The following is a 72,089-nucleotide window of genomic DNA, read 5'->3' as shown; positions in this document are numbered from 1 at the left end:
CCAGAGCTGGAGGAAACCCCAGAAGCAGGGTTAAAGCCCAGGTCTTTCACCACTATAGAGTTTGTGAAATGCAGGCCAAAATGAGGCCTTCACAGCCTGCAAAACTAAGCCACTCCCTCATCTGTAACAACAAAAGAGCCTTGGAACAGCTTTAAAGTGATGATAGAAGAAAATGAGAAGAAGGCAGGGTGATGGGGCGGAAAGGGCAAAATGATACAAGTCAGGAAAGTGGGGTTCTAGGCCAGGCTCAACCACAAACCAGCTGTCTGTTATGTGCTGGACACCTGCCTGTGTTTCTCCAGATCCATTTTCCACCGTCTCCACCCACCCTGCTGTCTGCCTGGGAGGCTGCTCTCTGAGGACTGAATCAAGAGCACCCTGGCCCTCTGGCTTCTGGGTGGGTCTAGTCCTTGGCGGCCACTGGCAGGAGATCAGAAGAGAGAAGGGTGGGATACAGTATTTGTTTCCCCAGCCCTTTCCCTCCCACTCTCTAAGGCTGGCTGTCTCTATCTACTGAAGGCCACAGTCAAACAGCCACTCTCTCTGTTCTAGGAACTACTCCTTCCTTTTGTCCTTTCTGCCTGAGGAGTAGTGATGGCTCCCTGTGGTTGTAAGCCCTGGGGGTACTGAGCCAAACTCTGTATCTTTCCTGAACCCTGCCCACATCTCTTTAGAGTTCCTTATTAAATGCTTCTCAATGACGGTGTTGAAGTGTACCTTCTGGGACCCTGAAGGATATATTATCAGATTCATATTTATGTTTATAGGGGTAGGGACTCTGAATCTTCTAGGGCCCCTCACTATAGTTTTATAGGGGAGAATGATATATGAAACCAATGACTTTTCATTCTTCAATTTGAAAACTGAGACCCAGAGAAGTAAACCAGCTGGTCTACCTCCCTTAAACCACATTCTGAAGAGGATCGTGGCAGCCACTGGGGAGAGGATGGGGAGGCTGAGAGGGTGACCTGATTCACCACCCATGCTTCAACCTTTATCTGCTTAACAAAATTTTAGGCACAAACTCCAAATTATTGGCAAATGGAAATGATCACTGAAGAGCACCACGTGTTAAACAGAAGAGCCCATGGTACAGACTTTGAAATGAATTTGACATTTGATATGATTTTGGTAGTAGAACACTTATTCTCAGAAGAACCCAAGGAAAGTGCACTGGAAGCATTTTGCAGTGCCAGCCCACCACACTCCCTATTTTTAGAACTGACTCCCCCTTAGAGCTCTCATAAAGAGGTGACAAGGTGATTGCATTTTTTTTTAACCAAGTAATTCCACTATAGCGCTGGCCACAGCTAATTGGATTCAAATGGACACGTGGTCCAGGAAGACTGACTCTATAGCAAGCCTGAGAAATATGAGTTTCTTTCTCTGGAGAATCTGAGCCAGGTGACCCCCAATTGTAGTCAGATGATGTTATGCCCTGGAGCAGCAGTCATGTGGCATGGGGACAAAGAGGCTCAGGCCATGGTTAGTTGAAGTCATAAGGAAAGTGAAACTAAGCAGCTGTCGCAGAAGCCGGTACACTGCCAAGGGATATCTATTATCTTGGTGTTTCAACTGAATCTTCCATTTACACATATACACTATATCGACTCAAAATGAGACAAAGACCTCATTTTAAGACCTAAAACTATAAAACTCTTAGAAGAAAACAGGCAGACATCTTCATGACTTTGGCTTAGAAAGTAGTTTCTTAGATATGACACCAAAAGTACAAGCAATAAAAGAAAAAAAAATAGATAAATTGGACGCCATCGAAAACTTTTGTGTTTCATACGACACCATGAAGAAAGTGGAACGACAACTCACAGAAAGGGAGAAATTGTTTTTTATATCACATATCTGACAAGGATTACTACCCAGAATATGTAAATAACTTATGACTCAATAATACAAAGACAAATAGCCCAATCTTTTAAAGGGACAAAGGATCCAAATAGACGTTTTTCCAAAGGAGATACACAAATGGTGATAAATACACGAAAAGATGCTCAGCATCATTCGTCATCAGGGAAATGCAACCGGAAACCACAATGAGACACCACTACATAGCGACTAGGATAGCTAAAAGCAAAAATACAAATACTAACAAGCATTGGTAAAGGTGTGGAGAAATTGGAACCCTCCTCATACACTGTGAGTGGAAGTGTAAAATAACATAGAGTTACCACATGACCCAGCAATTCTACTTCTAGGTATACAGCCAAGAGAAATTAAAATATATATCCACACAAAAACAAGTACCTGAATGTTCATAGCAGCAGTTTTCTTAATAGCCAAAAAAAAAAAAAAAAAAAGCGGGGGGAAACAAACCAAATGTCCATTAACTGCTGCATGGATAAATAAAATGTGTATAGCCATACGATGAAACATTATTCCGCCATAAAAAGGAACTGATACACGCCACAACCTTGAAAACATTATGTTCAGTGAAGGAAGCCAGTTGCAAGTGGTATGATTCTATCTATATGAAGTGTCCAGAATAGGCAAATCCGTAGATTAGTAGTGCCAGAGGCTGAGGGGTTTGGGAGTAAGTGGAGAGTAATTGCTAGTGAGTCAGAGCTTCCACATGAGGTGATGAAAATGTCCTAAAACTGAGTGTGGTGATGGCTGCACAGCTCTGTGAGTATGTGAAAAACTACTGAACTGTATACTTGGAGTGAATTGGACGGTATGTAAACAATGTCTCAATAAAGCTGTTATTTAAGAAAGAGTACTGATGTAGTGTTCTTTACATAGGCATGAACAGTGCTGAAATAAAATGCAGAGGAGCCTTTCTAAAATATTACAGAATACACTAAATGTTGGTCTTGCTAAAAGTTGTGGCAAACAAGTTATTGATTCTGAGGCCCAAGACAACCAGCAAAAAAACTGTAATGGAGAGTGAGGAGATTTTCAACTAGAAGGTGGTTTGCTAAAAGCCTGGGTCCTGGGCATGACTCCAAAACAGAGCCTTGAGCCATGTCTCCCACTAGCACGAGGCCTCCTGCCTCTCAGCTTCAGGCTGACAGCAGTGTCTCAGCAGACCTGGGCTGTAGCAGTTAAGGTATCCTGCAGGGTGCAGACCCGGGAGGCAAGTGACCCGGAGAGTGACTGTGTGCTTAAGCGTCATGCGAGAGCCAAGAGGCAATGGACCTTTAGCCATAGGGTTCATAGTCCTAGGACACATGACACAGGAGAATGTGAACTATTGTCTTGGCCTGGGTTTCCTCAAAGGCAAAGGCCCATCTGTGAGTGAGAGCAGGGGTGAGGGACATGGATAATAAACAGGGCAGGAAGACGGTCCATACACTAATATATTTGTGGTCAATTTTTAGGACCTTCTGAGAAATGACATAGAATGCATTTCTATGTAACTCTTCACCGTGGGATGAGAGGAGGACATATTTATTCGTCATTTCCACTTTGCCACTAGACAAGAGCTGTTCTATGGGGAGTTAACTCTCCCTACTTCTGGGTTGTGCAAGCACAAGTTCCCACAGGCATGCTGTGGAGACAGAGGAATGCAGGGTTGAGTATGCAAGGCACACTTTCCACTCACTTATAGCTGTAAACATGCCTGGAACTGGTAGCCACAGCCATAACTGGAGGAAGAAGCCTAGCTGAGAGAATTTGAAACAGTGCTTTAAGAGGTTTCTGATGCAACTACCAACTAAATTCTGTGAGGTCTCAGAATCAGCTACACAATTTGCAGGGTCCAGTGAAAGAAGAAAATGTGGGGTTCTTGTTCAAAAATTATGGAATATTATTTGGCCATAAGAAAAGATGAAATACTGCCCTTTGTGACAACATGGATGGATCATGAGAATATCATGTTAAGCGAAATAAGTCAGATGGAAAAAGCTGAGAACTGTATGATTTCACTCATATGTGGGATATAAAACTGAAAGCAACAAATGAACAAGACAAACAAACAAACAAACCTCATAGACATAAACAACAGTTTAGTTGTTACCAGAGGGAAAGGAAGGGGAGAGGTGGAAAAGTGGAAAGAGGGTCAAATATATGGTGATGGAGAGATTAGGCTTTGAGTGGTGAACACACAGTGCAATATACAGATGATGTATTAAAGAATTGTACACTTGAAACACATGTAATTTTATTAACCCATGTCACCCCAATAAATTTAATTAAGAAATGATTAGAATTTCAAGATGGTGACAGCAGAGCAGAAGCCAAGCCTAGGGTCCTTCTGAGAGTGGACCCTGTGTGACTGCACTGATTGCATATGTCCATGAAGCTGGACTCTTTAAATAGCAAATTACCCCACTCCCACTCCTCCTTAACACTCTTCCCTGACTCCCCTCAGCTCTGTCTGACCACACACCTACAAGCACACCTCCATAGGAGGGTTTCTGACCCTGCTGTATGTACTGAGGTTTTCCCAGGCCAAGGTCAAATCTGGGCAAAGAAGAAAAGTTTTCATAAACCTGTTTATTTTTTCCATAATGTTCTTTATTATGAGATTCTGACCTTACTTTTAAAATCAAATTATGGTGATGGTAAGTAGCACTTTTGATTTTGCGAAGGAAGGATATTAATATATATATATTTTTTAAGTGGCAGTCCTTTGCCAATCCTGACATAAAGAGAAAATGAGTAGCCTGAATATACTGGTTGGGAGGAAGAAGAACAGGTAAGGGTTCAAAATCAAGGGCCTGATTGATGTAGGGATTTGATCCTGCATGGATAGGAAGGGCCCGGTGCAAGGTATTTATCAGCATCTCAGCACCCCCTATGAGGCAGAGAACCATGAACACCTCTGAGCTCCACTCTGCCCCTTGCAGGCATCCCTGGAGTGCTTTTTTCTTCGTCTGTTTTCTTGCTGCCAAGGCTTTGTCTAATGGCAAAGGGAAAAGCCCTACCTGCCAGGTACAGCATGAGCATCTGGGAAGCTCTCCTTCTTAAAAACACATCATCTAGACCCACATCACCCACCTGAAATTCCACTGCCAGTAATGCGCTGCTTCAGGTTGAATATGAGCCTCTGGTTGACTCAAGTGACTTTATGTGTTAGTTCTTTTAAAATGCATTAAAAACCTAAGTAAGAAAAAAAAGTTGTAGTAGTATATGGCAGGCCTGATCCATTGAAAATGCTGCACAAAGATGATGATGGTGATAATAACATCAGGTGACTATATCACTAAGTCTTAAGAAAATCCAAAGGGATAGGTGCTAATACTATTCCCATTTTTTGACTGAGGAAACTAAAGTTTAGAGATATTGAATAAGTAACTGAAAGTCACACTGCTTGGAAGTGGAGAGCCAGGATCCAAAACAGACCCAGAGTCTACTATTTAACCCCTCTGCCATGTCACTAGGCCTGGGGAGAATATGAGTGAGGTACACCTAGGGACAGGTGATGCAAGGATGGGCTGAGATGTGGAGCTGGGAGACACCCCAAGGTGGGCCAGTGAGCTCCCTAATTCTCACTGCACCATTGGGTGGGCAGCACTCATCTATGAGAGTTTCGAGTGAAAACATAAAGCCCTTTCCTAACCTCTATTTTTCTTTGCCCTCCTTTTTCTGTACCCTCCTCTCTCCTGGCACTCCTTGTGTGATTCTGGAAAAGCCTACTAGAAGAAACAGACCATAAATCTCCTTTCAGGACATCTTGCATCTTCAGTATCTAGGAACACTATCGTATCATCTCTCACATGCAGTAGGTGCCTAATAAATGTTTGTAGATCACTATGAGAAGTCAGTCTCTTCCAAGTTCCTGTTAAGCAGCCAGTGGTGTTCTTGAGCATCCTAGCCAAAGACTCCGTCATTCATTCTGCCATACAGTGGCTCCATGCCCAATTTCATCCTCACATCTCTCCTTACACAGGACCAACCTGAAGTTCATTGTTAATTACAATGCTTCTGAAAGATGCAAAAATCCCATCCCTAAATTCAGGGAATGTCATCTGATATGTACCATCACCTCCCATTACCTACCATCCATACTTGAAATTTGTCCACCACAGTCCCAGAAATCTGAAGAACCAGAGAGTCAGGATAGCTTCAGTGTCACTCCCGCTGCACCTAGTTAATGCAGGATTGTGAGGAAGTGCACCCAGGTGTCTGAGCAGAGGCCCTGAAAGATTAGAATCTGCCAAAACCTCCAGATATGTAAAAATGTTCTACCTTTTACCCCCAGCCCACCCCAAAGTATACCTTCTCTTAAGCAAAATTCAGCCACTCTTCTGATATTAACCTTTAGTATCCGCTTATTAAATCACCAGTCATTTGTTAAGAGGCAGTGAATTCATTATGACAAAGAGTTGAGACGAGGCAGTTATAGCTCAGCATATGGGAGAAATTGTTTCAGACTGATTTTTCATTTCCAAAACTTCAATTTTCAGCACTGAAGAAGGCTTTGCCAAAACTTTGTATTTCATGTTTTATTTGAGCCAGCACCAAATGGTAGGCATTGTTTCCTTTTAATTAAACCCATCTGCAAATTGGTAGAATATTCCAGACCCTCTGAAAGAAAACTTTCCAAGTTCTATATTAAGTACTTGATTAATCACGGAGTCTAGACATCTGGATCTCACACTGATGTTGTTGCTCTAGCAGACACCCTCACAAACAATGTGAATTGTCATTTTAAAGCATTGGGGTATGTCTCATTACAATATGGACACCAATTTTATTTGTCTGGAGTTGCGGAGTTAACAAGAAAAAGAGGAGTGGAGACCAGACATTTTTGTTTGGCCACGCTGGTAATCCTAGCTACAGAAATCTATGGCTGAAGCAAGAAAGAGGCCAACATGGTCATGGAGCCAAGATGTCTGGCTTTTCCACAAAGAATAGGCATTCTCCTTGCCCAGAGGAGGGAGAGAAAAACCCACTTACTGGGTGCAAAGATGCTCCTCAGTCTTTCCCTTCTCCATGCAGGCTCAAGTACATACTGCCATTCTTTCCTTCTGAGTGACCAGATGCTTAGACTAGGCCTAAGGACAATTCTGAGTCACATTGTGATCAAGCCAACCTTGGCTTAAGACTCTCATTCCTCCTCCTTTCTAAAGGGATCAAGTCAGAAACACTTGAAAGGTGCTATATATAATTCAGGAATCCAGAAACACAGGAGAGAAGAATCACTTTTGGAAGAAGAATAGAGAAGTTTTCTTCCACAACAGTTGTCCATGGCCAAGGATGATGGCAACAGTTGTCCATGGCATTAGATCCAATGATCTAAGCCATGGTTAGTTGTCTCTAGGCCCAAGTATGTTATGCTTCCATTTTTCTGTAGATTGTGAAATCTGTTTTCACAAAGAGCAGTTAAAATTGAGTTGGGAGAGAAAAGCAACCTAGAGGAGCAGAAAAGGGAGAGGGTGAGGGGAAAAAAAAAGCCTTTTCCATATGGAACACATCAGAGGCACTCTTGGACCTCATCTTTACCTCTGTAAATATCTTACCTATTTTAATTCTTCTGATGTGTTCCACCTGTTAATACAAGGCAAAATCTTTTCTTTGGGCTAGGAATATGAAGAAATGAGTCTGAGCTCAAGTTTGGTTTGTTTTATAATACAACCTCTTTTAAAAATGTTCTTGTTGAGGACGTCATCAAAATGGCAGCATGAGGTGAGCCTCTGTAGAGCTCCCCTAGAATTTACAACTAATCGGACAACAATAACTCCACAAAGGACTCCCTGCACAGCAGACAGGCAAGACGAAGAGGCCCACTACTGAATTCACCTAAAGGTGGGCGAATCGTGCTAGCGGGGGAAAAGGGAAAGGAAAAGTGCAGAGACGGAGCCCTGCGGGCGTAGGACGCAGACCTAGATCAGTGCTCCAAGCTCGCTGCATCCCGAAACTACTGCAGCTGCGGGAGAGGAAAGAACTCAGACAGCTAGGGCTCTGCTTATTGCCCACAGGGCTGAGGGGACAGCATATAACATGGCTGAACCCAACGCTCACGGCAGAGACCTCGGAGAAAAGATTGAGGGAAGAAGGCTGAAAACGGTGGTTTAAGTCCTCACTGCCGAGCAGAGAACAGAAGCCTTAGGCACTGAGACTAGCCACCCCTCCCTACCCTCCCAGAGTTCGCCCCACCCCCACCTGCCTGGTGCTAGAAGTGGAATAGTAGCAGTGTCAGATCAAAAGAACAGAATATTTGCTGTTCTGAGAACTGTGGACCGCAGACACAGATTCGCAGCCCAACTAGTTCCGGCAAAGGGGAGGGAGCTGTGGAAGCAGGACTGGCTGTGGTGGTGGTGGTCGCCGCCGTTGCTCTGGGCCACCTTTCACAACTCACCCCGCCCCTGGCCCCACCTATCTGGGTGGATCCCTGCAGGAGTAAACAGAACTGCTGAAACATACGGGCTCTGAATCTGCTGCAGGAAGAGCTTTGGAACTTCAAAAGCTCTCTGCATACCCACACGAACACCGCACCCTGTGACCCAGGTGAACTATTAACAGAGGAGAAGCCTGTCTCCCAGGGAATCCCCCCATTGTGTGAGAAACTGGAGTAGTGCAGAGAAAACATAGCACTACTATGTGAGAGAGAGAAAAAAGGCTGCAGTCGGAAAGAAAATAAAATATTCTACCAACAAGTACTGGAAAACAAAAGAAAGACCTCTTCCTATCAACTGTTGCAGAAGCCACTCCTGTAGATGTCTACCAAGAGAAATAATAAATAAGTAATTCCCATGAATAACCAAGGCAACAAGACAACTCAGAAAGAAAGTGAATAGTATCCAGAAAGGAACTTAAAGATATGCAAATATGTGACTTAAATGACAAAGAATTCAAGATTGCAGTTCTGAAAAAACTCAACGAGATGTAAAAAAACACAGAAAGGCAGTTTCATGAACTCAGAAACACAATCAAAGAACAACATGAGCATTTTATGAAAGAGATTAAAATTTTAAAAAAGAACCAAAAAGAATTTCTGGAGATTAAGAACTCAATAGAAGAAATTAAGAATGAAATAACCAGCTTAGGTAGTAGAGTTGACCAGATGGAGGAAAGAATAAGTGACATCGAAGATAGAAACCTGGAAATCACACCGATGGAAGAAGAAAGAGACTTGAGACTTAGAAGAAATGACAGAACGCTACAAGAATTTTCTGACTCTATCAGAAAGAGCAATATAAGAATAATGGGCATACCAGAAGAGAAGAAAGAAAGAAGGGAACAGAGAATATATTCAAACAAATTGTTAATGAGAACTTTCCACACTTGAGGAAAGAACTGGATCCTCGAATCCAAGAAGCAAATAGAACACCTAATTACCTCAATCCCAACAGGCCTTCTCCAAGGCACATTGCATTGAAGCTGTCTAAAATCAACGAAAAGAAAGAATCCTCAAGGCAGCCAGGGAAAAGAAGACAGTAACCTACAAAGGAAAGCCCATTAGATTATTGTCAGATTTTCAGCAGAAACTCTACAAGCCAGGAGGGAGTGGAACCAAATATTCAAACTATTGAAAGAGAGAAATTATGAGCCAAGAATAATTTATCCAGCAAAGATATCCTTTAGATATGAAGGAGGAATAAAGACCTTTCCAGACATACAGAAGCTGAGGGAATTTTCTAATACACGACCTGCACTACAAGAAATACTAAAGGAGGCTATTCAACCACCATTAACAGGGACAATTTGTGGCAACCAAAACATAAAAAGGGGGAGTGTAAAGGCCTGAACCGGAATATGGGAATGGAGAAAGTAAGCGTGCTGAAGAAAATGGAATACTCTAAATATCAAACTTTCTTTTACATAAACTTACGGATAACCACTCAAAAAAAATCCAGAACTAAAATATATACTGTAATAAAAGAAGAAACAGAGGGAAACATCATAGAATACCACCACACAAAAATAATAGACAACAACAAAAAGGCAAAGAAACAATGGAGACACGGCCTTACCTGAAAACTAGAGATAGAATGACAGAAAATCCTCACATATCAATAATCACCCAAAATGAAAATGGACTGAACTCACCAATAAAAAGGCACAGAGTAGCAGATTGGATCAAAAAAACTAAACCCAACCATATGCTGTCTCCAAGAGACACATCTCAGCCACAAGGAAAAGCATAGACTCAAAGTGAAAGAGTGGAAATTGACACTCCAAGCAAATGGTACCCAGAGAAAATCAGGTGTAGCCATAATGATATCAAATGAAACAGACTTCAGGGTGAAAAAGATAACAAGAGATAAAGATGGACATTTCATAATGGTAAAGGGGACTATACAACAAGAAGACATAACAGTCATCAATATTTATGCCCCCAATCAGGGAGCACCGAAATATACCAAGCAACTACTAACAGAACTAAAGGGAGAAATTGACGAGAAATTGACCAAAACACAATTATACTAGGGGACTTAAATACATCATTGACAGCTATGGATAGATCATCCAAACAGAAAATAAATAACGAAATAGCAGCCTTAAATGACACATTAGATGAAATGGACATAATTGACATATATAGAGCACTTCATCCTAAAACATCAGACTATACATTCTTTTCTAGTGTACATGGAACATTCTCAAGGATAGACCATATATTGGGACATAAAATCAACCTCAACAAATTTAAGAAGATCGAAATCATACCAAGCATATTCTCTGATCACAAGGCTTTGAAATTGGATATCAACTGCAAAAAGAAAGCAGGAAAAAACACAAATACATGGAGATTAAACAACATATTTTTAAAGAACAACTGGGTCAAAGAAGAAATTAGAGAAAAGATCAAAAGATACATAGAAACAAATGACAATGAAAATACATCCTACCAAAATTTGGGGGATGCAGCGAAAGGAAATTTATATCATTACAGGCCTATCTCAAGAAACAAGAAAAATCCCAAGTAAATAACCTCATGTTACACTTTAAAGAACTAGAAAAAGAAGAACAAATGAAACCCAAGGTCAGCAGAAGAAAGGAAATAATAAAAATCAGAGCAGAACTAAATGAAATAGAGAACAAAAAGACAATAGAAAAAATTAATGTGACAAAGAGCTAGTTCTTTGAAAAGATTAACAAAATTGACAAACCCTTGGCTAGACTCACTAAGACAAAAAGAGAGAAGACACTAATTAACAAAATCAGAAATGAAAAAGGGGAAGTTATCACGGACACCATAGAAATACAAAGGATCATCCAAGAATACTATGAAGGACTATATGCCACCAAATTCAACAACCTAGAAGAAATGGACAAGTTCTTAGAAACATATAGCCTTCCAAGGCTGAACCATAAAGAACTAGAAAATCTAAACAGACCGATCACCAGTAACGAAATTGAATCAGTCATCCAAAACCTTCCCAAAAGCAAAAGTCTGGAACCAGATGGCTTCAGCAGTGAATTCTACCAAACCTTCAAAAAGGATCCAATACCAATCCTGCTCAAACTCTTCCAAAAAATTGAAAAAGAGACAGTACTCCCTAACTCATTTTATGAGGCTGACATTACCCTGATACCAAAACCTGGTAAGGACAGCACGAAAAAAGAAAACTACAGACCAATATCTCTGATGAATACAGATGCTAAAATCCTAAACAAAATTCTAGACAATCGAATACAACAATGCATTAAAAAGATTATTCATCACAACCAAGTGGGGTTCATCCCCGGGGCACAAGGATGGTTCAACATCTGCAAATCCATCAATGTGATACATCACATAAACAAAATAAAGGACAAAACTCATATGATTATATCAATATATGCAGAAAAAGCATTTGACAAGACACAACATCTTTTATGATTAAAACACTTAATAAAATAGGTATAGAAGGAAAATACCTTGACATAATAAAGGCCATCTATGACAAGCCCTCAACTAATCTCATAATTAATGGTGAAAAACTGAAGCCCTTTGCTCTACATTCAGGAACACGACAGGGCTGTCCCCTATCACCTCTGCTTTTCAACATAGTGTTGGAAGTCCTTGCCAGAGCAATCAGGCAAGAGAAAGAAATAAAAGTCATCCAAATTGGGAATGAAGAAGCTAAATTATGACTCTTTGCAGATGACATGATGCTATATATAGAAAACCGTAAAGACTCTACCAAAAAGCTATTAGAAACAATCAACGAATATAGTAAAGTTGCGGCTACAAAATCAACGTACAAAAGTCCATTGCATTCCTATATACTAACAGTGAAATCTCAGAAAAAGAAATACAAAAAACAATTCCTTTTGCAATTGCAGCAAAAAGAATAAAATACCTAGGAATAAATTTAACCAAGGATATGAAGGACCTATGTGCTGAAAACTATGACATTTTTGAAAGAAATTGAAGAAGACACAAAGAAATGGAAAGACATTCTGTGCTCATGGATTGGAAGAATCAACATAGTTAAAATGGCCATATTACCCAAAGCAATATACAGATTTAATGCAATCCCCAATCAAAATCCCAATGGCATTTTTTAAAGAAATAGAACAAAAAAATCATCAGATTTGTTTGGAACCACAAAAGACCCCGAATAGTCAAAGCAATCTTAAGAAAAAAGAACAATACTGGAGGTATCACAATCCCTGACTTTACCTTGTACTACAGGGCTACAATAATCAAAACAGCATGTATTGGCAGAAAAACAGACACGTAGACCAATGGAATAGAATTGAGAACCCAGAAATAAAACCACATAAATATGGACAGATAATTTTTGACAAAATAGCTAAAAACATACAATGGAGGAAAGACAGCCTCTTCAATAAACGGTGCTGGGAGAATTGGATAGCCACGTACAAAAGAATAAAACTGGACTGCTATCTGTCACCATGTCCCAAAATTAATTCAAAATGGATCAAAGACTTAAGCATAAGACCTGACACAATAAACTGCATAGAAGAAAACATAGGTACTAAACTTATGGACCTTGGGTTCAAAGAGCATTTTATGAATTTGACTCCAAAGGCAATGGAAGTAAAAGCTAAAATAAACGAATGGGAGTATATGACGGAAACTTAAAAGCTTCTGCACAGCAAAAGAAACCATCGACAAAATAAAGAGGCAACCAACTGAATGGGAGAAGGTTTTTGCAAACGGTGCCTCAGATAAGGGGCTAATATCTAAAATATACAAGGAACTCAACAACAAAAAAACAAACAACCCAATTGAAAAATGGGCAGAAGACCTGAAGAGACATTTCTCCAAAGAGGATATACAAATGGCAAATAGACATATGAAAAAATGCTCAACATCACTAATCATCAGAAAAGTGCAAATAAAAACCACAATGAGATGTCACCTCACCCCAGTCAGAATGGCTATCATCAACAAGACAAATAGTAACAAGTGTTGGAGAGGCTGTGGAGAAAAAGGAACCCTCATACACTGTTGGTGGGAATGCAGACTGGTGCGGCCATTATGGAAGGCAGTGTGGAGGTTCCTCAAAAAATTATGAATAGAATTACCATATGACCCAGCAATCCCTCTCCTGGGTATCTACCCAAAAAATCTGAAAACATTTATACATAAAGATACATGTGCTCCAATGTTCATTGCAGCTTTGTTTACAGTGGCCAAGATATGGAAACAACCAAAATGTCCTTCGATAGATGAATGGATAAAGAAGTTGTGGTATATATACACAATGGAATACTATTTGGCAGTAAGAAAAGATGATATAGGAACATTTGTGACAACATGGATGGATCTTAAGAGTATAATGCTAAGAGAAATACGTCAGACAGAAAAAGCAGAGAACCATGATTTCACTGATATGTGGTATATAAACCAAAAACAACAAAATAACAAGACAAACAAATGAGAAACAAAAACTCATAGACACAGTCTAGTGGTTACCAGAGGGTAAGGGTGTCGGGGGTGGGAGATGAGGGTAAACGGGGTCTAATATATGGTGATGGAAGGAGAACTGACTCTGGGTGGTGAACACACAATGGGATTTATAGATGATGTAATATAGAATTGTACACCTGAAATGTATGTAATTTTACTAACAATTGTCACCCTAATAAATTAAAAAAAAAACGTTCTTGTTTACCATTAGCCATTCAGATTTTCAAACATACTATGGAACTTTCACCCTTCCATTCTACCTTTAGAATACAGTTTTTGTCTTGACTTGGTAATGGGTTTATTAATTCTTCATTGGGTATACAAGAAAACTCTTCATTATAGCTTAAACCAAGGTTTCTCAACCTTGGCACTACTGACATTTTGGGCCAGATAATTCTTTGTTGTGTCCTAGTCATTGTTGGATGTTTGGCAGCTTCCTTGGCTTGTACTCAGTAGTTGCTAGAAGCACCAGTTGTAAAAATTGAAAGTGTCTCCATACATTGCCAAATGCCCCCAAAGGGTCAATTCCTCCCCTCACCCTGGAAACATGGTCTGCTGGCTTTAAGAAAATCACTTAAAATATGAAAAAGAGATATTAAAGTAGACACCAGTTTGAAAGATAAAAATCTTTGTTTCCCAATTATCACAATATTGAAGAGTATTTTAAGAGATCCCATTTCATAGCCTATCTAATTGCCCTCCCCCATTCTTCCCTGATTACATGGTCGGCCAATCCAATGGTCTCTGACATGGTAGAACCCACTCCCAGCCCCAGAAGAGATACTCAGTCATGAGAATTCCATTTCGCTTTGCCAGTGGTTGGCCAAGAGATGGGAATCATGTTGCTCAGTTCTAGATAATGAGACATAAAAAGGGGGATAATATCTTTGGAGAGAGACTCCTCTTACAGGATTAAATAATGATAATAATAATAATAATAATAATAATAATAATAATAATAATAATGGTATCCTCTCTAAGCAAAAGTCATTTTCCCATACTCCTCTTTCCCCCACTGGGATGTCTGCCTTTAAATGTGACTGTATTATTGAAGGTTCGGCAACCATCTTACAATCACAAGGACCTGAGCAAAAGAATGAAAGGCCAATGGCTTAATGAAGGTAGAGCGGAAAGAACAAAAGAGCTTCAGTCCCTGATGACATCTTTGAACTGTTGAACCAGCTTTGGAATGTCCACTTCAGGCTGCTTGTTACTTGAAATAATTCGACACTTTCATTGTTTAGTTAAACCAACGGCTGGCAAACTATGGTCTGTGGATCAAATCCAGGAACTAAGAATTGTTATTACATTTTTAAAAGGTTGTTAAAAAATAAAAATAAACAACCATATATGGCCCAAAAGCCAAAAATGTTTACTCTGTGGCCCTGCATGGGAAATTTTGCCAATCCCCAACCTAAACTGTTCACAGCAGACATCTTGTGATTCACAACCTAAAGCATTCCTAACTAATGCGAGTACTGATACCTTCATTTTACGGTTACGGAAACTGAAGCTTGAGTTTGTCCATGGTAGGCTCAAGTAGACAAGTCCAATACAAATCTGCCATTGTTTCAATTTATTGTAAAGTTCAGCCAAATTGAGGCATCACAAAACTATTTAGCAACCTTTTCTATTCTTTAGAGCTTCAAATAATAGTCTTGATTGTACAAATCAGAACAGACAAAGCCTCTTGATGAAACACAATGTGTTCAGTGAATACCTTCAAAGGGGACCGGACTGTCCTATCATGTGGAGCACCAGGCCATTTCCTGCATTTGGAAGTCAAACCTAGAGATTCCAAGGAGGAAAAGACATTACAGAAAAACACTGGAAACAAACTCACTGATGTGATAGATAACCCCTTCTCCTTGCTGAAACAGTTCCTGCACTCCCTTACTGACTCACTCAGAGTCAGTATGGAATCCTCAGGGAAGAAACTTCAAAACCTTTCTCCATCAACTCCAGCTCCCAAGTTAACGCACTGCTGTTGCCATTCAGGCCAGCATGTTCTGTACCACCTTGGTAAAGGGTTTAAATATTGACTACATCTTATGCACCCTCAGAGAGTCAGTTCCAGAAGAAGGCACATAAAGCTCATTGTGGAGAGCCCATAAGGTAAATGTTGTAAAAGTTATAATAAACACCTATCAACATCTAACCATGGGGCCATAACCAAGCACTGAGTGACTAGCAATGCCAGGCTTTTCTCAGTTGATTCAACCCACTTTTCTTTGCTTTTGTATGTGCCTATTCCAGTCTCTGGCATACAACAGATGGTCAATAAGGAACAACGGCGTTCAGTCTACACCCAGTACTGGTTATGCTTCAGTGTCGGGTTGGTTTGTCGGCAGAGTTTGATCATGGCAGGATCCAGATTCACCCATGTCTCCCAAGGAGCACAGTTTTCCATTGGCTCAGTGATTGGAGAGGCCATTTGCTTACATGGCAGGGCCCTGAAAAGACTGACAGGGGTACTGTTGGAGATTTTTAGGAGGGGCGTCACTGTGACCGTGGGAATAGTCATGCTCCTTTCTGGCCTTGGATTTCGGGTTGTGGGTTCCAGGTTGGTCTGGAGCTTGACAAGAGGTTTTGCCTTTTTTGCTTTCCGGCTCAGCAGCCAGACACACACGGCCACCACAGTTACTATCAGCAGGAATACAACAGCAGCCAAGGGTATGACAACTATTAGAGAGTAACTACTTTCCCTGGGTTGGGTGGGGGCCCAAGGGCTAGCTTTGGTGGCAGCTGGTGGCCAAATGACCTTGGTAGGAGAAACCTTGCCATCCATAGTAGGCCCATTTCCATGGTGGCGTCCCCAGGGATCTGATTCCTGCCATCTTCTCTGGGTAAGCTTCCCCAGAGTTTCTGTCTGTGCCGTGGGTCCTGAGGAAACCACAGGCTTTTCCTGAGAGAGAGCTGAAGCCACCGAGTTATCTGCAGCAACTAATAAAGAAACATTAGGGGTAAAAGTTTTCAAAAGTAAGGCATCAGGTGGCACTATGGTGAAGGGGAGATAGCCTATCGCTGGTTGTACGTGGTCTGCCCGGAGCAAGAAAGTGAAGGAGTCATTCAGCATCTCAGTGCTGGTTAGATTGGCATGTGGATCAAGCATCAATAGCCCTTGGTCAATGTCCCTCTGAGTGAATAGAGTAGCGTCTTCCACCAGAGTGCCACGGCCTACTCTTCGTACAAGTCTTCCATGGACAGGGGGTTCTGTCACTTCAAATTTGGGATCACTGTTAGTCCTATTAGCGAGCTCAGTAGCATCAAGGTCCTTTCTTCTTAGCTGATACGCCACTCTGTTGGCGATTGTCAGGTTTGAAAGAACCCTCAGTAAAGGCTGTACTCTGATGCTCAGTGTTTGTCCTGTCAGATTGCTTTCTGAGGTAAACAGTGAGAACTGTAGCTGGTCCTCTGAGGCTGTGAGGTTTGTCATGCGGTAAGAGAGTCTTCCTGAATCCAGATCCTCCTGTCCAAAGCTGATTACTGTCTGGTTTTTGATGAACAGGTGCCCATGTTGGAGAGGCCATGTTATCTGGTAAGTGATTTGAGGGCTCCTCCCATTGGTCATTGCTGACAGATGGGCGTTGGTGATGGGGACGGTTGTTTGGCCTTGTGGGAGAAGTAGGTCAGTGAGGTTCACAAGAGTGATAGAGACGGGGATGACATCCAGGTGGAAGAGCTTGTAGAGTGGGCGGTGCTGGCCATCAGTCACACTAAAGTAGAATACTCCAGAGGATGGGCTTCCGTCTTGTATGAACCACACCTGAGAGTTATCGATGTTGGCTTGTGTGAAATGGTGAACAGGTGTGTCTGGATGGGGAGCCATTGACAAAAAGCCATTATTAGGATTACGGATGATTGTATATCTGATCTCCTCTGGAGGACTGTCTAGATCTTCCACTTTCAGGTTTTCAGGTCCCACAACCAACCTATGGCCTTGTAGAACTTTCAACCAAAGTCCTTTTGTCTTTAATTCTGGCACCTGGTCATTAACAGGAGAGATGGTGATGTTAAACATCTCTTCAAGGAAGTCAGCCTCTGGCTTGGTGGCAGGCTTGCTCTTTGGGTTTGGCCAAATGGCAAAGGTAAAATTATCGGCCAGAGATTCAGAGTCATCATGAAGGTATGTGATTCCAAATTTATTAATTATATCCTGGGAAAAATTGGGTTTTCCTTTGGTAATATTTCTCTCTCCAATCATAATGGTTCCATGGTGAGGAAGAGATATAACCTGGAACCAAATTTCATAGGAAGAACGCTGAGATTTGGGCAATTTCAGTAGGACATTGGAAGCATCCAACTTAGATTGGTCAATGAGAACTTTGTCTCCCTCCTTGACAGCAGCTCCTGTTAAAACATAAATATAAAGAACAAAGTGGCATTTCATTAGAACTTTCAGACGCAGCTGTAAGGCTCTTTCTCCCTCAAATCTGCACGTCCCCGTGGACTATTCAAAACACCTTTGTTGCTCAAGGATCTGCTACCCAAGGCATATGAAAAAAAATTATTTTAAATATATACACCCACATTATTAAGTCAACACTTCAGGCAAGGGAGTTTTAAAACCTTGAGATTTATTATAAAATGTTAATGTCCTAACTTATCTACTACCAGATGTTCTCTTACCATAGAAACAGGTACAGCTTTTAATATCCATTTCCTTTCAAGAACTTATCCTATTTGTCTTTTTCATTTCCTATCAACAGTTTTCAGTCAGGTCCCCATTTGGAAGTACAAATAAAATTCTTTAAAGCTAATTTGCCATCCTTCTTCCCCTACAACTCTTAAGGCTTACAAGAAGAAGAGTCTCAGAGAAAGAGCACACACAAACAAATAACAAAATTTTATAACCATATAAGTTCTATTCAAAGGTTGGTATTGTGGCATTGACAATTAAAAAGGGAAAGATCTATTTTCAAATTGTTCCTACTTTAATACTTAGAGATAAAGCACTGGCCATAGCATTGTGGCTTTACCTGTATTTGCAAGCAGACGGCTCTGCCGACCAGGTTCATTAATTTCATACGAAATAATAATACGAAACTTCTCAGGTCCTAGAGCTGCCGGTGGGGAGGATGCCGTGAACGTGAAAGAGTCTTCCGCAGTCCAGCCAGTGTTCTCGTGGTCCACATGCTGGTATAATATCAGCTGTTCACTGATCTGGCCAGACAGTAAGAAAAATCAGTCCCTGGCTTCAGGGATAATATGAAGATTAACACATACCCTAACTGTCTTTTCAGGGTTTACTCTACTCATGCTCAAATTATTGCACATATCCATACAAATGCAGGAACACTGAAAATGTGCTAACTTATTTGTCAAATCTAGGTGATTCTATTACAAAGTGATCTATTTATCAGAAGAAGAAAAGCACATTGATTTTGAGATAACTAATGCCCGAAGTATTTTTCTTACAGAAAGTTTATAATGAACCTCCACTTACATGTCAGAAAGCTCCAACAACTATTAACTCAAAAAAATTTTGTTTCATATATACTCCTACCCATGTTTCTGCCCAATAGATTATTTTGAAGAAAATCACAGATATCATAACATTTCATCTGTAAATGTTTTAGTATGTATTGGTAAATAATGACTCTTAAAAACATAATTCCACCATCACACCTAAATATTATACATATTCAATATCATCAAATATTCAATTAGTGTTCAAATGTCTCTGGTGTGTGTGTGTGTGTATGTGTGTGTGTTTACATAATTGCTTCGTTTAACTCAGGATCCGAAGAAGCCCACACATCACATTTGTTTGGTACTTCTCATGGGTGTCTTTTAATCTATAGGTTTCCCTTCTCTAATTTTTTTCTCAGAATTTATTTGTTGAAGAAACTGGGTTGTTTGTCTTGTAGAGTTTCCTGCATTCTGCATTTTGCTGACTGCATGGTGCTTCACAAATTCTCTCTGTCCCCTGTAGTTCCTATATACTGGTAGTTAAATCTAAAAGCTTAATAAGAAGCCGGTTCAATTTTTTGTTAAGAATGTGTTACAGGTGGTATAGTTTATTTTCTCTTGCATCTCATCGCAAGACAAAATAATGCTGGTTGCTCCTCTTTTGCATATGTTAAGATTTATAGTTGTTTTCAAGTGGTGCCAAGTTGCTCCTTGTATTTTAAAGTTCCCCATCAGACTGTCACCTAATATTCATAGTTTTACAGAGTCATTAACAGCATTGCCCAAATCTCTTATTTTTGCAGTGGCAAAACAATGATATTGTTTATTTTCTCATTCCTTCTTCACTGTCATTTGGAATTTTTCTATAAAGAAGAAGTATTCCTCATCAGTTACTTGGTTATACTTAGGTAGAGTGCATGCAGGAAAGACAGGATAAATGCTTGATTCCTTCCTTTATATACCAATGTTTAGAAGATTCCCTTGACTCCAGTCACCAAACATGACCATTGGTTTTGTTTTGTTTATTTCTTTGTTTTGGAATCATTATAAACTCATGAATTTTAATACATGATGTATTTAATTCCATTGTAATTATTCTTCTTCTTGATGTTCAAAATTTCCAACCTTGCTTAAGGTATTTTTCAAGATTTAATGTAACATCCTAATGCTGATTGCCCATTAATGTCCTTTCTAAGTCAACTGATGGAGATGGGTTCCACCCATTGTTTTGTTATTCCAACAGCATGTGGGTAGTCCTTTCTCCAACAAGTGATTGAAAGCTGTAAAATTGTAACCATGGAAGGGAAGGCTAGAGATAAAATATTCAACCCTTAATTTCTATAGGTCACATCTTTTTCTGACCTGCTATCTATTATAATGTCTGAACTTACCAGTGGATTTTGCCAACATATTTGAGTGTCCACATCAGAAGTGCCTAAAATAATTATATAATTAACAGAGTTGCAGAGTTTATTTAATCAGTCAGTATTTGGAAATCCTGTATTAATTAATAGAATTCGGTGATGTACCGCTCTGGCTTATCGCTGGCTTTTCGGTCTAGTGAATTTCCATGGAATACAAGCTCTCTGTTCCCAGAGTGACCAAAAACTGTTGATGACTTTTTTGTTCCTTATCCTATGCAAGGATGAGGCAAGGAAATGCTGTTATGGGGATTTTAAATGAGAAAAAAATACCATATTGCAACATTTCCTCATTAAGAAGCAAGGTTACTCATAAGAAATTGGAATTTCTCCAAAGACAGTAATTTCTGGTATAAACTAGTAACTTAATTCCCCAGCAGTTCCTGGAGATCAAGTCAGTTTTATTTAGCAGTTCTGCCATTTCTATTTCCAGCTTAAGATTTACGACAAAAGATTAGTCACAAATATATTCTTCCTCCCATAAGTAGGTGACTATGCTATGGAGTTTGGACTGGAGGATGGTTCCTAACAGGTTCCCATTCTTCTCAAGAGAGGCATAATATTATATGGAAAAACAGATCCAGTTTCTTAATATGAAAAGTAACATAGTCTATTAACCAGGAGGAAAGATTTTTCTGGAAGCTGGACAATCTTGTCCATTGCTCTTTTGGTATAAGCAAAAATTAGCTTCCCTGAAAAATGTTAAACAAGTTATTAGAATAATCTTAGGATCTTCTGATATCCATAGTATGGTGAGTGATTGTCCCAGGGAATCAACTGTTTTCATAGATGGGAACATTTGAGACGGAGGTCAGAAATCTTCTGAGGGAGGTAACTGAGGAAGAATCCTAAACATGGCTTGATACTTCAGGAGACTAGTGAAGCAGACGTCTGTGATAAGTTGTTTTTGAAAAAGCATTTCAAGAGTGAGAAATTGTGAATAACCAATTGTCTTATTTTACACCGGAGAGTGAGAGAATTTGATTAGATTCACCTTGAATGTCTTAGCTTTAAAAAAACTGGAGAGCAGGTAATGGAAAGTTCTGAGCTAGAAGTCAAAGGAAGTAAGGGTGCCTGTGGAATGTCAACTTGCCAGTCATGGCCTGAAAGAGGTGTGAGGTGAGTAGTCTTTAAAGGTTAGAAGACAGCCTTTGCCTCACCAGCTTTAAGAGTCAGGTTCTAAGGGGGGTGGAGGGGGGGGGAGAAGAAGGAGGGTATGTGTATGTGTGTGTAGTAGGAGAGGACCAGGAAAGGGAGAATGAAATGAAGACTTTATGAGAAAAAGTATAGGGTAAACCTGAGGAGGAAAAAAATCTCAGAAAGGATTAGGAATTTTGTTACCTCAAATAGAAAGTGGCCTGAGGAAAACTTCCAAGGAGTCTGCATATTTCTACTGTGTTAAGTATAGATAGATAAGCCACTTAGCTGAATACCTGGGCTCTGAGATTAAAGAGAGGGGAGGTTTTTGTTTCCTATGGATTTAGATTAGCCCAGATTTTATCTTTTACAGATGGAATCTTTCGGGAATGTCATTAGAAATTCAGTGGTGTAGAATTCCAACAAATGTAGAAGGAAAAACTGAATGAGAAAAATCACCATTTGGCAACCATCATAGTAATAAATGTTTCAAGCAAGAATCCGAAAATGGTTGCTAAAACTAGTAAGCAAAATTGTGATGAGATACAGGATACTTAAATAGTTCCAAAGTGTCTTCTCACAAGATATTTATTAATCACAATGCGGCAAATGGTACCTTCACATCACCTGACTGTGAGAAAAGAAAACATCATCAGTGACAGGCAAAGTGAGTATCAATGCCTCCTAACATAAAGCTTTCAGAAGGACCCAGCATCTCTCGTGGCATTCCTGCCAAAAACGCACAACCTGAATCTGATCATGAGGAAACATTAGATAAAACCGAACTACAAATAACTGGCCTGTTCTCTCAAAAAAATGTCACAAAAGTCAACAAAAGTCAACATGACTACAGGATGGTTCCAGATTAAAGACTAAAGACACCTGACAACTAAATGCTGTTTTACGCTGCGGATGTCTTTTGGTTTTTTTTCTTGCTATAGAGGACATTATTGAAACAATTTGTGAAATTTGAATAAGGTCTATAGATCGCATGATAGCACTGTAAAAATGTTAATTTCATGATTTTGAAGATTATACTGTATTTATAAAAGAGAAAGACCTCGTTTTTAGGATACATATATACTGAGGCATTTAGAGATAAGGGACCATCATGTCTGCAGCTCTCATATTTTCAGAAGAGTGTGTGTGTGTGTGTATGTAGGTAGTTTAAATAACTTTTGGGAAATGTGGATGAATAATATATGGGATTTTTTGTACTGTTTTGCAATTGTTCTGTAAGTCAGAAATTATTTTAAAATATGAAGTTAAAAATAATAATTTAAAAAAGTCAATCTATGGTGTTTTACCATATCAACTGTAACAACTAACATTAATACAGTGCTCTTATGTAGTCCCTTTTCTCTGATGACCCATTTCTCTGATGATGCAGAATAGGGGCAGGAACCCACAAATGCCCTGGGCACTCTGAAATCAAGAAGTAGTCATTTCCTATTCCGACATGGTTCCTCCCCACCACCATCTCCACCTTTGTCCATTTCTCTAGGACTTTAAAAGTCTGTATTCCTACCTGGCCTATGAATGGGTGTATATGTGGTTCCAAATCCTAGACCTTCTTAGAGTGGTTCCAAATCCTAGACCTTCTTAGAGTAATGTTTTTATTTGAACATACTATATGATACTGTCCCTTGGATCTCTGAGATCTAAACCTTCTGGGTCTCATATCCTTGACTCCTATAGAACCACACGGAAGAACATTTGTCAGAGGCTAAAGAGATCATTTTGGTTTTAAGAAGGCCAGAGGTCTTACTGACTTTTCCGTGACGGGTTAAAGTGTAGAGCTGAGAGACCGCTGAGAAGCTCAGAAAAGTAGGGAATTTAGGGAACTCCTCTCCCTCCCCTCAAATCACTGGAATCATTGGTAGCAGAGCTGGGACCAGAAGCCAGATCTCCAGGCTTGCAGATGAGAGTTCTTTCTCCCAAAGCACTTTGTTGGGGCCTTCTTGGCTCTAACTACCTGATTTACTACTCTTCTTCCTCCAAGGAAGAAATGGACAGTTATTAATATGAAAAATGGAAGCAAGAGGAGTGTAATAGAATTTGAGCCTTTGATTGATCAGACCTAAATTCAAATATGAATACTACCAACTTGCAGCTCTGTAGCTTTTATGCAAGTCATTTAATCTCTCTGAGCTTCCATTTCTACATTAAAATATAGAATAATATCTTACATATAGATATACATTTGACTTAACTGGTCTATTGCCACATCAATGTTTAAAATGGCCTTGAGTATTTCTAGGACTTTCAAGGAAGCTTCTAAGTCCTCACTGACAAATTCCTTACTGGGACATCAGGGGATTCTGGTTAAGATGGAAGGCAAAACTCATTGTTTAAACTGAATCATGGCACAAGAATATTAAGCAATCAGAAAGTTCTCAAACATGCATAATAAAATAAATATTTTCCATTAAAATAAAGGAATTTGTAGGTTGGAATCTTGGCACATATTCTAGGAGCTTACTTGTAGTTGCTTTGTAAATGAGTATTGGCTCACCACTCTATACTTGTCATTTCAACAAATATTTGTTTAATTAACAAATAAACTACTTTAAAAGTGCTTTACAAAATTTAATTATAAAGTACATATTTATATCATGAAGCAGTAGAAATAAGGCATCCAAGACATTTCTTACCCATTTATTTAACAAAAAAACACATAGAGTATCTAACTTTCATTAAGCCCTAAATATGTGCCAGGCACCCTATTAAGCACATTATGTAACTCAATTTATTTAATTTTTTTAAGAGGGACTTGTTATATCCATCTGACAGATTTAAAAAAAGAAACTGAGGCTCAGAAAATTTAAATAATTTATCTATAGCCAACAAGTGGGAGGGCTCAGTTTTTTATCTAGTCCCATGTGATTCCAGAATTCATGCTTTTCCCACAACGCTGAGCCTACAGTGTAGAAATCTAAGTGAGACTTTAGGCAACCAAGAAATTCACAAGACGTGCTCTCCAACCCCTAGGAGTCTAGTAACGTAGAAAGTGAGTTGGTAGGTGTGAATAGGGAAGATAAATGCCATTTTGTGGTCTGTCTTAGACACAGTCACTACTGGGCAAAGTTTGTAACAATTCAAAGAAATAGCTCATTCTATATACTGTATTTATTCCAAACGGCAAGTTAAAGAAAGCTTGTATTCTAGTCTTTCTAAACTACTGCCATTGTTGATCAGGCGGAGACTTTCTCATAAGGCATCAGGGGAAAGATAGTAGGACTGAGGGGAAAGGAGTTTTCAACTGGCTCCAGGCTGAGGGTAATTTCTTTTTGAGCCCCAAAGTGACTAGCAGAAAACTTTTTTTCTTCAGACTAAGCTTTTTTAAAACCTGGAGGCAGAGAGCTAAGGGCCATTGTGCATGCTCTTGGATGAGCCCAGGAAAGAAGCAGGAGCTCTGATACACCATGCTTGGTGGTGTCAGCTGTGGCATGGAATCTGACAATTTTCTCCCCTAAAACCAAGCAGACATTCCGTAGATTCACAAAAGTACGTGTGGACAGGACTGAGTGTTATGAGAATAAAACTGTCCAACTTGGCCAAAAGGCAGGGCTAGAATGCTCTGAAGTATACCTGTATCTTCATTCTGAGAGTCCATCTAAATGTAGCTTCCTATGTTCCCAATAAGAAAACCAAAGCATGAGTCCTTTACACTGATCTTCCCCACAGTGGAGCCTAAAAGTCAATCATAGCTTTGAAACTCCCACTGGAAAAGAGAATAACCAAATTATCTTAGGGTCAGCTGGGAGAAGGGAGAGGAAGAGAAGAAGACACGTTGCTTGATTCTCCACAACATGATGGCTTTACCAAAGCTCTAAGTCTCTAAACAGGACAATAGTTGGCCAGAAAGAGTAAAGGAAAGATAACTGGCCTAAAAACCTCTACCTTAGGCAGATATTTAAGGGGACAGGAGATTACAGAAAGCCAAATGATTCAAAAAGGTAAAGTCTCCAAGATTCCATGTGGGTTTACCAAAAAACCCTAAAAGCTAAGATTCACAAGACAACAAGATCCTGTGCTCCTGAAGGCTGAGCTCAGAGAGAAGACCCCTCTCTCTGTGCCCTTTCTTATTTCTACCATGACTGGCACCACCATGTTTGCTGAGGGTAGCCAAGCACAGCGTTCAAGGTTCCCAGAAGAGGTCAGAAGTCTGGGGCCACAGCTTAAAGTTGCAGGTATCAGACTATATAAAGTGGGGCTCAGTTAAGTCCTAGGTGTGATTCCCCTTAGTAGGAATGGATAGAAGCAGCATTTTAGGAAACCTACGTTCCTAAATGGTGAAATCTCCAGCTAGAAATAAGCAGCTGAAAATAAGGTCCAAATAATTATCCAAGAAGTTGTGGCTCATGCACCTCCATGACTGGGTCAGACTCTGCATAAAAATACTAAAACAAAAAGATTTTTAAGGAGCCCAGCAATGTATGTATCTATAGCCCTATCTGGCAGAGAGGTCCAAATCCTCATTTATATATAAGTAATCATAGATACTCAGGAGCCTTATGCCATTACATGTAGACCTTTAATAAAACTACCAAATAAGATAATGTAAAAGGTGATTCTTTGGGAAACAGCAGAAGATAGTATGCGATAGTAACTTGCTTCTGTTATATATGAGTGTAGCAGGCTAAAGCTGCCCCCCCCCAAAAGAAAGATATCAGGTCTTAATCCCTTGAATTTAGGAATGTTATCTTGCATAGCAAAGATTTTATAGATGTGATTAAGTTAAGGATCTTAAGAAGGGAAGATTATCCTGGATTTTCAAGGTGGATCATAACCGCAATCACTTGCACTCTTACCGATGGAGGCAGACGGATATTTGACACAGACAGGAGAGGAGAAAGCAATGGGACCTTGGAGGCAGATATTGGAGTGATGCGGCCACATGCCAAGGAATGCTGGCAGCTACCAGAAACTGGAAGAGGCAAGAAAGGAAATCTCCCCTAGCGTCTCCATGGTGACCAGGGCCCTGCTGATACCTTGATTCCAGCCCAGTGAAATGCAGTTCAGACTTCTGGCCTCCAGAACTCTGAGAGAATAAATTTTTGCTATTTTAAGCCCCCAAGTTTGTGGTAATTTATTAGAGCAGCCATAGAAAATTAACACAAGGAGAAAGGATAAATTCCTCCCACTGAAATGGGAATTGGTTCTATTGCTTTTTCAAAGAAAACAGCCAATAGTTCAAAGAGAAAGATACATTTTTGGTTATTCCAAGCCACTGGACCAGGACTCGTCAGCCAATTGCCAGTTTGAACAATGAATAGGTGATTGAATGACACCTAGAAATTACATACAGTAATTTCTACACATGAAAAACAGGCTTGCACATAATTCAGTGAACTGTACTGGCAAAATCAAAATTGCCAAAACAAAAAACTGGTGGAAAATATCCAGAATGATGACTGAGTCTAGTTGCTATTGAGCTGGCTACTCAAGAGACCCCAGAAAAGCAGGGATAAGCATGGGCAGGAGTGAGCACTGCACAAAGACACACATCCTTTCTTGCTCAGAAAATCAAAGGGCCAAAGTTTAATGATCCCACTGTACTCTCCATTAAGTTGTAATAAATTAATTCTATCCTATGGGAAGTGTTCCTCATTGCATAAAGTGTAAGTGTTGTCTTGAGCAATAAATCCAGATTCTGGGAAAAGAGGTAATTAGACAAAGTTCATATCCCAGAATTGATTGCATTATTTCTATTAATGCATTTATGTGGCCCTGGAAACCAGTATTTGTCTTTCAGCAGCAAACAGAGACAAGATGGGTGATATTCCAACAGCACAATGGCTACAGTGCAGTTACTAGCTTCATGGAAAAGAAAAAAGGCTAGGAGTTATAAACCCCCAAACCAGAACACTTTGCTTTTTAATGATTCTAAATTATCTAAACAAGCACTGGAATGCAAATCACTCAATTAACCTCGTGCTCTACTTGGAAGAGATTAGTGCCTTATAGAACTCAGTTCTTACTTTGTTCGTACATTCTTTGAAATAAACAAAAATTTCTCTAAATTTGTAAAAAGCTTTCATTTCATTTTAAAATGTGATGATTCACCTCTTCTGTGTATTCTTATGTTTAATTCTTCAGGATATGAGACTTTCAGCACAAGTTTTTGTGGTTTAGCTTTTCCCATTTAGGCAGATCCAATATTATGGTGAAAAACAAGAATGCTATCTTGGTAGGTTGTCATGATATGGCTTTAAAAAGCAGTAAATTTTCTTATTCTGGAATAAGAAAATATTTTGAGCTATAACATAATAAATGTTTTCCCCACAATTGTTTTGCCAAAGTATGATTTTAAGCATAATGGATGCTGTCTAGATTTCCTTCATAAGCTATTTCTCTATAAAAAGCAAAAAAGGTTTTGTGATCAAATGATACAGTGGTTTTTCCTCCCCCATCTGAAAGTGGTAAAGGTCTGGAAACAATTTAGTCCTTTAAGGTAAAGGTGTGAAAGAGGACTCCACAATCAACTGCCTAAAACTCTTTCCCAGTTGGACACTTAGCAGGTTATTGGCTGGAATTGACTTGAAATTAGAAAAACTGGTCTAGAAAGTTTTTAAGAAACACTTAAAGTTTTTTAAAACTTTTTGTTTTAAAATGTTTGTTTAAAAATGTTTGTTTAAAAATGTTTTAAAAAACATTTAAAGTTTTAAAAAAACATTTAAAGCCATTTGAGTATGTGAATGTGGCTCAATAGTTCTGAACCTTTTAAAATTGAAACTATTGCCTGTGTAATATGTCTTTTCACCAACCAAACTGAAGAGAACTAATCAAAGCACATAGTATATGCTCAATAAATGTCTTCGTTAAATAATTTCAGGGAAGAGGTTTTGATCATCTTTACCACCTCCAAAACCTGTCCCACCATTTCTTTTATTTCCCAAATATTCTGGAGCTGCTGGGAAGTAATTGGAACCATCATAAAACAGCTGAGAGTTGACGAGGGTTCTATTTGACAGAGGCCACAAAACTGCAAATTTTAGGAAAAGAGTCACATTCCATTTTCATGTGAAAAAGGAGACAGGATCTGGAGAGGGGAAAATCAGGAAGATAAATAAATTTATTTCTCTTCCCATGTCATAAACAAAAACGTACATTTTTGAACAAACAAGCTACACACAATTGGAATACCTTCAGGTTAACACCAATTGTACTGAATTTACTGATGATCCCTGCTCTTTCTCAATCCAAATTTAATGTTTTAATGTTTTCTAATTGTATTTTACAATAAGCATATGTTACTTTCACACTCAGAAAAACATGCACACTGAAAAGAGCCAGGGTTAGCATTTTGGTTTATATCCTTACAGTTTTCTCTGCACACCCCCTCCTCCAAGTACATTACTGATGTTTTTTATGACTCCTGAGTAGAAGGGGAGACAGGCTATTTCAATGAAATGCATTCATAGAAATTTCACGAAACATATTCTGTAATAACACCTCAAATTTGCCACAGCAGCTCTCACCTGATCTGGGAGGAGTCCTGCCAAGGCCTCCTTGCTCTGATTCACTCCCCAAAACCCCAGGTCTCATTCTGCCTCCAACCTATGCTCTGCCCAAGGATGAAGTGCCCCATCTAGGCCCAAAGCCCCCTGACATTTCTCTCAGCCCCCTTCTCGCGTCATCACTCAGGGAAATGTATTCTAGAACACCAGGGACTCTCCCCCAAAGGGCAACAGTAAGTAGGTTACAGGATGAAGCAAATATCGTTCTCCTCTAATGACCTCATTTCCATTCATTTAATCACTATAGCACTTGAGGGTAAACACAGCAGCTATTCCCGTGTCCCAGAAAATTGCCTGCCCCTGTGAAACTAGTATTTTGGCTACTGAGAGAGGAAGGGAAGCGTTCACATTTCCAAAACCAAAAGATAATAACAGCAGCCTTAGCTACTATGTATTTAGTGTCTGCTACATGTGGGGCAGTGAGCTAAGCTTTTTTTGTATTCATTACCTGCATTAATCCATTACAGACTCCAAGAGAAAAGTATAGCATAGCGGATAGAAGCATGACCTAGAGTCAAAGCCCTGGGTTCAAATCCTGCCTCTGCTATTTCTGAGCTGTGTAACTGTGCGCAAGTTGCTTCACGTCCCTGTGCTAAAGGATCCAAGCCTATCGAATTAGATAATGAATAACATAGAAGAAAGCTTAGAGCAACGCCGAGGACATGGTAAATGGTTTTAATTATCATTACTGTTATTTCCTCCACTTCACAGATGAGGAAACCAAAGCTTAAAAGATATGTAATTTGCCCTACCTCACAGAGCTAATCCAGATCTTCTGACTTTGGCCAAGGGAGTGTCCTCAGTCATGAGTGGGCAGCAGTAGATCAAGGAGCAGCAACAGGGCACCTGCCTCCTAAATTACATGCTCTCTCCACACTCACTCCAAAGACACAGAGAGTGTGGGCTGCTGAGCCGAATTTCTATAGACTCTGAATATATCTTCGGTGCTGTTTTACGGAGACAGGAACCATTACATGAGGGGTGTCCTCGCATAGAAAGCCTGATACACCGCCTGATGCCTTGTATACAATAAAAGGAGCGCTCCTTTGTCCTCTGAGTCAAAGCGCAGGGCCAGGCCCCGGGCACAGGGGTGCATGCTTTGGGGAGTAAAGGGCTGTGTGTCGTGAGAAGAGCCGTATAGCTGGTCCATTTGAAAAGGAGAAGGAAACTCTTCTCTCACCATGCCTGACTGGTGGCAGTGGCACCGCCCAAGTTGTGCTTTCACGCTGGAACCTGCCCCTGTCCCCACAAGGACCAACATTTTGGTCAAGGCCCCTCTTCTGAGACATCTCTATGCAGGCCCCTTACAGTCCTGAGCCCCCGTGTAATACATTGCTTGCTCCAGCTAACATCTTCCATTGTTAATACACCATTGTTCATATGTTTTCTTGGTTTTTAAAGTAGAAGGAACAATGAGAAGAAAAATAAAACCTTAAAATAATTGGATTTTAATGAATCAAGACTTTGCCTACTGCCCTAGGGCCTAATAACTAGCTTGGAGTTTTAATTCCTGTTTACAAATGTGTTATATTCTAAAGGTGGTTTGTTTTCAGAGGAAAATGTACTCTAAATGTATTATAAACAGTTTTCAGATCACCAGGTTAGCCCATTGTGGTAGATTGTTCTGTTGTTCCAATTATTCAGGGCCTCCTCCTTGTGGCATTCTCCTCCACCCATTGACTTCAGCCTTGCTCATGCAACTTTCTTTAGTCAATGAGATGTGAGCATAAGTGCTACACAGCACTTCTGAGCACAAACTTTAAGAGTCATCACATGGTTCCACCATCACTGCTTTTCTCTCTGCTACAAATACAGCAATACCCAAGAGAGAGGCTGCTCCTTCAACTTAGATGTTGGAATAAAGGACAGACCCACCGACAACCCACAGCCTATATACAATCAATACCAGTGAGAAATAAACTTGTTATTGTAAGCACTGAGATTTGGGAGTTTGTTACTGCAGCAAAACCTGGTGGATCCTGGCTACCATATCTACTAATGCCTATATAGACCATATTATTTTAAAATATTATATATTTGCAAAGAAAAGTCGTGGAAACTAATGCTTTAAGTAATCATCACCAATTTCTTGTTTTAAAACGAGGGCTAGAGCCAAAGCATCTGTATGTGACTGATATCATTCTTGTCAGTGTTCAAAATGCAACTGAACTTGAGCAAGTTTTGATGCCATCAGACACATTAAGCTCCCCTCAGAATGTAGTTTTCATTCTAGTCCTTTTGTTCTTCCTTCAAAGTGCATCTGGGAACTAGAGAATTTATACTTCCTCTTTTCAGTATCACATCCAGAGCTTTTGCTAGCCTCATGATCTGCTCCTGTAAATGCATCCAGACAAAGGCAATTGCAAAGCAAGAGGCAAATGCAATCCTGTCCCATCACAGTGAAGAGAAATGGCTCAAAGGTTAAAGGCAGACACTCTTGCGATTTCCTCTAAATTTGACTTTGGGTTTTTAAATTCCTTAGTCGTGTAAAAAGCTGCAGCCAAATCAACTGTCAGGTCCTTGTCCACACTGTTCAAGAATAAAAGAAGAAAGTTGAATGGAAAATGAGAAATAGTTATATGTAAGAAGACCATTTGAAAATATAGATGTTTAGAAAATGAGATCACATATAAGCAAATATGTCCAGTTAGACAGATTTCTGGGATGAAAAAGGAAAAAAAATATCAAAAGGTTTAAAGGCTTATCTATTTAAATACAAAGCTGTGTGGGTAGTGGTGGTGGTAAAGTATCAGAGAAGTTTAAAATAGATGCTTCTAGATACAGATTAAATACACACCTGTACATACATATTTATATACACATATATAACGATAATATAGGAAATAATGCATATAATATATCTTAAATATAAATGCACACTGACATATCTTGTAGATTTACTCTTGCAATTATGTTTTTGATTTATTCCTGCAGCTATGCTTTTCAATCAGTCTTTAGTGATGAAAGGATCCCTTTTTATGTATTAGACACACAATTTGAATTTGCTTAATGTTTTCTGACAATGGTTTCTCATCTGTGTTCACTACCATGTCCGATTTTACAACCAGTACAGTGAAATGAGTAATTGCCAGGGCAAAGGGATATGTCTGCTTAGCTTAACAGGATGAAGATGAATGAGGAGGGCTGCTCTGCAGAGACGCTCAGCCCAGCCCAGCTGCACAGACAGACGTCAGGACTCACCAGCTTCTGCGTAAACATGGACACATCCTCAGTGCTGTTGTCAGGATTTAGTCGCACCAGCCTCCCAAGTCTAGGGGAATTTACGACCGTGAAAGTTATAGTTCTGTTTCCTGCACTGCCCATGTCATTGGTCACAGCTCTCAGGTCATGAGAGGAAAGGGGCTTCATGGAACCTAAGTAAAGATTAAAACACGAGTGTAAGTATAAAGTATATGAAGGCTGCTGATTAACCAAATGATCTTATAGACCCCTGGAAACTCTGGAAAACACACGGTTACGAATGGGGGGAGCAGTTAGCTCTAGCATATAATTGGGCTGTGAGGGGCTTTTTATGGTCATGATTTGCTACTGAAGCTAGGAACAAAAGAGGAAAATCAAATGAGATGGGCTCCTTAGCCCAAACCTGGCCTGTGTGTCTAACAGATCCTAGAGAAACAAGGCAATGCCAGTATGTGTGGCACCCAGCTGGGCTTCCAGCTCAGGAAGGGGAAGCAGACTGTGTGCACTGAGTGCAAAGGACACAGAGCCTCCCCTGGGAGACCAGAGGAGTCCTAGGCTGCTGGTGGCTTCCAGTATGTTCAATGGACATCCACCTGTAGACACCTTTCGGGGAGAGGATGACTTTTGAACCAACGTGAGAAGCTCCAGAGGACCCCAGACATGGAGCCTGCACAGACACTGTGGAAGGAGACAGCCTGTGTGAATGCCAAAGGGGGAAGAACCAGTGTCGCGTGGTTTTGTGTACTAATGTGACCTCACTGGCAACCAAAGACAGAGAGGCTCGGAGACCTTCGGGTTAGACCAGTATTTCTCAAATGCTCTGTGATGAAGACTCATGTGTTTCCCCTCCCAATCCATTGTGAACCAATAATTTTATAAAATACAATAAAATGTCACAGCAATATCAAATTGCTATAAAATTTTCTAAATATTTCCTCTCACGTATCAGTTTACAGACCAGAAGGCCTGCGGACCACAATTTGAGGAACACAGGGTTGGCGTACATATCCTTTTACTTTGCAATGATTTAGGGAATATCCCCCACCTTACAGGGTGGCAGGTGAGGAAGAGATTCACATAGTCATACTGGCCCAGAATCTTCCTGTGTTAGCCCTTGCTAAAGGGCTTCAGCATTAGGCCTTGCACAGGGTAGTCCTCAGAATAGGCATTTTATAAACTGTTATGCAGCTGAGTAAACCACCCAATAAATCTCCTGAATGACATCCATTTTGTTTTCCTTTACTCAGCCATTGTAGCCTTAGAGAGTCAGGGCCACCAATTGCAGTGTTTAAACCACATCAGGTGCTTAAAAGCAGGACCTCTACTACAGCTAATGCAGGGGGAAGCCAGTTTTGGGTCTGGAAGATTTCCATCCACATAAGGATTGTTCTGCATCTTCAATTTGGAAACTCTATTTCAAATGCCTAACAACAAAAGAAAAAATAAACAAGTGGGACTACATCAAACTGAAAACCTTCTCCTCAGTGAAGGAAACCATCGACAAAATTAAAACGTAGCCTATGGAATGGGAGAAAATATTTGTAAACCACATACTCAGTAAGGGGTTCATATCCAAAGTATACACAGAATTCATATAATTCAATTTAAAAATGGGCAAAGGAACTAAACAGACATTTCTCCAAAGAAAGCATGCAAATGACCAACAGGTACATGAAAAGATTCTCATCATCTCTAATCGTCAGGGAAATGGAAATCCAAACCACAATGAGATATCACCTCACACCTGTTAGAATGGCTACGATCAAAAAGACAAGAGACCACAAATGCTGGCGATGATGTGGAGGAAAGGCAACCCTTGTGCACTGTTGGTAGGAGTGTAAACTGGTACAGCCATTTTGGAAAACAGTGTGAAGCTTCCTCAAGAAAATTTTTGCAATTGCTAAATTACACCTTCCAGCTTCTAGAGCTAGGGGTCCAGGATCAGAGATCACCCGAGGGAGGCCAAGGGAAAATATTCTATACTCTTAGACAGTGTTACATAAAGTCATAACTGAGGCCAAGGTAGGGCCCCATTTCCTGTCAAGTGAATTATGTCTCTTATGTGTACAGTTTCTGGGCACCCCAACATCCAACTTCTCCATCTTCAGTTTTTCTTTGAAACTTTTCCTCACTGTGCCTTCTTAACTATTTCCTTCTTATAAAGGACCCTAGCTTTATACTTATTCCTTCATCTCTAGGGTTATCTTTGGCAGGTAGTGGGTAAGGAGGACTCTTTAAAAAAAAAACAACAACTAAATTTATCGTAACTTCTTGGAATAGAGGACCCACTAGAGATGTTCCTGGCCAAGAGTTCTTTTCTCTCAGCCAGAACACATCAACCCTTCATTTTCTCATCGAGCTACCTAACCCAGGAAGGTACATAAGATTTATTTCCTATTCAACAGTCACTCTGGGCATGGTCAGTCAGGAAGAAAGTTTGTTCCATGTTACAACTGCCTGACAAGCATCTTTTATCACTCAGCCCAATTCACCAAAAGCCAAACATCCTTTTCCCCGACTCACCTCATTTCATCCAAGCCATTGCTATTTTCATCAATGAGCTCCAGGCACTTAAGTTGGGAAGGATTTCTCTAAGGTCCCACCTAAATCACTTTCCAAAGACTCACTATCCTACAAGACGTACAGTAGTAATAAAAGAATTCTATAACTTTATCTATAATCTTACCTGTTTGGCAAGACCTCACTCCATATATACCTCTTGGAGATTCGAAAAGTAAATCAGCATGTTAAAGAATCTAAATCTTGGAATAAAGAAATCTGTTTTATCCTCCTTTTAAATACAGAATTTTTCAAACATACTTGTATCCTATTGTGTTTGTTTTGCAAAAACCGACAACTATCTTAACAGCAAGAGTTTCATGGTCATCAGGCTAGAAAACCTTATATATTTCTGTAACAGATATTATCAAGTGCCTCATATGTGACAAGCCCTACAATAAGGGGTGGAGATACACCAGGAAATAGCACAGACACTGTCCCTGCCCTTCTTTTAGATATCATGATAATCCTAAGAAGTATGTATTTGTTTCAACACTACCAAGAAGGGGTTATGAGGTTTGGAGAGCTTAAGCTACTTGTCTAATGGTCAAAAACACAGTTCACTGACTCTGAGGTAAGTATTTTCAAAGTTGACACTATATTGCCTGTCAGTGTTCCATACTTCTTAGAGCTCAGTACTGAAATGAAATTTGAGTTAGGAAATAATAAGATGACTCATTCAACAAACCCAACAGGTCTCCTCTCTGCCTTCCAAACACACTCCTCTTCTTCCCCCGTCTTCACTTCTGCAGTCATACTGCCCTCTCTGTATGCTCACCCCTCTTCATTGCCATCCATCGAAATCATTCTCATTCTGGGGGAGCTCAAGATCTGTCTCTCCCATAAGCTCTCCCTGACCACTGCAGTCTATGGGAAAATTCCATTCCCTGAATTCATGTATCGCACCTAACCTGTACCCACTCACCAGAAACTTAGCGTAGTATGTTTTGCATGATTACTGTACTCTTAAGTATAATTCTCTTAATTCCCTAATTAGTAAGTCTTTAATTATTTCCTTGAGGATTGACAATCTTTTCTTACAGTTCTTGGTTATCTCCCACTAAGTCTTACAATATTTAATTCAGTGTTCCAAGACAAGCTGACTAAAAGTTTTTACAAATCTCTGCTCCAAACCCTTCAGCAACACACTGTGATTTCTTTCTGCTTTTTTCTCTCCTTCAATTCCCACCATGGAGGACAGATGGCCCATTGGTGAGACAGGATTCCCTCCATATTATGACCAAACCCCAAGGGTAGTGAAGTCACACAGTTTGCTATGAATACTGTTCACTAATGGGCTACTTAACTCTAGGTCTGTGTAAGCTTATATTCTAGACCAGTTTGACAAAACTCTCAAGGTCAGCTCCTCAACCCTCTCTGTAAAACGAGCCAAGTACAATTTGGATATGCAGAAAAACTAGGCCCTGAGGCCACTATATTCCAACATGCCACTACTAAAGATAAACAAACACATACATTCAATAGTAGCATTCAAGGTGAAAAACTGTTTACAAAACTCCTTTCTGGGGAATAAATTATGCAGAAAGAAATAGAACATATGTATGTATGTGTGTGTATGTACATATATAGATATAGATCTATAGATCTATGCATGTGTATGTGTATTTATGTATATGTAAATATAAAATAACAAAATGAAAATATACATTGTATATATTTTTTTCTTCATACACAAAAAGTTCCTTTACAACTGTAGTCCTTCCTACTTAAAAATAACTGAGTTAAAGAATGATTTTCAAATTTGGCAGAGTATGGAAGCTATGGTTAACCTTAAAACATTCACCCACTAAGTATTCTTATAATTATTTTGGCACAGCCTACAAATTCTTACAAGTCTCAAGCCAGGGCCATATTTTAAAACTGAGTATGCAAAAGAGGCAAAACAGCATGGCCAAAGTCAGCCAGGCTGGTGGAAAAAGTCCAATCGGTATGGAATGAATGTGAGTAAAAATAAAATGTTGACTAATGCTGGCTTGCAGTATTTCTCTAACCCAAGAGGGTAGAACACACAAAATTTCTACATAATCATTGCTGTTTGTTAAATTGTGATGCATATTTCCCTGGTTGAGTACATCAATCCATCATTAACATCAAGGAGACAAAGTAAGCAGCCACCATGATGGCCCCATTCTCAGGGAACTGATATTATAAAATAGAGACAGGCCTGGAACGCAGACACTCAGAAAGGAGAGGAGGCTGGGATTCAAGCACAGGACTTGAGGTTGAAGTTGGCACTACTCTGTTTTGGGGCTTATGATTCCTATTAGTTATATGACTTCAAGCCTTCCCAAGCCTCAGTGTTTTTTATCTGCCAAATGGGGATGATCAAAACTTGCTCTTATATACATTATTTCATTTACATCCTTATAACATCCCAGTGCGGTAGATAAAAAATATAAAGCACTATAAAAATGCAGGTATCAATCGTATATTAATGTCCATTTTATAATTGGAATAAATTTTCTCCTACTATAGTTCTGTAAAAATCTATAGTTCTATAAAAAGGAATAGATTTTCCCTGATATTTCAGAACATATAGGTCAACTTGAGTCTGACTAGAGCAGCAGTAGCAGATAGTGAACACAGCCTCATGCCCAGAGGTGGTACACAGCATACCTGCCTTCTCCCTCAGCCACAGGGCTGGCTGACAGATGAGGGAGGCAGAGGTCACTCAGGGCCTCCTTCCAGCAAGACCATAATGGGGGGAGGTCCTGAGGGGAGAAGCAGAGTGGGGCATCTGTCATCATCACCCCCCGCAGCTTTACACAGTTCCAGCGCCAACATCCTCAAGTGGCTGGAGAAGAACAGGTGGAGCCGGGAAAGAGGACAAGGAAATGTGGTCATCAGAATCACACCCCCACAGGGACTTCTAATATGTAACGGAGAGGGCCACTGCTTCTTGGGAATGTTAGGGTAGGAAAAACACCAAGAACAACTAAGCAACCCATACAGGCCATCCTGAACTCGAAAATCTCTGACTCCGCAGTTCTCATTTCCACACTCACCCTAGTTAAGATTTTATCAAATGCAGGGGCCACCTAATGGAAATGGACATGAAAATCTAGCTTCCTTCCGACTGGCCAGGAGCTGAAGCTGAAACAAGTCACAGTCTGGGGATAGAGGGCAACACAGTAACCAAAAGTAATAGTTAACGTGGTAGGAGCAGCTCACTTTGAGATCTGAGGATAATGCGCCGATTCCTGTGGAGAGTTCTCAGACTTGGGGATGCCAGGGCACGACAGATTGGAAAGGGACACGTTGGAAAGGGAAAGGAGTTGGTTACTCGGGACTGTGTCCAAAGGTTAAACAAAGGGCTATGAAAACTATATGCTTGGTCCAGTTCCACAGAGGCAACAAGGGAATTTGGGCCCCTTTAATATATTCTTCTTGCTAAACTAATATTCTGCAAAACGGGCACCAGAAACTCCAAACTTTCTAAGCCATAGTGGCTATAACCTCCCTGTAACCCAATTCAAGTGTCTTCACTTACTAATCCAGAGTATAGCCAGAATAGAGGAAAGGTATTTAATCCTTTGCATCAATCAGATTTATTCTGATTTTAGAACATTATTTTTATAGATATATTTTTCAGATGACTAAGGTGCAGTAGTTGGTTTGCTTATTTTTTAAAACAATAAATGGTATCCTAATCACCTTGAAAAATCAATAGAAGCAGCACACTTATTCTCAGAGACAAATTATGGAACATAAAAAGGTTTTAGAATAGAAGAATCTGGGTTAACATATCTTTAATTAGATTTTAATAAGGTTTCTTTTCATGATCCCAAATGCTTAAGGCAACTCAAAATTTGAAAATTTGTCCTAAACATTGTTCTGTTGTGTGTGTTTGTGTTTGTTTGTTTGTTTTAAGTTATAAAGAGTTATTTTCCTCTAGGTCTACTAGAGAAGCATGTGAGCTTCATCTGCCATTTATTGGTTGCCCAGCGAAGTTACATCATCTCTCTAAGCCACAAGTCCTGCCAGCTTTCTGTGGATTTATTACCTGCTTCACATATATGTGAGGATTCAAAGACTAGTCCAGTGCCTAGCCCCGTGGATTTCAATCCTGGCTGCACTTCAGAACTACTTAGGACTAAACAAATTAATGATGGCCAAGCCCATTCCCAGAGACTCTCATTCAACTGGTATAAGGCACTGGTATTTCTAAAAGCTTTCCAGAAGTTGAGAACAACTGGCTAGAGTAACCATAATTAATAAAATGATTAGTGTCTTTCTCTATCTGTGTTTTACTGGTAATGCACATCAATTAAACAAGTTACAATGCACAGACAGGGCTTTTCTTTTTTTTTTAACTGAAATATAAATGTTATTGTTTCCTGCGCTGTATACCTGTGTACGTTTAAGTTCTTTTCTCTCCTTTTTTATTACATTCCCTGCCATTGGGTAAATCTTTCCCTAGCCCTGTAATGAGGGTATTGAGTCAGAGATGCTGACTTCGATCTTTCCACCTCAGCCAGGCGGAGATTCTTGGCAAGCAGCAGTCAGGAGTCTGCAGGCCCCTGAAGCAAGCACTTAATGAAATTCCCCATAGTCCCCTAATGCACGGGGTTTTTATATTCAGAAAAAGAAAACCCCAAGATCTAGAAGGTCACCGCAGAGCCTGGTTCTCCTTGCTTCTTTAAGGACCCTAAGGAGAGAGTAAGAAAAAAGTACACGTGGACTATAAAGATGTCTCTGCAGTGGTTCCTTCTGCCATCACCCTTTACTGACATGCCCTGTTCTGAGGAACAGGAGAGGGGATAAAGAGGAGGCAGAAAGACCCAGCCTTGCTTTTGCTAAGTCCCTGCAAAGAGAGAATTTTTTCTGGGACTTTATGACTGTTGGTATCACTCTATGGTTAAAGATGATGGTACCTGGGGTGCCAAAAAAATGTATACACATGACTTGTATTCACCTTTTGTCAGCATATATCGAGTATTACAATTTTAATACAGCTTTTTCCTTTCTTATAATGTGTATACAATTTTTGGCACCCTCTGTATAGACCATGCAGGAAGAACTTTCTAAATAAATTGAAAAACACTTAAACCCAAACACTTACTCAAGCTAAAATCTTACCTGGAAAGACGCTCAGTCCTCTGTTTACTTCTAAGCTAATGATCAGTGCTCGAGCTGTGATGCTAAAAATTTGTCGCGGTGCAAAGTTCAAACCATCAGTAACTTGAAAATTAAAGCCTCCCAACATTGCTCCTTCAAAAGAAGAAATTACACTCTAGTCAATTGGGTTGTTCTGCAAAAGTTACCCACTTTCAGTCTCCCACCTGATCCCTCTGCAAAGCAACCCCTAGCAATTGGAGAGTGCGTTAACAGTCACTGAGCTCACCAAATCAAATATTAGCAAAACATGAAGCTACAAAAACATCAATAAAGATCTAAAATGCATATCCCATCCCCCTTCCCCATGCTATAATAAAAGAAAGCAAAGATGGTACCTCCAAGAAATGTCTTAAAAAGTTTAAAACATATTCATTACCTGCATTTTTATTATTTGGAATCAATTTTTACCAGTAAAAGTAATGCATGCAAGTAACACACACACACACACACACACACACACACACACACACACACCCTAGCAATTTCTGAAATATTCATAACACTGGATCATACTGAAAATCAAAACTAGTGGGAAGCAAATAACACCTAGCCCCACCCCCAAAAATAATTTCTAATTATTCATCTATTTCAAACTGGCTGTTTGCTGCTAAGAGGAAAAAGGGCAAAGTGGGAAAAGATCCAGGCCCACTTTTTTCAAATTCCTGCAAGAGAATTCTACTCCCACACTTCAAGGCATTAGCAATATCAGTAAAGGTGTAAATCAACTTATATGCGAAACAGACATTGAGACGGGCCCCCTATCGATCCATTTCCCAGGAGTGTTTTACCAATCTGTCTCACAAAGCACCAGGCAAGATCACAATGCAAAGAGCCTGACGTTCACATTCCCATCACCCTTTGAAAATGTTCATCCAGCAGTAAATCTGGAGGCCCACAGGTCTTTGCATCATGTAATGGGTAAAAATGTCCTCTTTGTTGCCCTCAGGGACATGTGGCAAGGAACAAAGAAGGCATGGTCTGACTCTGCAATTACATACAAGTACTCCCTTAATAACATGATTTAATAAAGGGGTTGGCCCATGGCTTAACAGTCTCTCAAAGCCCTGTTATGGAAGCATACCCTGGGAGCTCTGATTCCTCACAGAAAAGTTACAGACTTTTAAAACAAATTCCCAATACATTCAAGAGTCATCATTAAAAAAAAGATAGAATTCTGAGTCTACCTAATTTTGCACAAGGGCCCACAACCAAATTTGTTTGTTTGTTTACTTGCTTTTTTTTATTAGAAATAGCACTTGGAAAGTTGTATTTAATTAAACATGAAATTAGGGAGAGTATGCTTTCTGCCACTAGGCACTTTGAACATTTCATGAATTTGGAAATAAAATGGAAATGGAATCAAAAGGGATTATATCAAAACAAATATTAAAATAATATACTGGGTATACCCTAACTATGATACTAATTATGACCAAAGAGAGGAAAGGAGGAAAGCATAAAAGTAGGCGATTTTCTATTGTTCAACCTCAGATTTTCCTGACAGTACTTTCAGAAGAGCAACCTTTAATCACTGAGCCTCTCACATCTTGGCTTTATCAACTTACTTAGGTCGTTATATGGAATACAATTAGATTAATGACAAAGCACTTTGCAAATATAAAATGCTAAGAGAGACTAATTAAACCTAAGCCTTTGTTTGGGGCTGCTGATGGACAGATGTAGCAGGCAGAACCAGCTGGGTTCAGCAACAGACGCATCTGTAGCTGGGATCCAGCCACTTTGAGAGCTCTTACGGCCTCCACATCCATTTAGAAAATGTGATGGATTGGCTCTCAAAGACCTTGCCTTTAACTCTCCTTCCTGCTTTTGGGGAAGAAACTATTTCCTCTGCTCACCAAGAGCAAATATGGACCTGGTAGTTGACAAAAAAATTAATTCAGAGAGCTAATTTTTATTTGACTCCTTCATTGCAAATAGTAACCAGTTCTTTAAATTACTCTTCTCTTCATTGGGTGGCAGCTAGTAGACAAAGCCCACCTTCTGGGTCAGACCACGCCACATCTTGCTGAGCCTCAGTTTCTTCATCTCTAAAATGGGGTCATTACTCCCAATGGCTCAGAGGACTTCTGCAGATTAAATGAAATGGATCATGTGACTATACTCTTGCGGTGCCCAGCATGTGCCAGACTCATTCATCCCTTCTATTGCAAACTGCAGAGTTTTAGAAATTTGAAACTTCCCTTGCGCAAGTCTCTAGAGCAGTTCTCTTCATTTTGAAAATATGATCCTTTTATAAAAATAAAAATATTTCTAGGTCCTCACCTACTACTTAGACTTTTGCTATCTACTAATCAAAACCAAACATAATTGGTGGAAACCTCTTATTAATTCAGTGCTTCTTTAAATGAATTGTATTTTATTAGTCAGCACATCTGCTCACATTTAAAAAACAGGAACACACATATGTGGAAAATATCATTCAGTCTAGAAACAATGCTTTGACACATTTGCGTGTAGATTTAGAATCTTATTGCAATAACACTAACTCTACAGGTCCCCAAGCTACAGATTTGGAACCACTGGATAAGAGCATTCATGTAGTAAATTATTTTCAGATTATTTGGGGATTCTTTGCATTAACTGCAAAGATAATCAGGAAATTACTACATTTCGATATAAATGTTTAATCTTTACTTACTATGTTTTCAAAGAAGATAATTTAAATGGCTGAAAAGATATGATTTTAGCTTTCGCATCATGCACCCTGGCCCACGCTCCCTCCCATTTCCCACAAGCTGGGAATGGGCTGTTGCCCCTCTCAGGTCACTGACAAGGGCAGCCTGGAAACAAAGCCAAGCTAGGTCACTCTTTGTGCAGATTTACAGTGGCTGTTTGGCTTATTGATTTATTGACCGAAGGGAGAAAAAAAGCCTTTTAATGTCAGGGTCTCCTAGAATTACACTTACAGTCATTCATTCATTCATGTGTTCATTCATTTAACAAAGATGTTTGTTTTGTTCACTAATGTGTCCCTAGCATCTAGAATATTACCTGACATATAATAGGTATTCAATATTATTTCATTCTTTCAACACTTTTTTTTAAGCACCTACTAGTTCCCAGGCAGTGTTCTAGGTGCTGAGGATACAAGAGTGAACAAAACAAAGATCCTGCTCTTATCACTTATACTATAGCGGAGAAGACAAACAACAACCAAATAAACAAATCAATCTATACTAAAATATAAGGTCAGAGTAAGAGATGAAGGTTGACAGAGAAGAGATACTATTTTAGTGGTTGGTCAGGAAACGGCTGAGGAGCTTATATTTGAGCTCAGACCTTACATGATAATGTGAGTTAAGGTGCTTATTAATTAACTACTAATAATGTTAGCTATTATTAGCCTTACCCAAATGTGTCACTTTTAAAAAAATTATAGTCTGAAGAGTTTTTAGATGACTTTTGATTTTCAGTCAGCAATGATTAGGTTTGCCTATCATGTTAACCTCTGATTGGAACACATTTTAGTTTCATATTGCTTTTCTCTATGACATACCATTGTGTACAAACACAAGCTGACCATTGTTGATTTGAACCTGGGTGAAGTTCTGGATGCTTTGGCCAGGAAAGGACTTGAGCGCCAAATGTCCGTTGCTGGGTGGAGTGACCCAGTAGGCAAGGTCCTGTGGGGACGAGTCCCCATCTTCCGCACAGAGGTCCTTACTGGTAATCTCCGTGACAGAATTCACCCACACCTTAAAAAGAAGAGAATCACAGATCTTTCAAGGACCCATTCCAACCACATCACATCACATTAGTAAAGTGGATAGCTATGATATCTTGACCCTTGTCCAAAGATTTAAAAACTAAAGCAATTCACCAGAGTTTTTGAAGCATGAGGTTTCTTAATCCAAAACAGACATACAATTAAACGCCAGATGAAATGTAGGGCATGTTGTGGTGTTTATTTAATTTATGAGGTTTATGAGGTTTCAATAAAAAATAGAATTCATAGTTCTTTATTCAAAGTTAATTAAATTGCATATGCACTTACATAAAGCGTGAGCGCAATAAAAGCTGATAGTTACTAAGTACCTTCTGTGTGGCTGGCATATGTTACATCCTGTACATGGAATCCCAGCTAATCACAGAACCTACCTCAGAGGGTTGATTTAGGGATTTCTATTCATTGCTTTAAGAAGCGAATGCTTTCATCAGCTTTGAAATATTTGAGGAAAATACACACACTGCATATTTTTAATTCCTCTTTATCCCACCTGTGTTGCAGAAAGCAAATACTTGACTCCGAGGACCTGGCAGTGTTTGACCTGGCAGTGTTTGCTGTGCTGATAGTCCATCGGCAGCTGTTTCTGAGTAACAACCTCTGTTTTTCAATTACATTTAAAATCTATTTACATTGTCTGAGTATCTTATTTAAATATTCATTTTTTAAATTAAGCATCTACTATGTTTCCAGCAACATTCTGGAGGCTTGCAATACATCAGTACACAAAACAGAATCCTGTCCTCGTGCCGTGTACATTCCAGCAGGAGAGGGTGAAGGAATATAGGGAGGAAACAATAGGCATAAAAAAGAAATGAATTATATAGTCTGATAGAAGGCCACAGGCACTATGCAAAAAAAAAAAATGAAATGAAGCAAAATGAGGGGTTTGAGAGTGGGAGAATGTTAAGGAGGGGGCTTATTTGGTGAAAATCAAAGGCAGTGGCGATCTCTAGGGGAGGAGCATCCAGACAGAGGGAAAGGCACTAAGTGGGAGCGAGCCTCCTCTGCATGAGGAGCAGCAGTCAGTGTGGTGGGAGCAGAACAAGCAAGGCGAAGAGTAAAAGGGAATGTGTCAAACAAGGAATGGAAGGGCAAATCCTGCAGGTCTGGAAGGCCACTGTGAGACCCTCAGCTTTTCTTCAGTGTAACGGGGAATCATGGTAGGGCTTTAGGTGAAGACTAACCTGGTTTGACTTAGGTCTTAACAGAATCCTCTGGCTTCTGCGTCAGGCATAGACTGCGGCAAGGTGAGGGTGGAATCAAGGAGACCAGTTAGGAGGTGACTGCAACAATCCCAGAGATGAGAGAAGGGATTGGCCACAACGTACAGAGGTGGTAAGCAATGGTCAGATTCTGGGTGTATGTGGAAGTTGATACCAACAGAGTGTCTGACAAATTAGCTGTGATGAAGTGTGGAAGAAGGAAAGGTGGCAAGAATGACTCCATGGTTTGGGCTCAGCAACTAGAAAGATAGTTACCGTCAACTGAAATGAGGGGAGCTGCAGGTGGAGTGGATATGGGGAGTAAGATCAGGAGTTCAGTTTGCAACATGCTGAGTTTAAAATGCTTATTGAGACATCAGATCATATTTTATGGAACTAGGTTGTTTTGAATTTCTATAATCATGCAGTCACATGATATTTCACTAATACCAGAATATCTTGGTGGCTTTATCACTAACTAAATTTTCACATTTCTATCTATATTTGTAAATGTCTTCCCCACAGAAACACAATGCACATTCCCAAGCTTATGTCATTCTTTGCTCGCTGACCAGAACCTTATCATCTTCTACACTTGTTACCAACTTTTTAAAAACTTCAATCCTAAGTATTTAATAGATAATCTCTCTGGTCTAAGGGGCTGTTTTCCTCAGCAGCTCAGGCAATTTATGAAATAATTTAATTCATGCCCATTCATCAGCCAATAACCATTTAAACACAATTTGAGAAAGGGAGATCAGAAAGCATATAGGATTCGATATTTTCATATAAGGCACGATATGCCACTTTAGCTGTGTATCCTTGGGCTCATTTCTGTTCTCTGTACCTTAATTTTCTCATCATTAAACTAGGAATGATAGAATTATTATGCATAATAAGTGATTTAAGATATGTAAAGTACTTAGGACACACTTCACCTGGCACATAGTAAGCATTCAATAACTGTTAGCTTTACGTTACCCATCTTCATCAGATGGGGTTCTGAGGATAAATGTGATTTTTAAAAATACTACTTAAAAGTCATTTGTAGCATGATGCTAAACACTATTAGGGCCATTCTATAACATGTACTGCAGATTTTCTTTAATCCCACAGCATTCCTTCAGAATTTGGGGTGAGTAGTTTATCTGTTTAATGATTTTGTTGTCAAGGAAGCTCCTGTATCTTGGCCTTTGGAACATGCCCACTGAGGATTTTCCAGCTTTAAACTCTAAGGACATCAATTTTTTAATAGCTACCAGAAATTCTAAGCAACCCAGTGTTCAAATTATAAGGTTTTGGCCTTTAGTTAACCCATGAAATTCTACAGTTTCTATAAAATATACAAGATGGATTGTTCAACAAAATCCCAAGCCCACTCGTTCTATTTTTTCACTTTTTATGTTTTTAAATCCATCCATGTGATCTTATTCTCATTTCTTCAGGAACTCAAACTGATTTGGAAATGTACTGCCATTTCTCTTCCCGTGACTCTAGATACTCATTTTTTCCAACACCATGTATCCAAAGGCTGGACAGGGCATGTTTTCCACTGTATTACTCTTCTGTGAAACACTGATTTTGCCCCCTCTTGCCTCTGGAATATACCATCTTCCAAAACAAACGGAAAACCTGACAGTCGAAACAAGAGCTAGTAACCTCAGGTCTTTATTTCCACTCAACCAAATTTAGTTCTGTTAACAGCCCCATTGCTTTGGGTGAGACCTGATTTAGTGCCCAGTCTCTGGTGATAAAATTTCAAATAGGTGGGAAGAAGGAAAACAAAGGCCCCGAACTGGAATTCAAATTTAAAAGTGACCCAAAGCCCCAGAAATCATGGTTTAAGGAATAAATATCTGAAAAAAATTGATACTTATTAATTGAAATAATGTATTTTTAAATTCACCTTTAACTGAGACTGGTGAGATTTAGAAACCTAATTATGATTCAGTATAACCCTGATTGTGATCCTAATATTTAAAAAACCCAGACCTTTGGTTTAAGTTTCATCTGAGGGTTGCGAAATGTTCATGAATTCATTCTCCTACTATTTGATCCTTCCAGGCCTTCAGTCATCCTTTCAGATTTTGCTGCCCTAAATTCTTCTGCTGTCTGTAGCTCTCAAAGCTCTTTTTAGTGATGACAAATGCTTATCAGAAATAAGCACATGATTCTATTTTCGGTGCAATAAAATAACAAAACAAAATGTACAGTATTCTAGAAAGCAAAAGTTGGAAAATAGAAAAATGAAGCCCCCTTGTGGACACAAACATACCTTATAAGGTATGCACAGAAATCACTGTTCACACTTGAATACAAAAGTACTCAGTAGAACATATTTCAGAGTAAAACGCAAAGGATTCTCGCTAGGTAGTCTAACTCCAATTCCTAATCCCAATTTTTCATACCACTGAATGGCCTTGGAGATCAGCCTGCTAAAGACGTGTGGCTTAAGGAAATCTTGTTTAAAGTACTTCAGGAGAAAGTAATGTATCTGAATTGCTAGGACAGAGTGCTTCGTATTCACATTTCTGCCTATGAACGCCCTTCCAGAGTCTGAGATGCAGCTCCATCCACCCTCAACACTCGCATTTCCTACTCTCAAGTAGACTGAAGAGAACTCTTTTTTCCACCTCCTTCAGGCTCTGATGACAAGTTAGGAGAGTGTGGGTCATACGGGATGAACTGAAGGCCTTGAGAAAAATGCTGTTTGAAAAGTCAGAGATTAATAATAATAATACAAAGGCCTTATAAATTCATATTTTGCCACAGACTCTGCCACTATCTAACTTTGTCATTTTGGGCAAGTTACTGAATTTCTGGAGCTTATAGTCTCTCGTCGTTAAAATGGGAGTAAGAGCAATACTCACTTTATCTACGACACTAGGTCCTTGGACTTCTTAACGGTTACTGTGAAGGAAGAGGCAGTCGAGTGTCATGATTATGGGCACAATCTCGCATCCTAGCTCTGCTGCTTGCAGTCTACCAGTGGTTCTTCCACTTTGACCTTAGGCAAGTGTCTAAGCTTCTCTGTGCTTCAGATTCCTCACCCTTAAATTAAAAGTGGTGTCTCAAAGTAGCTGAAGATTAAGTGAATAAATAAATGTACAGTGTTTAGAACAATGTCAGGCACAGAGTAAGTACTATGTAAGCATTAGCTAATAGTATTTAAAGTTATCAATTTGTGAGGACGCCTTGCAATACATCCAACACACACAGTCTTGCCAGGAAGTTTTCAACTCTCATTTGCCATTGTTATTATATATTCTCATGGATATGACAGAAATATCACATACCAACAACAAAAAAAATTAGGGTTAAAAGTAAAGAATGTCGTAGACATTGTAAAGTGCCTACACCGGCTCTCTCAAAACTAGCAAGACCAATTCCTGGCTGCCACTTGACTTTTTCTCATCAAGTCTACATTATGCTGAGATTGATAACAGACGTGATTATATCATACATTTCACTGCACAAGACTTCATTATTCTAAATACCTTACAGCAATTTAATTCACGTTATACTATATACGTGTAATAGGAAAGCAATATTATAATTTTGTGCCCTGGTCTACATCCCTTTATCTTCAAATGTTTACAATTTTTATAATTTATTGTGTTCTTCCTTTTTTCTATTTCCTCTCCTCACCATGATTTTGGGCCATAACAGCAGTGAATTAGCCAGTTTTGCAGACAATGTACCTGTACCCAATGTTCCCTCCATCCCTACTTCCTCTCCTTCAGGAAAGAACAAGGCAGATAGGCAGCATGTGGGCAGGAAGGGTTAACCTGGGGGACGGCAGGGAGAGCTATGATGATGGGCAGTTGCAGAGAGACTTAAAAGCTGAGGGCAACAATCTGACCCCACCCCCACGCCCAAACACAAAGACCTCCTCCATGTTGTAAAGTATCCTGATGAAGGGGTAGCTGATGAATGAGTCTATGGGGGGATTATTTGTGCGAGGCGCCAAGGATTCTCTCAGAAATGCAGCCATACTAAAGGAAGAAAGAGCCAAGACAGAAGCCTGGTCTCTGAAACATGGGCCAATGTTGGGGGAATTGACAGTTTATATTTTCATTGACTCTTTCCTTCAACAAATATTTCTTTCTCACTGTGTCAGACATTGCTGGAGACCATGAAAAGAGGCATGAACAAGCCATTAGGCTCCCATGCAGTCACTCTATCCTGAGCCTGTCATTCAGCCATTTCACAATTCCCTCATCTGTCCAATGAGGGAAATGATAGAACATATCTCAGCGAGCTATAAGCTCTTAGAGCAGTAGCCGGCACATAACAATAGCTAACATTTATTTTTTGAACACTTAGTATTATATCAGCTATAATTATTCTCCAAGCCAGAACAGTAGGTTCAGTCCTTAGAAGACAGGACAGTAAGAAGGGGTGAGTTCAAACCAAGAAAATCTATTGAATGCAAGCTTTGGGATACTTGAATATAAACCAGCACCGATGGGTTCACCAGCACGGACATGGGTAGTGCTGGTGGGACAGGAAATGATATCGTCAGAGACAGAGGCTGCCGGTGCATCAGCCCCTTTGTGTGGGCAATAGAAGCCATGCCAGCAGATCTTACCGCAGGGCTCCACATCACGAGAGGAGCAAAATGATGGATACCATGTGGCAGCTGAGACATTTATCTGTGAGTGCTTAAGAACACCCCTAGAGGATTTCTCAGAAAGAGGGGAGGGTGATAGAAGCTCCCAGAACCAGCAAAACACATGACTGCACGGCAGCCTTATTTTACTCTAAAACTGGTATAGCCTTGGAGTTTTTTTAGTAATAATAGCTACCACTTATTGAGCCTTAACCACATAGGAGAGCTTCACTATCATTTTATCATTCAATCTTCATAACTCTGCCTCCAGTTTCCATTACCTAGATGAGAGAAAATTAAAAGGCTAAATAACTTGCCCAACGTCACATAGCCAATAGTGGGGAGCTGATTCTCACCCAATCTGTCTACAGCACAGCCCACTCTGTTAACCACTATGTTTCCAACCTCGCAGGAGGCTGTATTTCGCAAGTGCATACACCTTCCTAACCAAACCAGAAAAGGCCAGGCCTCAGGAAATACAAAGTGAGTGGTGCTCATTCAGGAAATAAAATATGACAGTAACTCATTGTGATTCATCATCTCTCGAAAGTACCCAACAGAATGTCACAGTAATAACTATCATTCATTTTAAACCAGTAGGAATCTGTCAACTAGACATACATAGTCATGTGTCTTAACTATTTAGCATTAGGAATAACACAAAAGAAAATCAAAGTAGTAGCCCTACCATTATTTTGATAAATCAAAGAGCATGGAGCACTTACCTGGAGGATTTTATTGGCTGTTATTACTGGAGCCTCATCATTTACTGATTCCACAGTCACGAAAAGAGTTTGGGGAAAACTCTGTTTTCCAAGCTCTGAGCTATTTGCAAAGATGGTGAAATTGTCAAGAAGTTCCTCGCTATCGTCATGAACATAGTAAATCAATTCATTTTCCACCTATTACCAACAATAACAAAAAATCACCAACTTACTAAAATGTGATGTGAAAATATGAATAAATTGCTACAAGAGAAATCCTAGTTTTTTATATCTCTCTAAAAGCAGGTGTGTTCTTCTCATGAAATTTGATTCTGATGATCAGAGTACAAATTATGATGGATTGTATAGTTTTTATGAAGAGATGCTGCATTCTAGAAATAAGTTTAGGAAGGAACAGAGTGATCAAGCAATATGAGGCAGTAAAGAGAATGCTGGACTGGTCATCAGAAGGCCTGAGTTCAAAGGCTATGTCTAACACTAAAATATCTTGTAGGTAAGTGATATAATCTAACCTTTCTTCCAATGGAACAGCATCCACTAAAATTCAGACTCTACTTGTTTATTCAGAGTGACTAATTTTTGAAGTTGTGAATTACTTGGTTGGACAATTCAGAATGTTATATTTAGGCTCTGAAGCTTCCAAACAATGGTTGGATATCTGTTCTTTGGAGAGATATGGGCCAAGGCAACTCTTAAGTTTCCCCAGACTTCTCTTTTCTGAGTTAAGCGTGTATTATTCCCTTAACTGTTCTTTGTATGAGAGGTGACACCTGCTCCTTCCCAATCCTGTTTCTCCTCCTTCAGAATAAAATCAATTTTTGGCCCCTCTCTTAATAGATACTACCCAATACTAGCTACCATACATCTCCTATGGATAGAATATAATGAAATGTATTGGAAACAAATTATCATGTCAAGGTACATTTAACTCACTGTAATAACCCAAATGCAAATATTTACTTTTATCCCTATTAGATTTCATCCTTCTAACTTTCATTCTGAAATGATCATCCAATGAATTTAATTATTCCTCCTGGATTTATAATAACAGCAAATTTGATCAGCATGCTTTCCATGTCTTTAAGGTTCTGATGGAAATACACAAGAGCACAGGATCAAAATCAGAGACCAAGAGAATTTTAAAACCAGAAGGGAACTTGGCTTCAGTGAGTCTGTGATCATAAAAATACAACAGCAGAGAACTTTCAAAGCCCAACAGGAGTAGTTGAACTTCTGAAAAAGTCCCTGGGGTTGTTTGTTTTGATAAAATACAGCTAAAAATTTTAACAGTTCAACTTCACCCACTCGTATAGTACACTTCCATTGAGCAAAGACTTTTGATCTCTCAGAGGTGTTTCTGACAAGGATTGAAAAGTTCATGAAGAATCTCAAGGGAAAGTTGTGGCTACTCATATACAGGTGTGCTGAGAATTTCTCTGGAGTTCCATGGGCAGAGGAATTCCAGATCACAGGGCTGACCACATGATCTTGGAACATGCTCTTTTAAGCTATTTGAAAACAAATATGAAAGATGGCATGGATCAGAGGGCAAGATAATTTTTAATCTAACATGTTTTAGGAACACAGCATTTAAGCAGAAATCACTTCCTTAGTATTTTTCCTGAGAAAATTCATCATTTCCTCAATGGAGTGTCATCCCCCAAGTTACACACCATTTAATAGATATTAAGCTAGAGGCCAAGGAGAGAGTCTGGTGGGACTTGATCTATTCCTAGACTTCTAACACTAGAAAAACATCTGCTGACCTGAAATTAAAGGATATAACAAACTTATAGAAAATCTTACAAGATTAAAACGTATTCGGTCCCCTGTCATCAGTCATATTCAGGGGCATGTTGTGTCACTCCTCTGCTTACATACCCCCTCCCTTATTGCTCCCCACCTCAGTCAGGATCAAAGGTGAAGTTGAAGGCCCTCCCATAATGGATCTCCGTAACCTCATCTACTGCTCTCCCCTCATGCATGCAACTCCAGCCACACTACACTCCTTGCATGCTCCCCACACAGAGCTGTTCACTTGCTCTTTTTCCGTATCCACCTAGTTCACCTAGGAGCTTACAAAGGAAATCATGGAGATCTGCCAGCTACTTTTCAATATTTAAAAAGAGTAATGGAAATCATTCTTTTACTTACAATAAGAAAGCAGTCTCACAATCATACCATTCTAGCCCAAAGCAAAGAAACCTGATAGCAGCCCAGGGTTGACTCTGGTTATTTTATGCTGATGGGACACCAGATTGGCAGTTGTGTCCAGCTGCTTTATTGCAGGGGCTGAGCCATTGTAGCCATTGATAGCACTGTGCTTGGCATAGAGCATGGCACAGAGAATGCACTCTATCTGCGTCTGTTGATTAAATAAGGGAATGAATGAATGCAAAAATCCACTAATGATTAAAGCATGCCTGTGTTAAATATCTGGATGTTATACTTTGCGAAGGACGTTGCCAGTGTGGAGTTCCTCCAGAATTGGGCAGACAGGATGCAGCAGGGGCTAGAAACCCAGGGCATGTGAGCAAAAGCCAGAGAAACTAGAGATGTTTCACCTAACAAAGATAAAACCCCAGGGAATTCGATAACTTTTTCTTTCATAGATTTAAAGAGCGTTCATGAAAGGAGGTACAATTTGTTCTGCAAGCTACCAGAGCCGAGACCTAGGTGAAGTTTTTAAGTGGCAGATTTCAGCTCAGCATAAAGAACTTTCTAACAAATGGAGTGTTTTTAAACTGGAATGGCGCATCCCAGGAAGTAATTTCTCCATCACTTAAAATATTTTAGCAATGGCTAGATATGGGGTTACTGTGAAAAGGCGTCTAGGATCTGTTAGGAGGTTGAACTAGATACCCTCTGAAGTCCCATCATTTCTAAGCGTTGATGAATCTAAATAATAATTAATTTTTTTCTCTTATCCAACATACCCAAAATATTAACTAAGAGTCATTACCTGTTTCCTGGTAAATTTCATTAGCTTTACTCTTGGGAAATGAGAATTTTCAATATAACCATGTTTTGGTGGTTTGAGTAAAACAAATTCACAGTCAAATCCCTCAAAATATTTGCTTGGAATTTTGAGGTGGTCTTCCAGAAGTGCTTTGTAACCACCTTCTTGGATTGTGAAATTTTGTACCTCCAGAGGAATCCGCTTAGGGATGATATCCACCAAGATTTCAACTCCCCTCACAGCTTGGAAACCATTCAACACATCCAGTAAAAAACGGTCCTGTTGTTGGTCAGGAGCTGTCTGCACATAATGGATATTACCATCATCAATGTCTTGCTGTGTAAAAATCAAAGGGGACTTTGCATCTGCACCCAAGCTGCTTTCTTCTGGTAAAGATTTTCGGAGGTAGCCATGCATTGGTGGAGTTCTGACAATGAAGGTTGTCTCAGGAGAAATATTACCTTCATGCACAGCCTTGAGTTCATATTTACAACACAGACACAAAAAGAAAAACACATTAATGCATGTAAGAATCAAGACCCTGGAACCAAATTTTTTTCTATTAATGCCCACAAATGGCTTATTACAATCAGGGTTGATACACGTAGTTTAAGCCTGGGTCTGTTCCGGTGACTGTGCCGATATTTTGAATTTTAGTCCTACTGGAAAAGAAAAGCAATGGTCAACAACACTTGAAGAGCTACTAATGTATTAACAAGGCATCACCCACAGTGGCAAGAAACCCAAGATTCAGATAGTCGAGGTGAAAGAAATAAACTGGAGTAAGGAGGAGAAATAAAAAATAGTGAAAGAAGCAGCACGTGAATGATTAAAATTGTAAGACTTTACAGGAAAGTTTATTTTTCTCTCCCATTTTAACTGGCTCAGCATTTTCAATATATATTTAATCTACTGATTCAGCAAAATCTATCTCAAAACTGTCATTGTAACTGATTTACAGTCACTGAACTGCACATGCCCCCTTGTGGTGAAACTTAAACATAAACTCTCCAAGATCCTGAAAAAGAAGGGAGAAAAACTGGTGAGCCCATGTTCCCTTAGTCAAAACTCATTATTTGATTAATAACATTATATAAGTTTCAAGTGTACAGTTATAATATGTCATCTGTATATTGCATCCCCCCAATAAATTTAATTTAAAAAAACATATTGTATATCTCCTCTTTGGATATTATACAGCCTTTAAACCGATGATTATAAATCTATGTAAAAATATGGAGGATTATGTTCTAAGACTAATATTTCAAAATACAGACTATAAGATACAAAAAAAACCCTCATTACTTAGTAAACTATTTCTGATTTGAATTTATGTTTACTTGATGTTGTTGGCTGCATTTAGCAAGCAAGTAAACTTGTTTGCAATCCTGAGGGTAGATTCAGAGAGAACACCCAGCATTTGTGGCAATTATCATAAATCACTTTACGCACGCTGTACGAGATTACCCTACAAAGAACACTTTCTCTTAACTCTGATCAGCAGGGCTGTGCCCGCTGAAAGTTTCCAAGTAGCAGTCCCAGGGAACCAGGTAGCTTCTGGTGTGAGGTCTCATGTCTGGAATTCTACTGGTCTAGGCAAATTTTATCCATCAATTTCAAGAAACTAAATACAGCTACATTCAGAGCTAAGGAAATAAACTGTGTAATATGGTATCCTCTGCTGGTTTAAGAATCCTTTTTATGATTGCTAGATTACTCAAAGTTTTTATACTCTGCTTCATCACATTACAAATGTAACTCATACCAAATAAAATATTGGCAGTGTCGCTATGAAAAACTTTAAAAATAAAGCTCTTTTATTTACATGCCCTGCTCATTCCCAGTTCATCCTACACTAAACACTCACACATATTTGTGTGCTTGTGTATACACAGCTTTAAAATGAGGCTTAGTATTGCTTACATTCCATTTCCAACTATAGTAAAATTAGCAGTATCTAAATAGTGAAAGCTTCCAGCACTTCTTCTCAATGGCATCTACATTTTATAAAAGCAATTCCAAATACCAGAAAAGAAATCAACACAAAAATAGCTTTCAGAAGCAAACAGATTATTTGCCCCTATGATTCTGGGAGCGGGAGACTGAATGGTGCCAGGACAACTACCTACCAGGAGTTTACCTCTACTCAGATTTATTGGTTTTCCTTCTTCAACGACAAGGGTCTTGCTGTGTAGAACCTGGGTGTGATGTTGGTAGCTGTCCCAGGACACTTGCACATAGACGCCCACTTCCAAATATGTATCTTTAACTTTCACTGTCAAGTTGAACACATCAAAGTTGCCACTGCCATCATGCCTATAAATCACACGTCCTTGCTTCAAGTCGTGCTGGGTAAACGAGTGGGACACGGAGTTGTTGAGCAGCACTCCACCATGCTTTGGGGGCCCCACGATGTGGAATGCAATCTCGCTGTCCATTCTAACATCTTGGTTTGTGGTCACACTGAGGTTGGCAGCTGTGAGGGTGCTGTGATTTCCTCTCTGTACAAGCAGCCCAGTGTTGTTGGCTATCTGGATGTAGGGGTCTGACACACTGACCTCAAGAAGGGACGACGTGTAGTGGACGCCATCTGTCACAAACAGCACAAAGCGGGCCGAGTCGGCACCCCGATGCCTGAAGAGCACACGCCCTTCTTGGAGGTCGTCTTGCCTGAACTGGTAGAGTTGCTGAGTGGGGTCACTGGCTCGGACCAAATCCCCATTTGGAATGCCCCGCCTGATGTACAGCAACTGCCCATCATCGAAATCTGAGTCCGGGTCGTGGTAACAGAGATCTGCCAGGGTCAACAAGCGCTGGCCATTCCGCACAACATGGAAGACCTTATCTATCATGCGCACTGGTCTCTCATCATTCTTTAGCCCAACGGAAATGGTGACTTTGATTTCTGGAGACAAATCTTCCATGTCAAGATCCCTGACATCTTTCTCTTGGCCTGTGGTGGAAGCCACAAGGAAGAATTCATCCCACTGGGTCTCAGAGTCATCGTGGACATACATCAGCCGTTCCCCCACTATGTCTTGATTAGTGAATGTGGTAACATTGTCATGACTTCCCAGAGAATCGGAAAAGTTAATCAGTTTCAGCGTCCCATGTTGAGGACTCTTGGTGATTTTATATTGCAAGGTCTGATTCTCCAGGGTTTGAGCGAATAATTCCGATTTTGTAATTAATTTTCCTTCTCCTTCTTTTACAAATAATCCTCTGTTGGTTAAAATAATGCGTGTCTTAGCGGTTTTAAAGCTTATTGTAAAAGTATAATCTTTTGATTCTATGTGTTTTGCAACAATCAAGAACCTAAAAGTATCTTGTGTGTCTTCCCTGAGTCTCTCCTGTGGTTCGTAAGTTATCTTTGAGTCTGTAATGTTTTCTTGGCTGAAGATTGAGTTTGTTTTTAGAACTTTATTGCCAAGTAGCAATTTTCCTTTCTTCGGTGGGGTCTGCAATTTAAAATGTAGTTCCCTCTCAGCGACTTCCACACCCTCTGTCACAGCCCGTAAATGATCAGAATTCAATACTTGTCTGTTCATTTTATCGATCTCAAGAGGAACAATTTTCAGAAGAGTAAACTTTAGCCACTGTATAGTAACAGGAAACATCAGCTCTCCACTGGTTTTTCCTTCTATGTTAACTTTAAATTTAAAGTGATCTGTAACATTTTCTAGCTGCAATTCTCTGAATGTACTACAGTACCGGACCCGCCCCCGATCAATGGAACGCTGAGAAAAGGTACTAACTTGTTTCCATTCACCACTTGACCCCTGCCGCTGAATCTGGCCAAACTGGGGTAGACGAGTAATAACATAGTGGGTCTCCATCTCATGGCGTTCACCATTAACCTCCACTGACAAGTTACTCTGTGTAATCAGAACTGCGCCACCCTGCTGTACAACCACCCCAGTTCTATTGGCCACTTCAAAGTCCCAAGGAACAGCCATGATCCGTAACACCACTGTATTGCTAACCAGCTCTCCGTCACTTGCTCTGAGAAGGATCCGGGAGTTCCGATGGCCCCTGTGCGCATAGAAAATGTTGCCATCTCTTAAATCTTCATGGGTAAAACCATTAATGGCTGTCCCAGGATCATTGGCATTTTCTAAAAACCCAGAATCTGAATTGAAGTTTCCAAGAATTGAAAAACTAAGACTCAAGGAATCCGTGTCAGGGTCTGACACATGTATTATATTTGGAGTCAGTCGTTTCTTAGAGTTCTCAAACAGAAGAAGCAAGTTTCCTTCAGGGAGCTGAAGGTGCGGGGGGTCATTTACTGGAATGACAATAATGTTAAACACATAGGGAATATGTCCTTGCAGATATAATGGCATTTTCTTCTTACTGTTGGAAGAGACTGAAAATGTGAAATAATCCCTAGGTTCTTCTGAACCATCATGGACGTACCAAACTTTTCCTTGCCCCAAATCTAACATAGTAAAAGCCTTCTCTATTTCCTGCTCAGGGGGAACATCTAATCGAAGGAAACCATGAATAGGCATTTCTTTTATTTTAAACAGTACTTGAGAATGATGGAGATTCAAATCCTTAAATTCCATATCCACTTTCACATGCCTTTGTTCCAGTAAGGCTTGCCCACCTTCTTGGACCTCCAAGTTATTCAGAACCAAGAAACAGCTACTCGCATCTTGAAGAAAAGGTTCACCCACCTCACGAACAGCAGTAGAAAGGGGAATTTCTGACTGGAGCAGGTTTTCTATGGTTGTTATAGAAGGATTTTCGGTATCACTGTTCTTCATTTTACACCCAGCAGATATGTCTTTGGAAATAAGGGCATCCTTTAATGCTCTGTTTTCTGAGTTGGCTACCAAACCTTTTAAGCACCCTTTGAAAGAGATTCCTCGAGCAGATTTCCTATGCACCGAGGGAAGTTCTAACCTCTTAATTTCTTCTCTCTTATGGTTATCAAGACCTCCCACAAAGAGGGGGCCTTCAGATACAAATGGTTTGAGTTGCAAAGGCAGCAACATCCTGACCCCTTGTTCATCCACCATCAGGTCCAGATAACTTTCAGTGACTCTGAGTTGAATAACATGCCACTTGTTGTCACTAACTAAGCTAGAAGAAGAGAGCTGAGTATTACTTTTATTCCTTCCTACATGAGCCTTCAATACACCGGTAACTATTTCCAAAGCCACAAAATCTCCTTCTCTACCTGACTGAAATACAAGCAAGGCTTGCTCAGTTCCAGTCTGCAAAGCAAATGCCAGTAGCCCTTTTCCTTGCACCCTCCATTGTGGGAAGGTGACATAGGATCTGGAGCTGAAGAAATTGATGGCTTCCCCCTCTCCTGCAAAAAATTCATCATTGCATCCTAGTGACACCTCATAAACCTTCTTAAAACCAGGGTGAGATCTAAGGGATGTAAGGATCTCCCTCTGGTTAAATACCACATCCTCCACACATCCACGGAAATTGGGGCGCTCTTCATCTAGGTAAGGGACATCAAGTCCACCGTGGCCCCCTATGTAGATTCCATGTTGAAAGTGCAAATTGCGTATCCCACCAGTGATTTGGCCAGTTGTCTCATAACGTTTGTCAACAACCAGAGAGATCGTATCCTTAACACAGTCCAGTTCCACTAAATGCCAAGCCAAATCATCCATACGAAGCCTTTGCTCAGAAAGTACTTGTTCACCTGTACCCAAATTCACTCTCACCTAAAAGAGAAAGAATCGTAAATTAATCAGTCTCATCTCATAGTGTTTTATGGAGAAAATGGGGCTATTCAGAGAGAGAGAGAAACTTGGACATGACAACTCTTCCTACATTTATGGACTACATATTGAGATTAGAAATTTTCAGAGTCAGAATATTTAAGACATGCTGGTAAAATTGGAGAGGATCCCACCCTTACAAATGGCACATGATTTCATTCTAGTGAAATAATACTAATCAAAGGGACATTTATTTTGCTCTCTTTCTCTCTCACTGTTTTTCTCTCCAGTGATTGAATGCTTCCATGTTTTTAAGAATTTTTTAAAATCTTACCCATACGTTTCCTGAGAGAAGTTCTATTATACAGTAGTCATTTTTCCCAACTGCAAGAAAAAGTAATCCCTGTGGTTTACTTGTTTGAAATTTTAATCGAAGAGATAACTCAGAGGAAACTTCTCTGATGTTGAGCTCTACATAGCTTTCACCATAAAAAGATGCTAGGGAGAAATTTGAAAAAAAAGAAGTATAAGTTAGTAACTTTATCACACAATGATGATTCCACTTTATATTGTCACCTCCCTTCTGGGACTGACCCTTCTAAAGACAGCTGCTTTACCCAATGCCACACCTGCTTCCTGGGGAGGCCCACGGATCCGACATGAGGGTATAAAAGCTCTCCCCAACGCTTGCCCAGTTCTCTCGCCCCAACTCAAGACAGCTCTGACGGGTCAGCCCTTCTTTAGAACTCTCAAGAAGCGTAGCTGAGGCTTCCACTAAAACTGAATTGCCACTCAATTTCTCCATCTACTCAATACTGCTTCCTTCCCTTTCACAGAGTTAATCCTGAGTCACTGGTGGGTGACTGATGTAATAGCAGAAGGGAACGTATTAGTGGGCTACAAAATAGCAATCTATGAAAAATGTAGGGCCAATAGTAACCATGAGGTCAATAGAATTGGGTGCCTATTGCTAAGTTTGAATGAAGTTTAAGAAAAAGATAAGGAAAAGCTAGGAAAGTTTAAGGAAAAGAGAAGGAAAAGCTAGGAGAGATTTGTTGACAATTACAAGCTGTGTGAAGGCTGGAGGCCTTCCCTGGTAGCATATAAGTTTTTTCTCATATCCTACAGCAGGAGGCCAGAGGAAGTTGAGACTCCCACCCAGGAATTAATCACCAGAGTAGTGGAGTTCCAAATAAAGTCCCAACCAAGACAGGTTTGCTCTGACAAGGCTAAGGCCCTGATTGGGGAAGAATGGAACACTGACATATGGAATGGGGACATTTGGATTAATGCATTCAAATATCTTGGGTCCCCAGATCCCTCTGAATACTCTTAGCCTGCAGAGGTGGCCTATTCCCCTATGAATGCTGGCATTCTCCTTGCTTAAAAAAGATGTGGAGGCTTCTCTCCACTAGCAACATGTGACCCCTGATATGTGCCCATCTCTCCTCCTGGCCACTAGACCAAAAACAAAGGTTAAGTTACAACATAACCTCTGTGGGGACATGCTGTGTTCGACATGGGAAGAAAGGGACTAGACCATGAAGGAGCTGCAGGACTAATCTAGAATGTACTGCCAGTAACTGGAAGAATACACACGGGACTGAGGGTATCTGATCAAGGCGGCAGAAACATGAGGTTGAATAAGGAAGAATTCACAGATTTGGGAGCACTCTCCAGGGACATAGGATGTGGCACATTGGCAAAGACTGCCGGAAGTGGTGTAAACTCACTGCTAAGGTGCTTCCTAGAAACATAGACAGTGCAATGACCCAGTCTGACACAGACATGACAGAATTGCCAGATGACAATTGGCGACAGAGGAGATTAAAGGGACGGAAATGGTACATCTCGGATGGAGCATGAATAAGACCAAAGGCACATGAGATGGTAATGTCATCTCCACACTTGCGCCAGCACCTTTTCCTCAGCTCACACATATGACTTCATTGGGGCCCCTTATTACCAGCCGTTGGAGGAGCAAAACACCTAAGCTTGGTTCATGGAGCAGTTAGCTTCATCACATGAGTGTAAGCTGAAAATGGCCTCCTACTGCACTACATTTCTTCTTAAGGGTGGCTATGGAAAGCACTGAGGGCAACTCCTCCAAATGGATAGAATTTTGGGTGGCATACCTCATCCTCCTCCTTATATGAGAGAGAAGTGGCCTGAGGTTAAAATATATAAAGACTGATAGGTAGTTGGGAAATAGTCCAGCCAGATGGTCAGGAGCCTAGAATGAGACAGATTGAAAGAGCAGGTACAAGGAGATGTGGGAGAGATGCGTGAGTGTCAGGATGAAGTGGGAAGATCTTTACATTGCATGTTAATGTCCACCAGAAATCATCCACCACAGGACAGGCATTAAACAACCAGGCAGACCAACTGACTTGGCCAGTGGCATCAGCCAGCTCTTTTCATCTGCCACCATGGGTGCAGATGGCACAATGGGTACACGATGAAGTACATATTCTATTAAAATTCCTTGTTTATTCATCCATCTCCTGCACTATTCCATGAGTTTCCTATGATCAGAGACCTTACCTTTTATATCTTTCTCTCTCCAATACCAAGCACAGTACCTGGCACACAGGTGTTACAATAGATTCTGTTGGTGCCCCACTTAGATCCCTTTTAATGGGTTGGTGCACACATCTTCCAGCTGATTCACTTTGTTATGCAGAAATTTCCATAAAAGTATAACCCCTGCTTTGGAGGGCAACCGATAGCCAATAACTGATTGAAACAGATGTGTAAAGTATGTAGAACTCTGTGTTGCCACTCATATTCCAGTGCTCTCCATGGGATCAGGCTGAGATTACATCAGCTGAAATCACATCTTTGCTTGGTTGCTTCCGGGGCCCTTTCTTGCTTCCCTCACGTCTTTACAGTTCTCTCCTTGTAGTACTCACTCAATAATTCACTTAACACAGGAATCCCTGCTTAATCCTCTTTCTCTAGGGAACCACACCTAAGATAGGCAGGGAGAAAGTAAGCATTTACCAAATCAAACTAAACTAACCTAATAGACCCTTATTTTATAATTCAGTAAATTCAGACCTATAGAAGCTTAGGGATTTACCTAAAGTCAACAATTAGTTAGAAATAGAGCTAAGACAAAAACCAGGCATTCCCAACCACCAATCCAGTGTTTTTACCAAGATATGAAGTTGATACAGAGATGATTATCATCTCTGCAGACTTTCTCAAATATGTACAAGCACCCTTTTCTCCAGTTAAAAACAGCCATTAATAATTAAACTCAATAAAACTAGAATGTAGAGTTAAGGTCATAAAGTTGACATAAGCAATTACAACCCCACTAGCTATCCTAGTTTATCCTCCTGGCCTTCCCATTACTGAATCCCCACACTCCAATTTTTGAAAGACTTAGGCTGTATTGTTAAGTTTTCAAAACCAGGAAATGTTTTCTAAATCGTAAAATCTACCCCTGAGAATGACTAAGTAATGTTAATAAACAACATCCCTATATTTCCCCATGGTTCACCTCTCTGGCACTAAATCAATTCTAGTCCTGGCTGGTGGCTAGAAATTTCCATTGCCTCAGGGGAAAAACAAGGAAATAGGTTTAAAACTTCTGGTTTTAAAACTTCCTCACATTCCTCCAAATTGACCCCAACTTTTGTGGCCCCCAGTAAGTGCCTCAAAACAACAATGAAAAACAAAGAGAAGCACACGTAAAACCAACTCCTAGAAAAAGAAAGGTGATCTCTACCTGCAGTGAAGGAAAAGATATGATTTCAGTATTATATGTGTGTAGCAAATTGAGTTCAACAAAAATCAAAGCAATGTCCCAGTTTTGTATGCTTAAATAAAAGGTGAAATGGTTGAGTGGAAGCCAAAGTTTGGCAGTAAGGTGGGTAAAATAATTTTCATGGAAAGTAAGCATTTCTATTTCTTTCTAATTTCTCCCAAGCAGTTGACTATTTTCTCTACCTTAGAATTGGTTCCCATTCGTTCTTCCAAGCTACATCTTTCTGGTTTTTTGTTTGATTCATGTTTTGTGTTTGTTTTGGGGTTTGTTTTTTGGGAAGGACGGTCTTACTATTTATTGAGCACCTACTATGTGCCAGTACTATCAGGAGTTGGAGGTAGGGAATTAATAAGACAAAGGGGCTTGCAATCAGAGAAAGCTGCTCAGAAAGAAGAGCTCATCCAAGTGACATAGCAGAAGATTGGTGGGGACCCAGCTGGGATACGAGGGAAGGAGCAATCTAATTATAAGTCATCTCTCCCTGGAAGATTTAAGTGTGCCATTCTACGTGCACTTATTCTGTCCATAAATATATCAAGTGTTTGTTTGGTACTGGGGATTCAATGGTGAACGAGATAGACTGCTAATTAAGCAATTACGGTTGCTAGATTATTAACTGTGAAATGCAGACCAAAACAGAAGCACTTGGCCTAGTCAGGGAGGATGAAGTAAGGGCTCCTAGGGAAGATAATGGCTTCTAAGAAGAGCTGGTGAGGGGTGAAGGAGAAGAAGAGAAAAAAGAGAGGAAAAATAGGAAGGAAGGAAAGAGACGACAGCAAGGAACTGTAGGTCCAGTCTGGCTGAGCACAGTGTGAAGGAGGTAAGGAAGCCAGGGCAGAAGTTGCAGAGTCATGAGACTTCCGAGTCAAACAGTCAGAGGGCAAATGCCACTGCATCCATCTGAAAGGCCTCCCCAATTCAAAATGTGCATGTGCGCACAAGCGCACGCACACACACAGGCTTGCAAATGCACTCACCCAATGGGTAGCTATGCCTTCAAGGTCCTTTTCATGATCTCTAATTACTTTCTTTGTTTTTGTGGTTATTATTCAGCCCCAATACCAAACCACCATAAATAGAATGTAAGATTTTGAAGTCAGGAGCCTTTATTAGTCATGATTTCTGCTCAATATTCAGCATCTACGACAGCACACAGCACATAATAGGCACTCAATAAATGATAGCTTTGGAAGCCAACTCAAAGGGTTCAGATTCAATCCAAAAGGGGCCATGAAGGGATCAAACAGGGAAATGACACGATCAGATTGCAATTTAGAAGTTGACTCTGGATGAAATGCAGAGAAAGAATTCAAAGGAATAGCGCGTGCAGGGAAGCAGACAGGGAGAAGTGGGTGGGCTCAGGAGATATTTAAAGTTGGACTCTCAGGGAAGGGAAAGAGAGAAGACAAGGGGGCAAATCCAGATTAACTTCTACTAGATTTCTGGCTGGTTATCTCCTTACTGAGAAGGAGACCGTGGGAGGGAGGCTTTGGTTTCCTTTTGCTCTGTCATGGTGGTGCGTGTAGGACAAGAAATTTTCAATGAACAGGGGAGCAAATGGCTGACTGACCAACTGGATCCCCAAGGGTAGGGGTCCACTCACCAGACGGCCTTACAAATGATATTAAGAAGGTTGAACCTTATTCTGCAGCCAGTGGAGAAGCATTAGTGGTTTTCAGTTGGGAAGAGACATATCGGTTGTGTGTTTTAGAAAGATCAGTCTGGTAACTCTGAGGGAGAACCAAGAGTAGGATGGAAACTTACTGAGAAAGTATTTCAAAAAAAGATTTCAGAACACTTTGCTTTCACTGAAAATTTGAATTGCTTTTTCATAACATAATATTTGGGGTAATTTTATATTGTATCTTTTCACATATAGCCCCTCTTCCAAATATGTCCTACAGATGACATATCATAAGTGTAGAAGCTTATTTTAAAAATTAAAATAAAAAACAACAGAAACAAAACTTCTCCGCTAAAGTATTTATATTATACGAAGTCCTAAGGGGAAGCCCTCAGAGGAGTTTTATAACATTATACAACAGCTCTTCGTCATGCTATGTCATTGGAGTGGAATAACTTTACTGGGAAAGAAAAGCTACATTTTGCCCCACAAACCTATTCTTAAGGATCTCTACACTGTTTTACTAAGGTATCATGTTGCATGCTTTACCAAACTGAAGTTGAATATTTATTCAAGAGATAACTAACTTTATCCAGAGCACTCTGAGAAAGAAGAAAACTTACAAGTAAGAAATAACAGCACACACAGCTAATATGCCCTGGAAGGCGCAATCTCCATATTCATTGAAAGCAAACCCCAGCAGGGAGAGTTCTAAAAGTCTCTCCAACAAAACTCAGGTCCCCTAATATTTAAATTGGAACAAAATGAATGAGCAGAAGAGATATTTGCTCCATGGCTGCAGAGCAGGCAGTTGAGGGGATGTTGAGCTAGGGGATTGGCGGGTAGAGGGGTGGCAGTGTGGGAGGGAATCTCTGGCACATCTCTATGCTAAATGTGTTGCTGACTGTTGGGAGGGTGGGATGGGGAGGGTAGTAGTCCCAGAGGGTTCAAATCTTGGGTTTCCAGGTAGAGTCCAAGCAATTCACAGCCCTGGAATTCTTGCTGTTTCAGAACAGGGCTCACCAGGCTCTCATGTTTCATTCATTCCCCAAACATTAGCCTCCATGCCAACTGCTTAGGCTGCAAAGAGAAAACCAACACTTACCCTTGCCCTTATTGCCTCTCAATGGGGCACTCTCCAGGTCTCTGCATATGGACCTGCAGACTGTGCCCTGCACAACTCCAAGGGGAGCTACTCATATAGGCTGCAGATTCCTGTAGCACCCCTTGGAATGGAGCAGTGAGGCAGACCTGACAACTCCCTCCTTGGTGACCATGGAGCCTGGGACCTCTCCTGGGTGTTCCACTAGGTGACCCTTTGCGTTTCCATGTTGGCTATCCCACTGTCAGAGAGCTTTCCAGGTCCCAGCCACAGTCTTTGGAGTAAGTGCTAGACCCATCTTCGCTCCCCACAGGGCAGAACCTTCCCTAAAGCTCCCAGCCTCTTCATTCCTCTCTGATGGCATACTTGATCTCTGTCAGAACTATCTATATGGCTCTTGTATTATAGCTTTTACTAGGACAGAAATTCCCTGTATACGTTTTCTATTGTTGCTCTAACAAATTACTATAAATTTAATGGCTTAAAATGACGCGGATTTATTGTCTTACAGTTCTGGAAGTTAGAAATCCAAAATAGGTCTCACGGAGCTAAAATTAAGGTGTCTGCAAGGCTGCATTCCTTCTGGAGGCTCTAGGGGAAAATGTGTTTCCTTGCCTTTCATCTTCTAGAGACTACCACATTTCCTGGCTTGTGACAGCAGCCAGCAATCACACCACTCTGCCCTCTGCTTCCATCATCACATCTCTTTCTCTGACTCTGACTCTTCTGTCTCCCTTTGACAATCACCTTGTGATTGCATTTAGGGCCCAACTGGATAATTCAGGAGAATTTCCCCATCTCAAAATCCTTAACTGATCACATCTGCAGAGTCCCTTTAGCCACTGAAAGTAACATATTCCATGTTCTGAGAATTAGTATGTGAATTTTTTTTGGGGGGAGGTGACATGTTATTCAGCCCACCACCATCCCCAGGGGGGATTCAGTCATTCATTCAGTCACTCATATTTTTATTGAATACCTATCATTTGTAGGTACTGCACTAAGTGCTGGGAATACAGAGGTGAAGGAAGCAGTAGCATTGGGAAAGGCCCCAGAAGCAGACGGTATGAGTTTTGTTTGTGCTTTGTATAACCTATACAGCTATATTTTGGGTTAAGTTAATTTTGTTTTAAATAAGAGATTTGAAATAAAAACCTGGGCTTTTTGGTTTCCCTACATAAGTCAGCCATTCAGGCTACTCTGGGACCCATTTATTCCCACAGAGCAGCACCCATGAGTGTGGGTGCTCCAGTGCCACAGGCCCCCACGCCACACCACCCCCTGCCACTCCAGCTGCTGCTCGCCCCACCATGACTCACTGGCCACTGAAACCATTTGGGTTCGGGCACCACGGCTTCAGGCAGAAATGGCAAGTGAGGTGCCAAGATTCTTCACTGCAGAGCCAGAAGAAAATGTTAGGACTTCTGGCAAGGGGGGGGGGGGGGGATCTAAAAAAGAAAGAACTGAAGCTTTATTCATCTCTATGTTACAGATGGATTGGCATCCTGTTGGCATGTGAGTCTCACCTACTGGGTACACAAGTCTCCCTAAGGGAAAAGAATTTCTACAAGGGGGAAAGCTTGACAGGGTTCCCTCTCTCTCCCTATCTTTCCCTATTCAGTCACACACCACATGCGGGTTGGCCTGATTAACTGGGTTGAAAATGATATAACCTAGCCATAACTAAACAAATCCTCACAAAAAGGATCATTTACTTAAAATAAAAAATAAATAAATAAAATTTAAAAACTCCAGCAAATGCAACAATTTTAAAGAATGTTCTTAAGGAGAGAATTTCCCTGGTAGTTCAACGGGAACAACTTCAACCATTCTTTCACCCATAAGCCAGCTGAATTGCTGTTAACTGTGAACATACCCATTTTTAAGCAGTTTTGCGTTCAAGCCAATTTGGAGACCCAAACATTCAGCTCACTGCTTAATTCAACATCAAATTTTATGATTCTATTTTCCCTTGTATGTTCACCATTGTATTTAAGAATCTTTTATTTTTTAATTTCAACCTTTTAAAAGGGTCAGGATGAAAATTCCTGCAAACAAGTCATAGATTAAAAAGATATATAATAATGCAAAGGAACTGACAAGAAGGTATGAGAAAAATGAGAAATTATTGAACAATTGACAACATGTCTAGTATTAAGTGTATACCATACCTTGAGAAAGTGGTTAGTGACAGTACTGATATTTGATTTGCAAATAGAGATATACTGGGGATGTATGCTGAAGATATTCTTACTGAGACAATCTGTTTACCAGACAAAGGTGGCTTTCTGCTGTGGTGAGACTCGCCAAGTGAGGACACATCACCCTGTGTCCTCTAAGAAACCAAGTTTGACAATTAGATTCTTCAAAGCAACAGCCTGAATCGCACAAAGAGATAAGGAAGAAACATAAATTCAGATCACACATCTGGCTGATCACACACTCAAGAAAATATTCTCCAAAATGCTCCAAAGTAGCTTTTGTACGACCCCAGTATCAATATTTGTCATGCAATTGGAGGCACGGTGAAAACCCGCATGTGTTTTAAAGTATATGTTATAGAATGTTCATTCAATAAATCTCCTCTGTCAACATTTGGAACCCCCTAAGTGGATATCTTACCCATTGGCTCTTGGCTTCATACCCAAGTTAATTGCACAGAAGAAGAGGAAAGAGGGTAATGAGTGGGAAAGGAGGGAACGTTTATCGAGTAATCCTCATGCTGCTAGGAAGTCTTACACAGTATTTTATTCAAGCCTCTCTGAAGAAGTATCTCAATTTTACAGACGCAAAATCAAGACCTAGAGAAGTGAAGTAACTTTCCCAAAGTCAATATGAGAATATATGACAGCACCAGATTGAAGCCCAAGTCCATTTGACTCCAAAGCCATGGGCTTTTCATCACCATTCACTGACCATCAGGATCACCGGCTCATTGTCCATCACACCCAATCTGTTCCCCCATGTCCTCTCAGATCTCTGGCTTGCAGCTCACACTTTCCCCCTCAAAGCCACACCAAAGCCTCAAATTACAGAAAATTCAGACTTCCAGTTCCCTGATTGGCCCAATCCACCCTGCCTGCCAGGCAGAAAGTGGAGTGGAAAGGAGTAGAGGAAGAACCAGGAAGGGAGGAGGAAGATGAGGAGGGAGGAGCTCTGGAAGGGCCCTGGAAATAGCAGGACTGGGGCAGAGCTGGAGAAACTAGAATGAGACCCGGGGCCACAGGGAAGAGGGAGGCAGTCACTATCACAGGTTAGTCACCGCTGGAACGTTACTCCACAGCTCCTAGTGAAACCTTCAAGCGTCGTCGGCAGCAGTGACCCTGTCTGTGCCTAAACAAAGTAAATAAGCGTCCAGAACTTAATGTGACTACCACAAAGGGATACAGGCCTTTGATCTAGAATGTGTTCTCTAAAAATGGCTCGAAGGAAGTCTTCTGTTGAACTGAATTAAATTTCAAAGAGCCATGGAAGGCGGCAAGGCCCAAGGGCTGGGTTCAATTACATGAAAGTCTCCATAACTTGATTTTATTAGTAATCTTTGACTTGTAAAGAGCACTATGGAAATGTAAAGCACCAACAGCGAATTGGGCACAGAAAATTTAAGCGAACATGTAGAGGGATGTATGGAACAATAGGCCAGCAATCTGAGGATTTCGGGGTTGAGATTAAGGTCCCCAAACCTGTGATGGTCACGTGAGCCCCAGGAACTCACACGGGGCCTGAGTAAGGGGCAAAGCTGAAAAGGATCAGAAGGGAGGACCGCAGGAATCCTTCACGCTGCTCCTCGGAGTCCAGCCAGGAGACCGGCTTTGAAACCCCGCTCCGCGGCGAGGATCGCGCGGAGGGCGGGCGCAGGGCCCTCCCCTGGGGCTCCACGCCTGGCCGGCATCGGCGGGGCCAGGCCGCGCGGAGCCGGGAGCTGGAAGTTTTCCGCGACGGCGCCGCAGCCACTGTTGCTAGGACCCAGGAGTCTCCTCCCCCGGCCGCCCCGCTCCGGAAAGAACGCCCGGCCGGAGAGTTCAAGTCGGAATCGCGGCAGCGCGGGGCGGGCCGCGGCGTTTCTGGGGCTCCGGGAGCACAGGGGGGTCTCCTGCCCGCGCCCCGCCGTCTGCTCGCCCCCCACCCTCTCCTCGCGGGCTCCGCGCGCGGCCGGCGGGGGAAGGGACGGGGAGGGGAAGTGCGGACGCGTACCTCCGAGCGCCCCGCGCGCCCCGCAGAGCCCCAGGCAGGCGGCGAGCAGCACCAGGCGGCGAGCCCCGAGCCGCCCCATCCCGCCGCGGCGGCCCCGCGCCCCGCGCTCGCTCCCGGCGGCCGCCGAGCTACCTGCACCGGCCCCTCGCCGCCCGCGGCCCTGACCGGCAGTCTGGCGAGGGGGCGCCGCCCCCAAGCAGCTCGGGGGCTGGACCGGGGCGGGGAGGGCCCTTTGCAACCTGCGGCTGTTGCACCTCATCAGCGCTCGTCTTCACTCTGGGATCCGCGCGCGGCCTTCCGGCCCACGGTCGGTGAAATCAGACGGCGCTGGTGCGAGGGTCCCAGCACCCAGACAGGCGCCAGAGGACACTGAGTACGTGGCCCTCGCCCTGCGGGGCAAGATCTGCCATGGAGTTAAGTGTGTGCCAGCAGGCGATGGTGACGAACGGAGCCTGGAGGAGGTGGGAGGAGGGAGAAGGATTCCTAGAGGGGGTAGGACCCTAACACAGCTTTGAGGCCGCCAGTGGCCCTGGCCAGAGTGAGCTCCCGGAGGGCAGGCGGTGATTTTTTGATTGCTGTATCCCCAGTGTGTTCCTGGTGCATGGACACCAGCAAATATGTGTTGGATGAATGAGTTAGAATGAGAGAGGAGAAAACGACATAATCAATCCTCATTTTTATTTTAAAGGACGGTCCCTGTCATGAAGGGACTCTGGTCCAGCTCCCCTCACAAGAATGCAGGACATGGTGCGGCTAAAAAGGAACACCAGTGGAGCCATGGATAGGGGAGTCATACCACTATATTCTCCCTGGTGGCTGGGTTGGCGACACAGGAGGCAGGAGCTGCAATGAGCCATCTGCTCTACCAACTTGCTAGCTGCAATCCGCCATCCACTTCTCCGCCAACCCCGTAGAGTAGCCACGGCAATTATATTAGTGGCCAATAGCTAACCGGTAACAGCTGATGGCCACCCAGCCACAGCGGATGGCCATCTGATTACAGCTGATGGCCCTCTAATAACCAAGCCAACTCCTTTCCACGTGAGGCCGAGAGCCTGGACACTGTCCCCACAGTCCCTCAAAGAAGTTCATTGAATTTGGGGAGCAACTATCTATCAGATGAATCATTCAAGGCCAAGAGTCATGTGCAGAAACTCACAGCCTGGGGACACATACTCCTAGAAGGCAGAAGCCTCACCCATGTCTGAGGCTTCTGATAAAATTGGATTTGACTGATAAAGAGTCCAGGGCCTTCTAGATCAGCTACTTTGGGCCACGTTTCCCCCTCTGTGTGTTCTCTGCAACATTGGTGTTTGACAAAATGCCAAGCATGTGCTAAAAATGCAATCAATGCTTTTTAGGACATTTTTTGTTCCTAATAAAATTAAAGATGAGTTCATTTGCCCTTCCTTAGTTGAGTTCTGTAATAAAGAGCTTTTTAAGCATAGAATCCAGTTTGACCTTTTCTTCAGCAGATAATCTGTGATTTGTTTCACTCCTCAGCAGACATGTTTCCTCCACCCAGCAGCCATCCATTCTCCTGGGAGCCTCACACTCCTTCTCTAGGCTAACTGCTTCTTACTTCCTCCACGCATCCTGCCCCCCACCATGCATTGAAAATGGGAGCTGCCGGGTCAACTCTCATGACCTTTCCAGGCTACAGTGATTGGTCAGGGGATGGCACTTGATGCAGAGCCCTACCAGTCAGTTCCAATTTGAAACTTTCAGGGAGGCGTCTAAGGGAAGAGGGTCTGCTCCTTTCTGGAAGTGAATAAGGGAAGCTATAGGTAGCCAAGCCTTCTTCTGTTTCAAAGAAGCTAGACCTGAGATGAGGAGCACGTGTAGCTGACTGGTGCTGGACTTGTAGCATGAGTGTCAAGGATGCTGTCTGTCCCCGGTTCAGGTTCCCTTCGCACTCCTACTGCTGACTTGCTCCTGCGAGCTCCTGCAGCTATCTGCATGGGGGCTTACTCTAGGTCTAGGAACATGCTTGGCCCATGTACGGTTGCCCCCCGTAGTCCCAAGGCAGGCAAAAGTGAATTCTCACAGGAGCTGTTCTCCACCAGTGACAAAAGGAACTTGGTGGAAAAATATCCACGCTTCCTACCTCTAGAGTGGGACACCTCTGAAGGGGACACCTTCTGAACAGTCTCCTGCAGGACTGAGCTCTTCTTGCCCACAACAGTAACCTGCTCCTTAATGTGGATAGTTGGGGGACCCTCTTCCCCATACTTAATCACAAAGCTAAAAAGTGTTGGAGTTAGAAGGAGCTTCTTGAGACTTTCTGATCTAGAAGCA

The 72,089-nt window shown here is 40.9% G+C and overlaps 1 protein-coding gene across 1 annotated transcript; it reads right to left on the bottom strand.

Moving 5' to 3' along the window:
• Positions 1–15,331: 15,331 nt before the first annotated feature.
• On the bottom strand, positions 15,332–69,885 carry LOC308500110 (chondroitin sulfate proteoglycan 4-like). Its single transcript, XM_081054290.1, has 10 exons — positions 69,792–69,885; positions 59,431–59,594; positions 55,539–59,099; positions 53,413–53,883; positions 50,451–50,627; positions 43,681–43,879; positions 40,125–40,256; positions 32,466–32,638; positions 18,751–18,934; positions 15,332–18,121 (listed from the first exon to the last, which is right to left on the bottom strand). Exons 1-10 carry the CDS (start codon positions 69,868–69,870, stop codon positions 16,074–16,076), a joined length of 7,188 nt encoding a protein of 2,395 aa, XP_080910416.1. The 5' UTR covers positions 69,871–69,885; the 3' UTR covers positions 15,332–16,073.
• Between the last annotated feature and the right edge of the window lie 2,204 nt (positions 69,886–72,089).

This window comes from Rhinolophus hipposideros, assembly GCF_964194185.1.
Source record: "Rhinolophus hipposideros genome assembly, chromosome: 7".
NCBI lineage: Eukaryota > Metazoa > Chordata > Mammalia > Chiroptera > Rhinolophidae > Rhinolophus > Rhinolophus hipposideros.
The sequence above is the reverse complement of the archived record's forward strand: the minus strand, read 5'-3'. Positions and strand labels throughout refer to the sequence as shown.

Coding starts and splice junctions, on each gene's coding strand:
- LOC308500110 (XM_081054290.1), bottom strand. CDS start 69,870: ATGGGGCGGCTCGGGGCTCGCCGCCTGGTGCTGCTCGCCGCCTGCCTG. Junction 59,595..69,791: donor GGCGCGCGGGGCGCTCGGAG/GTACGCGTCCGC, acceptor ATTTCTCCCTAG/CATCTTTTTATGGTGAAAGC. Junction 50,628..53,412: donor TGAAATTTACCAGGAAACAG/GTAATGACTCTT, acceptor TGTTGGTAATAG/GTGGAAAATGAATTGATTTA.